Source organism: Hemitrygon akajei, unplaced genomic scaffold (genome assembly GCF_048418815.1).
Source record: "Hemitrygon akajei unplaced genomic scaffold, sHemAka1.3 Scf000043, whole genome shotgun sequence".
Classification (NCBI taxonomy): Eukaryota; Metazoa; Chordata; class Chondrichthyes; order Myliobatiformes; family Dasyatidae; genus Hemitrygon; species Hemitrygon akajei.
In genome coordinates, this window is record NW_027331929.1 from 8,809,479 (window position 1) to 8,881,567 (window position 72,089).

Genomic DNA, 72,089 nt, shown 5'->3' on the forward strand with positions numbered 1-72,089 from the left:
CTTAATGAACAGCTGGGAGTAGTTACATCCACCACAGTAAGTAAAGGAGTTGGGTGAAAGGGGGGCTTTTGAAATGGTTGGGCGATAGTGTGCTTCCCGGTGTCAGACATGTCCTGCTCAATCCACACCGTCCCTTCATACAGTCCCGGGGTCAGACACAGAATGAATCTCCCTCCAACACCCCCCCCCCCTTAACACGCTCCCGGGGACAGAAAGAGAGTGAACTTCCTTCCACACCGTCCCATCACACAAACCCGGCGTCAGACACAGAGTGAATCTCCCTCGACACCGTCCCATCACACACTCCCGGGGTGAAACACAGAGTGCAACTCCCTCCACCCTGTCCAAATAACACTCTCCACTGGGTCAAAAACAGAGTGAATCTCCCACCACACCGTCCCATCACAGGCTCCCGGGGTGAAACTCACTCACTCCACACTGTCCCATCACACACTCCCGGGGTGAGACACAGAGAGTGAGGCTCCCTGAAAGCCGTCCCATCACAGAATTCTGGGGTCAGACACAGAGTGGATCTCCCTCCAACCCCCCCCCCCCTTAACACGCTCCCGGGGACAGACAGAGAGTGAATTTCCTTCCACACCGTCCCATCACACACTCCCGGCGTCAGACACAGAGTGAATCTCCCTCCACACCGCCCCATCACACACTCCCGTTGTCAGACACAGAGTGAATCTCCCTCCACACCGTCCCATCACACACTCCCGTTGTCAGACACAGAGTGAATTTCCCTCCACACCGTCCCATCACACACTCCCGGCGTCAGACACAGAGTGAATCTCCCTCCACACCGCCCCATCACACACTCCCGTTGTCAGACACAGAGTGAATCTCCCTCCACACCGTCCCATCACACACTCCCGTTGTCAGACACAGAGTGAATCTCCCTCCACACCGTCCCATCACACACTCCCGGCGTCAGACACAGAGTGAATCTCCCTCCACACCGCCCCATCACACACTCCCGGTGTCAGACACAGAGAGAATCTCCCTCCACACCGCCCCATCACACCCTCCCGTTGTCAGACACAGAGTGAATCTCCCTCCACACCGACCCATCACACGCTCCCGGTGTCAGACACAGAGTGAATCTCCCTCCACACCGTCCCATCACACACTCCCGGGGTGAAACACAGAGTGAAACTCCCTCCACCCAGTCCAATCACACTCTCCACTGGGTCAGACACAGAGTGAATCTCCCTCCACACCGTCCCATCACACGCTCCCGGGGTGAAACACAGAGTGAATCTCACTCCACACCGTCCCATCACACACTACCGGGATCAGACACAGAGTGAATGTCCCTCCACACCGTCCCATCTCACACTACCGGGATCAGTCACAGAGTGAATCTCCCTCCACACCGTCTCATCACACACTACCGGGATCAGACACAGTGTGAATCTCCCTCCACACCGTCCCATCACACACTCCCGGGGTGAGACACAGAGAGTGAGGCTCCCTGAAAGCCGTCCCATCACACAATTCTGGGGTCAGACACAGAGTAGATCTCCCTCCAACCCCCCCCCCCCCCCTTAACACGCTCCCGGGGACAGACAGAGAGTGAATCTCCTTCCACACCGTCCCATCACACACTCCCGGTGTCAGACACAGAGTGAATCTCCCTCCACACCGTCCCATCACACACTCCCGGCGTCAGACACAGAGTGAATCTCCCTCCACACCGCCCCATCAGACACTCCCGGTGTCAGACACAGAGTGAATCTCCCTCCACACCGTCCCATCACACACTCCCGTTGTCAGACACAGAGTGAATCTCCCTCCACACCGACCCATCACACGCTCCCGGTGTCAGACACAGAGTGAATCTCCCTCCACACCGTCCCATCACACACTCCCGGGGTGAAACACAGTGAAACTCCCTCCACCCAGTCCAATCACACTCTCCACTGGGTCAGACACAGAGTGAATCTCCCTCCACACCGTCCCATCACACGCTCCCGGGGTGAAACACAGAGTGAATCTCACTCCACACCGTCCCATCACACGCTCCCGGGGTGAAACACAGAGTGAATCTCACTCCACACCGTCCCATCAGACACTACCGGGATCAGACACAGAGTGAATCTCCCTCCACACCGTCTCATCACACACTACCGGGATCACACACAGAGAGAATCTCCCTCCACACCGTCCCATCACACACTCCCGGGGAGAGACACAGAGAGTGAGGCTCCCTGAAAGTCGTTTCATCACACAATTCTGGCGTCAGACCCAGAGTTAAACTCCCTTCCTCTGTCTGTGCCCCACTCACATCTCGATGGAGACCGCGAGACCGGTTTTTCGATCTGCACATTTATGGAAGTCTCGCTGTCGTCCATCCTGTCAAGGATCCTGTGCATCTTTGAGCTCAGTGAGACAAACAAACCCCAGATAAGCAGCTGATAAAGAGAGGAGCCGAGAACAAGGGGAGGTATTTCCGGAGAGGAGCGAGTTGAGGGTCTGAGAGTGATTGTCTGTACAGATGAGAGTGGCGGGTGTAAGAGTAGTAAGAGGGGGGAGATACAGAGTTAGGGGAAGGTTGGGTCGGCGGAAAGGGTGACGTGGGATACTGGGGTCGAAAAGGGGGAGCGGAATGAAAGAAGGAGATGGCGAGAAGTGTGTATAGACCAGGGTCCAAATAGAGAGGGTGGATTCCTGCAGAGAAATCAGGGGAGAGTCTGACAAAATATAGGGCGAGCTGACTAGGGAAAGCAGAAGGGAAATAGAGAGAAAGACAGGGAAACGGACAGGGAGGGGTTGAAGGAACAGAGGGGGAGAGGAAGCGCTACAGAGAGGGAGGAAGCGTGCAGGGAAGGGAAGATTGAGCGAGATGGAAATGGCAGTTGGACGGATATAGAAAGAGAAGAAGGGAGAGAGAAAGGAATGGAAGGGGGGAAGAGTGAATGCTGATGAGTGAACATGGATGGAAAGATAAACTGATGTCTTGTCACTTATTCAGAGTCTTTATTGTTAGATAAATTTGCAATGATTTCCCCAGCCTCCAGTTGATTCCTGGTTTGAGCGACAGCGCTCCCGTTGCTCTGCTTATCGCCGGGGCTTCAGACCCTCTGTGCTCTGGTAACCACGGCCCCGAGACCACCAGCAACAGGTTCCGAAGTAAGCGAGCCCCCTCCCTCCGAGAAGACGTCAGAACAACAGATTGCCGTTTTTAGACTGTTTTGTACTTATCTAAGAAGGCACATATTTAGATACTGAAGTTCACAGGAAACTAACACTCGCTGCGCGGTATCTGAGCCTTGACTCTGTTCACCCATAGGAACTTAATCTGGGGGTTGTCAGTATTTCAGAGAAGTATTGAAAGCGTGCGGCTACACTGACTGGGACGGCATACAGAAAGCAAAAAATAAAAATAGCAGCGACGACAGCCCAGTACGTGCAATTCAGCAGCTCTCTCAAAAAACTCTCCATCACCATCTGTCTATCATTTTCTCTCTCTGCGTCCCTCACTCTCCCCTCACTATCTCCATATTTCTCACCCATGAATGCCTCTAACCGCTTCAATTTTGCTCCTCCCTCCAGCTCTCTCCATTTCCCCCCACTCCCTCTCGGTCCACTGCCTTTCTATCTCACTGTCCTCCTCACTAAACTTCTCTTTCGCGCTCCCCTCCCTCTCTACCCCACTTTCTCTCTTCCCACTCTCTCCCGCTCACAGTGAACGTTACCGGTTTGAAATGTGACCGGGCCGTCTGTCCCGCTCCCCTCCCTCTCTACCCCACTTTCCCACTTCCCACGCTCTCCCGCTCACACTGAACGTTACCGGTTTGAAATGTGACCGGGCCGTCTGTCCCACTCCCCTCCCTCTCTACCCCACTTTCTCTCTTCCCACTCTCTCCCGGTCACAGTGAACGGTACCGGTTTGAAATGTGACCGGGCCGTCTGTCCCGCTCCCCTCCCTCTTTACCCCACTTTCCCTCTTCCCACTCTCTCCCGCTCACAGTGAACGTTACCGGTTTGAAATGTGACCGGGCAGTCTGTCCCGCTCCCATCCCTCTCTACCCCACTTTCCCACTTCCCACTCTCTCCCGCTCACAGTGAACGTTACCGGTTTGAAATGCTCCAACGAAAGGCGCCGCTTAATGAACAGCTGGGAGTAGTTACATCCACCACAGTAAGTAAAGGAGTTGGGTGAAAGGGGGGCTTTTGAAATGGTTGGGCGATAGTGTGCTTCCCGGGGTCAGACATATCCTGCTCACTCCACACCGTCCCTTCATACAGTCCCGGGGTCAGACACAGAGTGAATCTCCCTCCACACCGTCCCATCACACACTCCCGGGGTCAGACACAGAGTGAATCTCCCTCCAAACCACCCACCCCCCCCCTTAACACGCTCCCGGGGACAGAAAGAGAGTGAACTTCCTTCCACACCGTCCCATCACACAAACCCGGCGTCAGACACAGAGTGAATCTCCCTCGACACCGTCCCATCACACACTCCCGGGGTGAAACACAGAGTGCAACTCCCTCCACCCTGTCCAAATAACACTCTCCACTGGGTCAAAAACAGAGTGAATCTCCCACCACACCGTCCCATCACAGGCTCCCGGGGTGAAACTCACTCACTCCACACTGTCCCATCACACACTCCCGGGGTGAGACACAGAGAGTGAGGCTCCCTGAAAGCCGTCCCATCACACAATTCTGGGGTCAGATACAGAGTGGATCTCCCTCCAACCCCCCCCCCCCCTTAACACGCTCCCGGGGACAGACAGAGAGTGAATTTCCTTCCACACCGTCCCATCACACACTCCCGGCGTCAGACACAGAGTGAATCTCCCTCCACACCGCCCCATCACACACTCCCGTTGTCAGACACAGAGTGAATCTCCCTCCACACCGTCCCATCACACACTCCCGTTGTCAGACACAGAGTGAATTTCCCTCCACACCGTCCCATCACACACTCCCGGCGTCAGACACAGAGTGAATCTCCCTCCACACCGCCCCATCACACACTCCCGTTGTCAGACACAGAGTGAATCTCCCTCCACACCGTCCCATCACACACTCCCGTTGTCAGACACAGAGTGAATCTCCCTCCACACCGTCCCATCACACACTCCCGGCGTCAGACACAGAGTGAATCTCCCTCCACACCGCCCCATCACACACTCCCGGTGTCAGACACAGAGAGAATTTTCCTCCACACCGCCCCATCACACCCTCCCGTTGTCAGACACAGAGTGAATCTCCCTCCACACCGACCCATCACACGCTCCCGGTGTCAGACACAGAGTGAATCTCCCTCCACACCGTCCCATCACACACTCCCGGGGTGAAACACAGAGTGAAACTCCCTCCACCCAGTCCAATCACACTCTCCACTGGGTCAGACACAGAGTGAATCTCCCTCCACACCGTCCCATCACACGCTCCCGGGGTGAAACACACAGTGAATCTCACTCCACACCGCCCCATCACACACTACCGGGATCAGACACAGAGTGAATGTCCCTCCACACCGTCCCATCTCACACTACCGGGATCAGTCACAGAGTGAATCTCCCTCCACACCGTCTCATCACACACTACCGGGATCAGACACAGTGTGAATCTCCCTCCACACCGTCCCATCACACACTCCCGGGGTCAGACACAGAGTGAACCTCCTTCCACACCGTCCCATCACACACTCCCGCGGTCAGACACAAAGTGAATCTCCATCGACACCGTCCCATCACACACTCCCGGGGTCAGTCACAGAGTGAATCTCCCTTCGCACCGCCCCAGCACACGCTCCCGGGGTCAGACACAGAGTGAATCTCCCTCCACACAGTCCCATCACACACTCCCGGGGTCAGACACAGAGTGAATCTCCCTCCGCACCGTCCCATCACACACTCCCGGGGTCAGACACAGAGGAAATCTCCCTCCACACCGTCCCAGCACACACTCCCGGTGTCAAATACACAGTGAATCTACCTCCACACCGTCCCATTACAAACACCCAGGGTCAGACACAGAGTGAATCTCCCTCCACACCGTCCTATAACAGACATCCGGGGTCAGACACAGAGTCAATCTCTCTCCACACCGTCCAAATACAGACACCCGTGGAGAGACACAGAGTGAATCTTCCTCCACAACGTCTCATCATACACTCCCGGGGTCGGACATAGAGTGAATCTCCCCCCACATTGTCCCATCACACACTCCCGGTGTCAGACACACAGTGAATCTACCTCCACACCGTCCCAGTACACACACGCTGGGTCAGACACAGAGTGAATCTCCCTTCACACCGTCACATCACAAACTCCCGGGGTCAGACACAGAGTGAATCTTCCTCAACAACGTCAGATCACACATTCCCGGGGTCAGACACAAAGTGAATCTCCCTCCACACTGTCCCATCACACATTCCCGGGGTCGGACCCAGAGTGAATCTCCCCCCACACTGTCCCATCACACACCCCCGGTGTCAGACAGACAGTGAATCTACATCCACACCGTCCCATCACACACTCCCGGGTCAGACACACAGTGGATGTACCTCCACACCGTCCCATTACAAGCTCCCTGGGTCAGACACAGAGTGAATCTCCCTCCACACCGTCCCATCACACACTCCCGGGGTCAGACACAGAGTGAGTCTCCCTCCACACCGTCCCGTCACACACTCCCGGGGTCGGACACAGAATGAATCTCCCCACACGCTGTCCCATCACACACTCCCGTTGTCAGACACAGAGTGAATCTCCCTCCACACCGACCCATTACACGCTCCCGGTGTCAGACACAGAGTGAATCTCCCTCCACACCGTCCCATCACACACTCCCGGGGTGAAACACAGTGAAACTCCCTCCACCCAGTCCAATCACACTCTCCACTGGGTCAGACACAGAGTGAATCTCCCTCCACACCGTCCCATCACACGCTCCCGGGGTGAAACACAGAGTGAATCTCACTCCACACCGTCCCATCACAGGCTCCCGGGGTGAAACACAGAGTGAATCTCACTCCACACCGTCCCATCACACACTACCGGGATCAGACACAGAGTGAATCTCCCTCCACACCGTCTCATCACACACTACCGGGATCAGACACAGAGTGAATCTCCCTCCACACCGTCCCATCACACACTCCCGGGGAGAGACACAGAGAGTGAGGCTCCCTGAAAGTCGTTTCATCACACAATTCTGGCGTCAGACCCAGAGTTAAACTCCCTTCCTCTGTCTGTGCCCCACTCACATCTCGATGGAGACCGCGAGACCGGTTTTTCGATCTGCACATTTATGGAAGTCTCGCTGTCGTCCATCCTGTCAAGGATCCTGTGCATCTTTGAGCTCAGTGAGACAAACAAACCCCAGATAAGCAGCTGATAAAGAGAGGAGCCGAGAACAAGGGGAGGTATTTCCGGAGAGGAGAGAGTTGAGTGTCTGAGAGTGATTGTCTGTACAGATGAGAGTGGCGGGTGTAAGAGTAGTAAGAGTGGGGAGATACAGAGTTAGGGGAAGGTTAGGTCGGCGGAAAGGGAGACGTGGGATACTGGGGTCGAAAAGGGGGAGCGGAATGAAAGAAGGAGATGGCGAGAAGTGTGGATAGACCAGGGTCCAAATAGAGAGGGTGGACTCCTGCAGAGAAATTAGGGGAGAGTGTGAGAAAATATAGGGCGAACTGACTAGTGATAGCAAAAGGAAAATAGAGAGAGACAGAAAAATGAACAGGGAGGGGTTGAAGGAACAGAGGGGGAGAGGAAGCGCTACAGAGAGGGAGGAAGCGTGCAGGGAAGGGAAGATTGAGCGAGATGGAAATGGCAGTTGGACGGATATAGAAAGAGAAGAAGGGAGAGATAAAGGAATGGAAGGGGGGAAGAGTGAATGCTGATGAGTGAACATGGATGGAAAGATGGACTGATGTCTTGTCACTTATTCAGAGACTTTATTGTTAGATAAACTTGCAATGAATACCCCAGCCTCCAGTTGATTCCTGGTTTGAGCGTCAGCACTCCCGTTGCTCTGCTTATCGCCGGGGCTTCAGACCCTGTGTGCTCTGGTAACCACGGCCCCGAGACCATCAGCAACACCCTCCGAAGTAAGCGAGCCCCCTCCCTCCGAGAAGACGTCAGAACAATAGATTGCCGTTATTAGACTGTTTAGTACTTATCTAAGAAGGCACATATTTAGATATTGAAGTTCACAGGAAACCAGCACACGCTGCGCGGTATCTGAGCTTTGACTCTCTTCACCCATTGGAACATAAGCTGGGGGTTGTCAGTATTTCAGAGAAGTATTGAAAGCGTGCGGCTACACTGACTGGGCCGGCATACAGAAAGCAAAAAATAAAAATAGCAGTGACGTCAGCCCAGTACGTGCAATTCAGCACCTCTCTCAAAAAACTCTCCATCACCTTCTGTCTATCATTTTTTTTTCTCTGCGTCCCTCACTCTCCCCTCACTATCCTCATATTTCTCTCCCATGAATGCCTCTAACCGGTTCAATTTTGCTCCTCCCTCCAGCTCTCTCCATTTCCCCCCACTCCCTCTCTGTCCACTGCCTTTCTATCTCACTGGCCTCCTCACTAACACTTCTCTTTCCCGCTCCCCTCCCTCTCTACCCCACTTTCCCTCTTCCCACTCTCTCCCGCTCACAGTGAACGTTACCGGTTTGAAATGTGACCGGGCCGTCTGTCCCGCTCCCCTCCCTCTCTAGCCACTTTCTCTATACCCACTCTCTCCCGCTCACAGTGAACGTTACCGGTTTGAAATGCTCCAAGGAAAGGCGCCGCCTAATGACCAGCTGGGAGTAGTTACATCCACCACAGTAAGTAAAGGAGGTGGGTGAAAGGGGGGCTTTGGAAATGGTTGTGGGATAGTGTGCTTTCCGGGGTCAGACAGGTCCTGCTCCCTCCACACCGTCCAATCACACACTTCCGGGGTCAGACAGGATCTGCTCCCTCCACACCGTCCCTTCACACACTCCCGGGGTCAGACACAAAGTGAATCTACATCGACACCGTCCCATCACACACTCCCGGGGTCAGACACAAAGTGAATCTCCATCGACACCGTCCCATCACACACTCCCGGGGTCAGTCACAGAGTGAATCTCCCTTCGCACCGCCCCAGCACACGCTCCCGGGGCCAGACACAGAGTGAATCTCCCTCCACACCGTCCCATCACACACTCCCGGGGTCAGACACAGAGTGAATCTCCCTCCGTACCGTCCCATCACACACTCCCGGGGTCAGACACAGAGGAAATCTCCCTCCACACCGTCCCATCACACACTCCCGGTGTCAGATACACAGTGAATCTACCTCCACACCGTCCCATTACAAACACCCAGGGTCAGACACAGAGTGAATCTCCCTCCACACCGTCCTATAACAGACATCCGGGGTCAGACACAGAGTCAATCTCTCTCCACACCGTCCAAATACAGACACCCGTGGAGAGACACAGAGTGAATCTTCCTCCACAACGTCTCATCATACACTCCCGGGGTCGGACATAGAGTGAATCTCCCCCCATTTTGTCCCATCACACACTCCCGGTGTCAGACACACAGTGAATCTACCTCCACACCGTCCCATTACACACACGCTGGGTCAGACACAGAGTGAATCTCCCTTCACACCGTCACATCACAAACTCCCGGGGTCAGACACAGAGTGAATCTTCATCCACAACGTCGCATCACACACTCCCGTGGTCAGACAAGGTGTGAATCTCCCTCCACACCGACCCATCACACACTCCCGGGTTCGGACACAGAGTGAATCTCCCTCCACACCGTCCCATAACAGACATCCGCGGTCAGACCCAGAGTCAATCTCTCTCCACACCGTCCAAATGCAGACACCCGTGGCGAGACACAGTGTGAATCTTCCTCCACAACGTCAAATCACACATTCCCGGGGTCGGACCCAGAGTGAATCTCCCCCCACACTGTCCCATCACACACCCCCGGTGTCAGACACAGAGTGAGTCTCCCTCCACACCGTCCCATCACACACTCCAGGGGTCGGACACAGAGTGAATCTCCCTCCACACTGTCCCATAACGGACATCCGCGGTCAGACACAGAGTCAATCTCTCTCCACACCGTCCAAATACAGACACCCGTGGTGAGACAGTGTGAATCTTCCTCCACAACGTCAGATCACACATTCCCGGGTTCGGACACAGAGGGAATCTCCCCCCACACTGTCCCATCACACACCCCCGGTGTCGGACAGACAGTGAATCTACCTCCACACCATCCCATCACACACTCCCGGGTCAGACACACAGTGAATCTACCTCCACACCGTCCCATTACAAGCACCCGGGGTCAGACACAGAGTGAATCTCCCTCCACACCGTCCCATAACAGACATCCGGGGTCAGACATAGTGTGAATATTCCTCCACAACGTCAAATCACACACTCCCGGGGTCTGACACAGAGTGAATATCCCCCCACACTGTCCCATCACACACTCCCTGTGTGAGACACACAGTGAATCTACCTCCACACCGTCCCATTACACACACCCGGTGTCAGACACAGAGTGAATCTCCCTCCACACCGTCCCATAACAGACATCCGGTGTCAGACACACTGTCAATCTCTCTCCACACCGTCCAAATACAGACACCCGGGGTCGGACACAGAGTGAATCTTCCTCAACAACGTCAGATCACACACTCCCGGGGTCGGACACAGAATGAATCTCCCTCCACTCCGTCCCATCACACACACCCGGGGTCAGACGCAGAGTGAATCTCCCTCCACAGCATCCCATCACACACTCCGTGGGTCAGACGCAGAGTGAAGCTCCCTCCACACTGTCACATCACACGCTCCCGGGGTCAGACAAAAGTGAATTTCCCTCCACACCGTCCCATCACACACTCCCTTGGTCAGATACAGAGTGAATCTCCCTCCGCACCGTCCCATCACACAATCCCGGGATCAGACCCAGAGGGATTCTCCCTCCGCCCCGTTCAGTCACACAGTACAGAGGTCAGACACATGGTGAAACCCCCTCTGCACCGTAAAATCATACACTCTCTGGGATAGACATAGAGTGAAGCTCCCTCCACAACTTCCAATCACACACTCCGGGGGTCTGTCACACTGAGAATCTCCCCACACACCGTCCCATCACACACTCCCAGGCTTAGACACTAAGGGAATCTCACTCCGCCTCGTCCCATCGTACACGCCGGGGTTCAGACACGGGGTGAAGCTCCCTCCACAACTTTCCATGAAACATTACCGGGATCAGACACAGAGGCAATCTACCTCCACACCGACCGATCACACACTCCGCTGCTCAGGCACTGCTGCCTCCATAGCGTCGCATCATACACTCCCGGGGTTAGACCGGGAGTGAAGCTCCCTCCACACCGTCCCATGACACAATCCCGTGGTCAGATAAGCTTTGAAACTCTCTCCTTACCGTCTGATAACGTGTTCCTGGGGTCAAACACATTTTGAATCTCCCTTCACGCCGTCCGTTACACACCACCGGTTTCAGACAGAGCGTTTAACTGTCTCCATTTGCCTCATGGAAAAGAGTAAAAACTGAGAGGACACAGAATTTTTTAAGAGGGGAACGACAGATTATGAGGCTATAAGGTTAGAACACGCGTGTGTGAAATGGGATGTTTCAGCAGGGGAATGTTCGATGGACATTTGTTCGAAATTTCGGCATCTGTTGCAGGATTTTAGGGTTAAATTTGTCCAGGTGAGGAAGATAAACAATGGTAGAGTGATGGAGCCATGGAGAAACTAGTCAGGTGGAAGTAGGCAGCATACATGAGGTTTAGGAAGCAGGGGTCAGATGGGTCTATTGGGGAATATTGGGTAGCAAGAATGGAGCTTAATAAGGGGCTGAGGAAAGCAAGAAGGGGTTATAAGAAAGCCTTGTCGAGTAGGGTAAAGGAGAACCCCAAGGCATTCTTCAATTATGTTTAAGAGTCGCGGGGTAATGATGCAGCTTTGTAAAACGCTGGTTTGGACACACTTGGATTACTGTGACCTGTTCTGCTCGCTTCCCTGTAGGGAGGATGTGGAAGCATTGGGAAGGGTACAGAGGAGATTGAGCAGTATGCTGCCTGGTTTAGAGAGTACGCATTATGATCAGAGATTAAGGGAGCTAGGTCTTTACTCTCTGGAGAGATGAAGGATGAGAGGAGACCTGGTAGAGGTATGCAAGATATTTAGAGAAATAGATAGAGTGGACAGGGCACCACAATTCAGTGCAAGAGGACATAGCTTTAAGGTAATGGGAGCAAAGTTCAAGGGGGTATTAGAGGAAGGTATTTTACTCAGAGATTGATTGGTGCGTGGACTGCACTGCCTGAGTCAGTGCTGGAGGCACATACACTAATGAAATTTAAGAGGCTAATAGACAGCTATATGGAGGAATTTACGTTGTTGGTAAATATGGGAGGCAGAGTATAAGTGTCGGCACAACATTGTGGGCCGAAGGGCCTGTATTGAGCGGTGTTTCTTTTCTGTTCTATGTTCTATATCGTCCAATCATACACTCCCGTGGTCAGACACATGGTCAGCTCCCTGCACACCGTTGGAGTTATTTCTGCTCCCTTCCACCGGATATCGATTTCTCGCTTCTCAGCTTCTCTGCGTCTCTGTGTGTACAGGTCGTTGGTGTGGTTTCACACCATTTCCTCCCAGTGACTGCAAACTCACCACCTGTCTGCAGCCCGCTCTCCCCTCCCCCTCCCTCCTCAGTTCTACCTCTGGTCTCACACACGCTTATTATCGCTGAGACAGACACAGTGTTGGAGTCTACAGGAACGGCGAAGTGCTAGTGATTGGTGAGAAGGAGTGAATGAGAAAACAGGGAGATACGCTCTGTTTCTGAATCCGTTACAGTATTATCGGACTGCGAGGCGGCAGATTCACTCTGTGTCAGGCCCCCGGAGGAGGTGATGGGACACTGTTGAGTGAGTTGCATTCTGTGTCTGACCCTGAGAATGAGTGATAGGACAGTGTGGAGGGAGCTTCTCTCTGTGTCTAACACCGGGAGTGTGTGACGGGACGGTGTGGAGGGAGATTCACTCTGTGTCTGACCCCGGGGAGTGTGTTATGGGACGGTGTGGAGGGAGCTTCACTCTGTGTCTGAACCCGCGAGTGAGTGATAGGTCGGGGTGTACAGACCCTCTCTGTGTGTCTAATCCCGGGAGTGTGCGATGTAACGGTGTGTTGGGAGCTTTTTTCTGTGTCTGACCCCGGGAGTGTGTGATGGGACGGTATTGAGGGAGATTCAGTTAGGGTCTGACTCCGGGAGTGGGTGACGGTTGGGTGTGGAGGAAGATTCACATTGTGTCTTACCCCAGGATTGTGTGATGGGACGGTGTGTAAGCAACTTTACTCAGTGTCTGGCATAGTTAGTATGCGCTGGAACTGTTTTTTGGGATCTTGACTCTATGTCTGATCCCGGGAATGTGCTTTGGGAGAATGTTTCAGGAACTTCTCTGTATGTCTACCAACAGCATTATTTAATGGGACAGTGCAGGGGGAGCTTAACTCTGTCTCTTACCCGGCGAGTCTGTGTGATTGGGCATATTAGAGAGATTTTCACTTTTGACCTGATGCCTGGAATGCGCGATGGGCATGTGTGAAAGGATTCCCATTCTCTGTCTGATTACCCGCGGATGTAATTGACGCTGTGAAGTCACACTCACGGTTTACTGGCACTATCCTTCAGAACAGACGATGGGGTGAAGCAACATTGTATTAAATCTGTTTAAAAGAGGAACAGAGATGTGTGATATATCCACACCAGAATGAATCTCCCACCAGTTCATCCCATTACATACCTCGGGGGTAAGAGACACAGAGAAGCATCCTCGTCACCATCGTAACACATTCTCTCGTGGTCAGTCACAGATTAACTCTTTCTCCACAGCGTCCTATCACACACTCCCGGGGTCAGGCACACGGTGTAACTCCCTCCACACCGTCCCATCACACACTCCCGGGATCAGACACAGAGTGAGTCTCCCTCCACACGGTCCCATCTCAGACACAGAGTGAATCTCCTTTCACACCATCCCATCACACACTCCCGGGATAAGGCACTGCGAGAAGCTCCCTCCTCACCGTCACATCTCACACACTCACGGGCTCAGTCACAGAGTTAATCTCCCTCCACACCGTCCCATCACACAGTCCCGGGGTCAGACACAGAGTAAAGCTCCATTCACTCCGTCGCATCGCACACTCCCGGGGTCAGACACAGAGTGAATCTCTCTCCACACCATCCGACGACATACACCAGGGGTCAGAATCATGGTCAAGTGTTAATTCTGCACTCTTAAACTAGTTATCGATATTTCTGTTCTCAGTTTCTCTCAGTCTTTTTATCTACCGGCCGGTCGTGTGGTTTCACAACCCTTTCTCCCAGTTTCTGCAAACTCAACACCCCGCACTCTATGTCTCTCATCAGGCGTGTGTGATGGGACGGTGTTGAGGGAGATTCACTCCGTGTCTGACCCCGGGAGTGTGTGATGGGACGGTGTGGAGGGAGATTCACTCTGTGTCTGACCCCGGGAGTGTGAGATGGAACTTTGTGTAGGGAGATTCACACTGTGTCTCTGCCCGGTAGTTTGTGCTGGGACGTGTGGAGTGATCTGCACTAATGTCTGATCGCTCGGTGCCGAAGTGCGCGTGCGCTCTCTCTCTCTCTCTCTCTCTCTCTCTCTCTCTCTCTCTCTCTCTCTCTCTCTCTCTCTCTCTCTCTCTCTCTCTCTCTCTCTCTCTCTCTCTCTCATCCAGACACACACACACACACACACACAGCCGCTACTGCACATCTCCTCCCGCACCACCACCCTTTTATCCACTACCCTCACCCCGATTTCCTTTCACCTCCCCTCTTACGTACAGTGGAGGATGTAACTAATCCCCACTGTCCAGTGATCGGCGCCTTTCATGGAAACGGTACTGATGGCCCGGTCAAATTTCAGTCCAGTGAACTTTCACTCTGAGCGGGAGAGAGTGGGAAGAGAGAAAGTGGGGTAGAGAGGTTGGGGAGACAAAAAGAGAAGGTTTAGTGTGGAGGCAGTGAGATAGAAAGGCAGAGGAGAGAGAGGGAGTAGAGGAAAATGGAGAGAGCCGGAGAGAGGAGAGAAATTGATGCGGGTTAGAGGCCTTCATGGGAGTGAAATAGGGGGATAGTGAGGGGAGATGAGGAACAGAGAGAGAAAGTGACAGACACAAGTTAATGGAGGGTTTTTGAGGGAGCTGCTGAACTCCGTCTGCTGGGCCGACGTCACTGCTATTTTTATTTTTATTTTTTCCTGTCTGTATGCCGGCCCAGTCAGTGTAGCCGCACGCTTTCAATAATTCTCTGAAATACTGACAACCCCCAGCTTATGTTCCAATGGGTGAAGAGAGTCAAATGTCAGACACCGCGCAGCGTCTGTTAGTTTCCTGTAAACTTCAATATCTAAATATATGCATTCTTTGATACGTTATACACGGTGTGAAAAGGGCAATCTTTTACTAGTGTCGGTGGCTCGGTTACTTCGGTGGGTGTTTCTGGTTTGTCCCGGAGCCGTGGTTTCTACAGCACAGAGGGCCTGAATAAACAGAATGTTGCAGTAGGCGATGGGGTGTTGGTTGTAAACCACTCGGACAGTAAATGCAACATTTCCGCCCGAGAGAGGGAATAGAAGAAAAAAAGAGAGAGCTCGAGAGAGAAGCCAAATTAATATCCTCCAGCAATCCACCATGTCCATTTCTACCCCTCTCTCTCCATTCTCTCCCACTCCTTGACCACCTCTTCTTTCAGTGATACCCCTTTCTGACCCCTGTCACTCACGATTCTCTATCCGCCAAAACTTAACCTTCCCCTTACTCACCTTACCTCTGTTTCTCCCCACTCTCACTACTCCCACCCAGCCACATTCATCTCTCCAGACCAACCCCTCTCACAACCACAATCTCCCTCAACCCCAGCACTTCCTGCCCCTGCTGTCGTCTCCTCTCATTATCAGCGGCTCATCTGGTGTTTGTTTGTCTCGCTGAGCTCAGAGACGCACAGGATCATCGACAGGATGGACGACAGCGAGACTTACATGAATGTGCAGATCGTAAAATCTGACTCAACGTCTCCATCGAGAGGTGAGTATGACAGACACGGAGGGAGGGAGTTACAATCTCTTTCCAACTCGGGGAGTGGGTAATGGGACGGTGTAGCCGGGGCTTCAGCCTGTGTCTGAGTTCGGGAGTGGGTAATGGGACGGTGTGGCTAGAGCTTCACTCTGTGTCTAACTCAGTTTGTATCTGCTGGGACTGTGTTTTGGGATCTCGACATTGTGTTTGATCCCGAGAATGTGTTTTGGGAAACTGTGTTGGGAACTTGTCTGTATGTCTGACAAAAGGATAATTTGATGGGACAGTGCAGATGGAGCTTCACTATCTCTAAACCGCCGTGTCTGTGTGACCGGACGTTTCGGAAGGATCGTCACCTTAAAACAGACGCCGGGAATTTGTGATGGTGTGTAAGGATTCCAATTCAGTGTCTGACGACTGGCGGATTTAATGGACGGTGTGGAGCGAGATTCTCTGTTCATTGGTCCTATTTTCCAGAACAGACGAAGGGACGAATCAACATTGTTCTAACTCTGTTTCAAAGCGCCTTGAAATAAATTCAAAAACGGAAGAGGTATGTGTGAGACACACAGAAGATGTATCCACACAAGAGTGAAGCTCCCTAAACTCTATCCCATCCCAGATTTTCGGGATCAGACACACAGATAAGAGCCCTCCACAGCGTCCCATCACACACTCACGGGGACAGACACAGAGTGAAGCTCCCTCCAAACCGCACCATCACACACTACGGGGGTCAGACACAGAATTAATCTCCCTTCACACCGTCCCATCACATAATCCCGGGCTCAGAAACAGGGTGACTCTTCCTTCACACCGAACTATCAGTCACTCCTGGGGACAGACACAGAGTAAATCTCCCTCCACACCGTCCCATCACATGCTTCCGGGGCCAGATATAGGGTTAGTAGCCGCCTCAGAGACCGATAACACAGTAACGGATTGAGAAACAGAGCGAAACTCCCTCTTCACTCCATCTCTCGCCTCTCACCAATCACCAGTTTTTCAGGGTTCCTGTAGCCTCCAACAGTGTGTCTGTCTCAGAGATAATAAATTTGTTTGAGACCAGAGATAGAGCAGATGAGGGAGGGTGAGGGGAGAGCGGGCTGTGAACAGTTGGTGAGTTTCCAGTCACGGAAAGGAAATGGTGTGAAACCACACGACCGGCCTGTACACACAGAGACGTAGAGAAGCTGAGAAACGTGTAATCGTTTTCCGGTGTAAGTGAGCAGAAATAACTCCAACGTTGTGCAAGGAGCTTGACCAGGTGTCTGACCCCGAGAGTGTGTGATGGGACGGTGCGGAGGGAGATTCACTCTGTATCTGACCCCGAGAGTGTGTGATGGGTCGGTGTGGAGGGAGATTCACTCTGTGTCTGACCCCGAGAGTGTGTGATGGGACGGTGTGGAGGGAGATTCACTCTGTGTCTGACCCCGGGAGTGTGTGATGGGTCGGTGTGGAGGGAGATTCACTCTGTGCCTGGCCCCGGGAGTGTGTGATGGGACGGTGTGGAGGGAGATTCACTCTGTATCTGACCCCGGGAGTGCGTGATGGGACGGTGTGGAGGGAGATTCACTCTGTGTCTGACCCCGAGAGTGTGTGATGGGTCGGTGTGGAGGGAGATTCACTCTGTATCTGACCCCGGGAGTGCGTGATGGGACGGTGTGGAGGGAGATTCACTCTGTGTCTGACCCCGAGAGTGTGTGATGGGTCGGTGTGGAGGGAGATTCACTCTGTATCTGACCCCGGGAGTGCGTGATGGGACGGTGTGAAGGGAGATTATTTCTGTGTCTGACCCCGGGAGTGTGTGAAGGGACGGTGTGAAGTAAGATTCATTCCGTGTCTGACCCCGAGAGTGTGTGATGGGTCGGTGTGGAGGGAGATTCCCTGTCTGTCTGATCCCGGTGCTGTTTCATGGGAAGTTGTGGAGGGAGCTTTACCCCGTGTCTGAACCTTGGCATGTATGATGGGACGGTGCGGAGTGAGATTCTCTTAGTGTCTGAGCCCGGGAATGTGTGATGGGACGGTGTGTGGGGAGGTTCTCAGTGTGACAGACCCCCGGAGTGTGTGATGGGAAATTGTGGAGGGAGCTCCACTCTATGTCTAACCCTGGGAGTGTGTGATGGGACGCTGAGTAGGGAGTTTTTCTCAGCGTCTGACCCCCGATTTGTGAAACGGGATCGTGTGGAGGGAGCTTCAGTCTGGCGTGTACGTATCACATTCCCGGCGTCAGTAAAGTTTTTTGATGTTTGTACGACGGCCCAGTCAGTGTAGCCGCACGCTTTCAATATTTCTCTGAAATACTGACAACCCGCAGTTATGTTCCAATGGGTGAAGAGAGTAAGACACAGAGTGTAGCTACCTCCACATCATCCAATCATAGAACCCCAGGGTCCCCTCACACACTCCCGGGATCAGACACAGTGTGAAACTCTCGCCATACAACCCCATCACACAATCCCGGTATCAGACACAGAGTGAAACTCTCTCCACACTGTCCCATCACCCACTACCAGGGTCAGAGACAGAGTGAACCTCCCTACACACCGCCCCATCACACACTCCCGGGATCAGACACAGTGTGAAACTCTCGCCACACAAACCCATCACACAATCCCGGTATCAGACACAGACTGAAACTCTCTCCACACTGTCCCATCACGCACTACCAGGGTCAGAGACAGAGTGAACCTCCCTTCACACCGTCCCATCACACACTCCCGGAGTTAGACACAGAGTGAATCTCCCTCCACGCCGTCCCACCACACACTCCCAGGGTCAGTCACAGAGTGAATCTCCCTCCACACCGTCCCCTTACACAGTCCAAGGGTCAGAAAAATGGTGACGCGTCCTCCGTACCGTTGGTGCTATTTCTACTCTCTTCTCTCCGTTCTGTGTTTCTGCGTGTACAGGCCGGTCGTGTAGTTTCGCAACAATTCCTCTCAGACACTGCAAACTCACCACCTCTGCACAGTCCTTCCTCCCCTCACCCTCCCTCCTCAGTTCTACATGTGGCCTCAAGAGTTCTTATTATTTCTGAGACAGACACTCTGTTGGAGGCTGAAGTGCTGTTTATTGGTGAGATGGGAGAGAGGGAGTGAAGAGTGAGAGTTGCTTTTTTTCTGAATCCGTTTTGTGTTATCGGACTGTGAGGCGGCAGGTTCACTCTGTGTCTGACCCCTGGAGCATGTGAAGGGACGGTGTGGAGGGAGATTCACTCATGTCTGATCCCTGGAGCGTGTGATGGGCTGTGTTTTTGGATCTTGACTCTGTGTCTGATCCCGGGCATGTGTTTCGGGAATTGTGCTTGGAACTTCTCTATATGTCTGATAACTGTATCTTTAGATGGGACAGTGCAGGGGGAGCTTAACTCTGTCTCTTACCCGGCGAGTCAGTGTGATCGGTCTGTTTGTTGGCATCTCCACTTTACACCTGACACCGGCAATGTATGATGGGCCGCTTTAAAGGATTCCCATTCTGTTTCTTTGACGGATATAATGATAGATAGATACAGTGAATGTCCCATACACTTATTGTAGCAAAACTAATTAGATACAATACATAACTCAGTAAAAATATGATATGCATCAGATATCACCCTCTCAAAAAGCATTAATAAATAGCTTTTAAAAAGTTCTTAAGTAGTTTCCTTAAATACATTGAGTCCTAACCCCGGCACTTTAACATATCTTACTCCTGGCGGTTGAATTGTAAAGCCGAATGGCATTGGAGAGTATTGATCTCTTCATCCTGTCTGAGGAGCATTGCATCGATAGTAACCTGTCGCTGAAACTGCTTCTCTGTCTCTGGATGGGGCTATGTAGAGGATGTTCAGGGTTTTCCATGATTGACCGTAGCCTACTCAGCGCCCTTCGCTCTGCTACCGATGTTATACTCTCCAGTACTTTGCCCACGACAGAGCCCGCCTTCCTTACCAGCTTATTTAGACGTGAGGCGTCCCTCTTCTTAATGCTGCCTCGCCAACACGCCACCACAAAGAAGAGGGCGCTCTCCACAACTGAAAAAAGAGATTCACTGTTCATTGGTCCGATTTTCCGGAGCAGTCGTTGGTCGGTGTTTTAACATTGTTTCTGAGCGTCTTTTAATAAATTCAAAAGTGGAAGAGGTATGTGTGATATATCCACTCCAACCCATCACATATATCGGGGGTCAGACACACAGAAAAGCTCCCTCCGCACCGTCCCATCACACACTCCCGGGGTCAGACACAGAGTGAATCTCCCACCACACCGTCCCATCACACACTCCCGGGGTCAGAAACAGAGTGAATCTCCCTCCACACCGTCCCATCACACACTCCCGGGGTCAGAAACATAGTGAATCTCCCACCACACCGTCCCGTCACACACTCCCGGGGTCAGATACAGAGTGAAACTCTCTCCACACCGTCCCATCACGCACTTCCGGCATCAGGCACATCGTTGCATACTCCCAGGATCCGACTAGGGGTTTATCTCCCTCCACTTCCCTCATGGAAATGCATAGAATCAGAGAGGACAGGAAAAAAGAATAATTTGGCAATGGGGAATTATGAGGCTATGAGGCTAGAACTTGCGGGTGGTAATTGGGATGATGTTTTTGCAGGGAAAAGTACTATGGACATGTGGTCGGTGTTTAGGGATCTCTTGCAGGATGTTAGGGATAAGTTTGTGAGGAAGATTAAGAATGGAAGGGTGAAGGAACAATGGTTGACAAATGAAGTGGAAAATCTAGTCACGTGGAAGAAGGCAGTATACATGCCGTTTAGGAAGCAAGGATCAGATGGGTCTATTGAGGAATAGTTCAGAATAGGCTGAGGAGAGCAAGAAGGGGACATGAGAAGGCTTTGGAGTGTAGGGTGAAGGAAAACTCTAAGTCATTCTTCAATTATGTGAAGAACAAAAGGATGACAGGTGTGAAAAATAGTCCGAATTGAGATGAAGTTGGGAAGATGTGCCTGGAGGCTTTGGAAGTGAGCGAGGTCCCCAATGAATACCCCTCTTCTGTATTCACCAATGATATAGAATTTGATGACGGTGAGGACAATATGAATGCGGTTGATGTTCTGGAACATGCTGAAATTAAGGGAGAGGAGGTGTTGGAGTTGTTAAAATACGTTAGGACAGATCAGTCCTCGGGGCATGACGGAATATTCCCCAGGCAGCTCCAGCAGGCGAAGGAAGAGATTGCTGAGCCTCAGGAGAGGATCTTTATGTCCTCGGTGTCCACGGGAATGATACCGGAGGATTGGAGGGAGGCGAATGTTGTCCCTTGTCCAAAGGCGCTCGTAGGGATAGTCCGGCTAAGTATTGACCAGTGAACCTTCCGTCTGTGGTGGGAAAGCTGTTGGAAAACTTTGTTAGCGACAGGACTTATGGGCATTTAGAGAATCATGGTCTGACCAGGGACAGTCATCATGGCTTTGTAAAGGGCACATCGTATCTTGCAATCCCGATAGCGTTCTTTGAGGAGGTGTCCAGGCATATAGATGAGGGTAGTGCAGCGGATATCATCTACATGGATTTTAGTAAGGCATTTGACAAGGTTCCACACGGTCGACTTATTCAGAAAGTCAGAAGGCATGGGATCCAGGGATGTTTCGCCAGTTGGATACAGAATTAGCTAGCCTGCAGAAAGCATTGGGTCGTGGTGGAGGGAATACATTCCGGATTGGAGGGTTTCGGCTACTGGTGCCCAAAAGGATTGATTCTCGTACCTCTGCTTTTCGTGATTTTATTAATGACATTGATGTAGGGGTAGAAGGGTAGGTTGGCAAGTTTGCAGACGACACAAAGATTGGTGATGTTGTAGATAGTGTAGAAGATTGTCGAGGATTGCAGAGAGACATTAATAAGATGTAAGAGTGGCCTGAGAAGTGGCAGATGGAGTTCAGCCCAGAGAAGAGTGAGGTGATACACTTTGGAAGGACAATTTCCAAGGTAAAGTACAAAGTGAATAACAGGATACTTGGAAGGGTGGATAAGGCAGAGGGAACTGGGGGTATATGTCCACAGATCTCTGAAAGTTGCCTCACTGGAAGATAGGGTAGTTAAGAAAGCTTATGAAGTTCTAGCTTTCATAATTCAAGGGATAGAGTTTAAGAGTCGCGGAGTAATGATGTAGCTCTGTAAAACTTTGGTTAGGCCACACGTAGAGTACTGTGTCCATTTCCGGTCGACTCACTGTAGAAAGTATGTGGAAGCATTGGAAAGGGTGGGAAGGAGATTTACCAGGATGCTGTCTGGTTTAGAGAGAATGCATTGTCATCAGAGATTAAGGGAGCTAGGGATTTACTCTCTGGAGAGAACCAGTATGAGGGGAGACATGGTTGAGTTAATACAAGATATTAAGAGTAAGAGGTAGAGTAACAGCCAGCACCACTTCTTCTGGGCACAACTTCTGGGCTTTACGTTAAGGGGTGGGAAGTCCAAGGGGGATATAAGCGGATTATTTTTTTAATCAGAGTGTGGTTGGTGCAAGGAATTACTCTGCCTGAGTCAGTGGTGGAATTTATAGGATTCAAGATTTATTACAGCCATTGTACACCACAGTTCCCGTACCTTACCCTACACTACAGGAGCAGCAGCTTGACGCACGTGGCGCGGATGTGGCCGTCCAGGAGTCTGGGAACCTTCCGAAAGACGAGCATCCCATTGCCTCGGGAGCCGCCGAAATGTCAGTGACTGCACAGGCAGGTCAGAGTTCACAATAATGACATCACTCTGAAGGGGTCACGTGCTTTACGCACAAGTGTTCAATTTCTAATGCATCTGCGTCGGCCACTTCCTCCGGCAGCTCGTCCCACAGACGGACCACTGTCTGGGTTAAAACAAGATTGCCACTCTTGTCCCCACTTACTGCTGTCACCGTACCCCTGAGCGCTTTGATCCACGATTGTCCACTTTGCGAGTGCAGAGTGTGTATGTTCCTGTCAGGATTAATAGCAAAGTGAATAAGAATAAGGAACCTTGCTTATCATGGGATACTGGGACACTGAAGAGAGATGTATGATATGTATAGGAAACAAAAAGCAAAAGTAAGGTGTGTGAGGAGTATAAAAAGTGCAAAAAATACTTAAGAAATAAATCAGAAGGGCTAAAAGAAGACTTGGATTAGCTTTGGCAGTCAAGACGAAAGATCATCCAAAGAGCTTCTATAACCATATAACCATATAACAATCACAGCACGGAAACAGGCCATTCCGGCCCTCCTAGTCCGTGCCGAACTCTTAATCTCACCTAGTCCCACCTACCCGCACTCAGCCCATAACCCTCCACTCCTTTCCTATCCATATACCTATCCAATTTTACCTTAAATGACACAACTGATCTGGCCTCTACTACTTCTACAGGAAGCTCATTCCACACAGCTATCACTCTCTGAGTAAAGAAATACCCCCTCGTGTTTCCCTTAAACTTTTGCCCTCTAACTCTCAAATCATGTCCTCTCGTTTGAATCTCCCCTACTCTCAATGGAAACAGCCTATTCACGTCAACTCTATCTATCCCTCTCAACATTTTAAATACCTCGATCAAATCCCCCCTCAACCTTCTACGCTCCAATGAATAGAGACCTAACTTGTTCAACCTTTCTCTGTAACTTAAGTGCTGAAACCCTGGTAACATCCTAGTAAATCGTACAGGTATATTAAAAGCAAAAGGATAGTAAGGGATAAAATTGGTCCTCTTATCTAGGCCTCATATGGAGCCAGTGATCATTAATGGAGAATGTGTGGAGCAGGTTAAGACCTACAAGTATCTGGGAGTAGTTAGACGAGAAGCTAGACTGGACTGCCAACACAGGTGCCTTGTGCAGGAAGGCACAGAGTCGACTGTACTTCCTTAGAAGGTTGGCGTCATTCAATGTTTGTAGTGAGATGCTGAAGATGTTCTATAGGTCAGTTGTGGAGAGCGCCCTCTTCTTTGTGGTGGCGTGTTGGGGAGGCAGCATTAAGAAGAGGGACGCCTCACGTCTTAATAAGCTGGTAAGGAAGGCGGGCTCTGTCGTGGGCAAAGTACTGGAGAGTTTAACATCGGTAGCAGAGCGAAGGGCGCTGTGTAGGCTACGGTCAATTATGGAAAACCCTGAACATCCTCTACATAGCAACATCAAGAGACAGAGAAGCAGTTTCAGCGACAGGTTGCTATCGATGCAATGCTCCTCAGACAGGATGAAGAGATCAATACTCCCCAATGCCATTCGGCTTTACAATTCAACCGCCAGGAGTAAGATATGTTAAAGTGCCAGGGTTAGGAATCAATGTATTTAAGTAAACTACTTAAGAACTTTTTAAAAGCTATTATTAATGCTTTTTGAGAGGGTGTTTTTAGATGCATATCATATTTTTACTGAGTTAAGTATTATATGTAATTAGGTTTGATACAATAAGTGTATGGGACATTGGAAAAAATGTTGAATTTCCCCATGGGGATGAATAAAGTATCTATCTATCTATCTATCTATCTATCTATCTTGAAGATCAGAGTGGTCGGCTATGTATGGAACCAATAGCAATGGGAGATATCTCAAACGGCTATTTTGCGCCTGTATTTACTAAGGGAACCTGCATAGCGTCAATGGAAATAAGGCAAACAAGTTGTGAAGTTATGGAGCCTACACAGATTGAAGAGGAGGAGGTGCTTGCTATCTTGAGGCCAATCAGAGTAGATAAATCCCCGGGACCTGACAGGGTATTCCCTCGGACCTTGATGGAGTCTAGTGTTGAATTTGCAGGAGCCCTTGCAGATAGATTTAAAATGTCGGTTTTTACGGGTGAGGTGCCGGAGGATTGGAGGATAGCCAATCAAATAGACGTTTAAAAAAGTCTTGAAAATTAATCCGGGAAATTAATAGCCGGCAGATTAGACGTCGGTACTAGGGAAATTATTTGAAGGCGTACTAAGTGTTCGGATCTACAAGTATTTCGATAGACAGTGAATTATGAGGGAGAAACAACGCGGCTTTGTGCGTGGTAGCTCATGTTTAACAAATCTATTGGAGTTTTCCGAGGAGGCTACAGGGAAAGTGGATGAAGGGAAGGCAGTGGACGTTGTCTACATGGAATTCAGTGAGACCTTTGGCAAGGTTCCGTATGCGAGGGTAGTTCGGAAGATTCAGTCGCTGGGTATACATGGTGAGGCAGTAAATTGGATTAAACATTGGCTCAATGGGAGAAGTCAGATAGTGGCAGTGGAGGATTGCTTATCTGAGTGGAGGCCCGTGACTGGTGGTGTGCAACAGGGGTCAGCCCTGGGTCCATTGATATTTTTCATCTATATCAATGATCTGGATGATAAAGTCGTAAATTGGATCAGCAAATCTGCTGATGATACACAGCTTGGAGGTGCAGTGGACAGTGAGGAAAGTTTTCAAAGCTTGCAGAGGGATCGGGACCAGCTGGAAAAATGGGCTGGAAAATGGTAGATGGAGTTTAATACAGACACGTGTGAGATATTTATTTGGATGGTAATTACAACGTAAATGGTGGGGCACTGAGGAGTGCAGTACAACAGAGGGAGCTAGGAATGCAGATACAAAATTCTATAAAAGTGGCGTCACAGGTAGATAAGGTAGTAAGGAGAGGTTTTGGTTCATTGGCTTTTCTAAATCAAAGTATTGATTACTAGTGTTGTAATGTTATGGTGAGGTTGTATACAACATTTGTGAGGCCGAATTTGGAGTATCGTGTGCAGTTTTGGTCACCGAATTACAGGACGGATATTAATAATGTTGAACAAGTGCAGAGAAGGTTTACAAGGATGTTTCCGGGGCTTGAGAAACTGAGTTACAGAGAAAGTTTGAATAGGTTAGGACTTTATTCCCTGGAGCGTAGAAGAATGAGGGGAGACATGATAGAGGTATATAAAATTATGATGGGTATAGATAGAGAGAATGTAAGCAGGCTTTTTCCACTGAGGCAAGAGGAGAAAAAAAAACAGAGGGCATGGTTTCAGGGTGAAAGGGGAAATTTTAAAGGGAACATTAGCGGGGGCTTCTTCAATAGACAATCGGTGCAGAAGTAGTCCATTCGGCCCTTCAAGCCTGCACCGCTATCTCACTGTGAGAGATAAATGTCTTCACTGGTTAAAGTGCCATCTACGTTAATGTCGTCTGCAGGCTCACCCACCGTGTATTGTATAAACTGTTAAAAATGGTCGATATAGTTGAGAAAGATCATTGGAGCCACCACCGATCCCCCGGTGAACAACGCTGGTGACGGGCCTTCAGTCTGAGAAACGAGCTTCAACCTTAAACTTTGTCTCCTATCGCCTAACAAATTGTATACCTAATCAGCCAACCCTCACTGCACCTCCCACAACGGTATACCATCCGATGCATTGTTAAAATCGATGTAAATTACATCCAGCACCACGACCTCTGTCCGCCGCCATCAAATTAGTCAGACAGATCTCCATGGGTTCCACACCATCTCCAGACCAGTCTACCATCTGAGACCTTGTGAATAGCCTTGTTCAAGCCTCTGTATAGTACATCTACTACCAATTACTGTTCTGTCCTCCCCAGTCAAATCAGCCGGACAAATCTCCCTGGGTCTCACGCCAACTGTTATTTCCTTCCCCCTTCTCTCTTCTATCTGTCCCTCTCCCGGCCACTCTCACCCTTCTGTTCCTTCTCCGTCTCTCCCTACATTCCTCTCTCCCATCTTCCAGAGTGATCTCCCATCTGGGATCTTGATACGGGACATGTCAAGCGTCCATTATGTCTATCAATCCGGACATATCAGTCAGTCAACTTCCCCTGGTTGCCACACCATCACACAGTAGTCTACCAAGCGGGAAAAAAAACAAATGTTTTATTTTCTTTCCTGTTCACAATGTCTACAACCCTATTCTCAAGAAACGCCCTGTTCCTCTCTAAAAATATAAACACTGCTCCGCCCATGACCGCAAGAAACTGCAGAGCGTTGTGGAAAGAGCTGAGCCCAGCTCCGAAACCAGCCTCTCCTCCATGAACTCTTTCAACACATACTGCTGCTCCGATAAAGCACCCAGCATCATTAAGGGTACCCGGAAATTCTGTCTTCTGCACCCTCCCATCGGAGGGAAAATGCGAAAGCATGTATCAGGAGGCTCAAGGACAGCTTCTACACTACAGTAATCAGACTATTGAACGGACCCCTAATACGATAAGATGTGCTCTTGACATCAAATCTTCTTCTTCGTGGTTCTTGAAACTTATAGTCCGCCTGCACTGCAATTTCTCTATAATTTTGATACTTTATTCTACATTCTGTGATTAAGTAACCTGGTTCTACTCCAATGAAGTGACCTGTATCTATGGATGTGGGTGGGATCTCTCCTACCTGTGATGTATATAAGCGATCTGGATGAAAATATAGATGGGTGGTTTAGATTGACTTTATCATTCCAAATTGTCAGATGCATCAGACGGCATGCGTCCTGGACAAAATTGTCGGCCGACAGCTAAGAAAAATAATAAACCCGTGACAGTCTATCTTTCTACTCTTTCTCAACCACTCTCTATCCCTCCCTTTGTCTCTTCCCCGTCGCTCTCCCACTTTTTCACCCCTCACTCCCCCTCGCTCTCCCACTCTTTCGCTGTCTCTCTCACACATCCGACTCCAGAGTCACTCATAATATCACTTCCTCTTCTCACGTGGCCTTTCCCTCTCTCACCTCTCTTCCCGTTTCCTCTTACCCATTCTCTCACATTTTCCCCCATCGCTCCCCTCTCACTCTCACCATCTTCTCCTTCTGCTTATCTTAATGGTCTCTCCACAGGTCTGCATAAACAGGAGCCGAACGAGAACATCGGAAATAGACCGGACGGTAAGATCTGCCTACTCTGCCTAGTTACGTTCTTCCTCATCGCGACAGTGGTCGGGCTCTCGATCCATGGTGAGTCGAACGGACTCCGGATGGAGTCAGACCGTAACCTAACAGTGTGGAATGAAACGTGAGTGTAAAACCTCACAATGACACGGACACGCCGCTAAACGTGTCACAAACGTACCTCACCTTGATACCGACACCTTCCACGCCGTGGCACCGACTCGCACCTCATCGTGACATTGTCACGCTCCTCACAGTGAAACTGAAACTACCCTCACCTGGACAGTGACACAGCTCCCACTGTGACATCGTCATGACCACAACGTGACACTGACTCCCACCTCACCGTAACGCTGAAAAATAATAAACTCTGAATCCAGACGGCCAATTCCCCGTGAATCCCCTGTATCATAATCTTCTGGATAAGCCTCCCCTCAGGGACCCAGTCAAACACCCACGGCTCCAACTTAATCGATCACATTCGGGAGAGGTGACAAAATCTCTGGAATCAGAGAGACGCTTGTCAGCCCTGGGAAGTCAAGGGATTTGGACTCTAAGCGATGAGGCTCAATGTAACTGAGATTGAGAGAGGGAGGGGTGATCGTGGTGGAAGGAGAGACCGCGGCTGGTGGGTGGAAGGGAGTCCCAGTGGGTGACGCGGCTGAATTCACCCACACACTGAAAGAGAACATGGGAAATAGATCGAACCGTAGGATCTGCCTACCCCGCCTCGTTACGTCCGCCATTATCGTGATTGTTGCCGGGCTCTCGACCCACGGTGAGCCGAACGGGATCCAAGTAGAGGCAGGATGTAAACAAATTGTTTTTGTAAAACACCACAGGGACACCAACACCCCGTTACTGTGACACTGAGACACCACTCACTGTGACATCCATAAGCTCCTCAACCTGACCCGTCCAGCTCCGCACCGTGACAAGGACTCACGCTTCACTGTAACACCCCTTACCGAGACGGTATCGCCCCTCAAAATAACACCGATGCACCGCTCACTGAGACAATAATCCACACTTCACACCGACAGAGGTAAACCACACACCGCGATAGTGACTTCCAAATTCACAGCAAAACCTACGTATTACAACCCGTGAAGTCGATGCATACCTCAGCGTGACACTGTCACACCCACCGTCGCCATGATATGCCTCTCACCGTGACAGAGACACACCCCTCTCTTTGAGACCATCACACCCCACACCATGACACAGATACTCCACCCACCGTGACATCTCCACGCTCCTCACTCTGAGATTTCTCACGCCGCGACATCGAGAAACACTTCATTGTGACCCGGCACAACTCGGGCCAGGGCACCTAAACACCTGTCACAGTGACACCGACACGTTCCTCACCGCAACTCGGATTGACCGACAGGATACTTATGTTGACCCCCATTGTAACATGAACTAAATCTTCACAGGGACATTGATATACCCCTCAGCTTGACACAGACACGCCTCTCATTTCCCTCGGGATTATCCAATTTCCCTCGGGATCAATATGTCTGCTTTTCTGTCTCAACATGGCGCCGACGCCTCTCACTGTGCCACAAGTACATCCTTCACTGTGACACCCTTCACCGTGACACTGACACAACACTCTCTGTGAACCGTTCGGTAGCGTGACGCTGACTCACGTGTCACTGTAAACGCTAAACATCCTTCACCATCTCTCTCAGTGTCACTGATTCGTCAGTCTGAGGAAACCTGCCACCGAAATAACCAAGCTGAACTTCGTCACCAGTTCACTGAGATGGAAACGAAGTACAGATCCGTCAACGAAACCAAGGCTCAAATCTGTGAATTCTTGACCAGCAGAAGAGGTGAGGCATCATCCCCCTCTTTCACCCGCTCCTCATCACAGGGCAGGCATGGAGAGAGGAAGCGTCACTCTGTACTTGATATTGGGAGTTTGGGAAGAGATGGTATGGAGGATGATTCACTCTGTGTTTGATACGGTGAGTGTGTGACAGGGTTGCTTGGAGGAAGTTTCAATTTATCACAGAATGCAGGAGACTGTGATGGGACGTTGTGTAGGTGGATTCACTCTGTCTAACCACGGGATTGTGAGACGTAACATTAGAGCTTCACTCGATGTCTCACTCAGGGAATGTCTGATGAGACAGTATGGATCCAGCATCAGTCTGTGTTTGACAACTAATTGTGTGATGGGACAGTGCCCAGAGAGATTCAGCCCATGTCTGAAACCTGAAGTGTGTTATGGCACCGTGGAGAGAGAGCTTCACTCTGAATCCGGGAGCTGGTGACGGGACGGTGCAGCGGATGCTTCACTCTGTGTCGGAATCCGGGAGTGTGAGATGGGATCGTGGAGAGACAGCTTCAGTCTGTGTCTGATTCCTGATGTGACTGATGGGACGGAACAGAGAGAGCTCCGTGACTTGCCAGGGTGCGTGTGATGGGACGTACATAAGGATATTCACATTGTGTTAGACTCGGGTGTGTGTGATGGGACCGTGTGTAGGCAGCTTCCCTCTGTGTCTGACACTTTGCTGTGAGGTGTGTTGAGAAACTGTAGAGGGAGAATCACTCTTCCTCTGAGAGAACGGGTGAGTTTATAAAGCGAGCAGATAGAGAGGGGGAATGTCATTTCTTCGGCAGTTTCGACGGGGCACGACTACGCAAGCGCGTGAAAGTCGGCCTCTGAAGCAGCGAGAGGGTTTAAAAAACGAACAGATTAACGGAGCGGCCAATTGAGTAGTGGGAGACAGACTAGTAAAGATGGATAGATAGATAGATAGATAGATAGATAGATAGATAGATAGATAGATAGATAGATAGATAGATAGATAGATAGATAGATAGATACTTTATTCATCCCCATGGGGAAATTCAACATTTTTTCCAATGTCCCATACACTTGTTTTAGCAAAACTAATTACATACAATATTTAAATCAGTAAAAATATGATATGCATCTAAATCACTCTCTCAAAAAGCATTAATAATAGCTTTTAAAAAGTTCTTAAGTAGTTTACTTAGATACATTAAATACAATCAACCCCGGCATTTTAACATATCTTACTCCTGGCGGTTGAATTGTAAAGCCTAATGGCATTGGGGAGTATTGACCTCTTCATCCTGTCTGAGGAGCATTGCATCGATAGCAACCTGTCGCTGAAACTTCTTCTCTGTCTCTGGATGGTGCTATGTAGAGGATGTTCAGGGTTTTCCATAATTGACCGTAGCCTACTCAGCGCCCTTCGCTCAGCTACCGATTTTATACTCTCCAGTACTTTGCCCACGACAGAGTCCGCCTTCCTTACCAGCTTATTAAGACGTGAGGCGTCCCTCTTCTTAAAGCTGCCTCCCCAACACGCCACCACAAAGAAGAGGGCGCTCTCCACAACTGACCGATAGAACATCTTCAGCATCTTACTACAGACATTGAATGACGCCAACCTTCTAAGAAAGTACAGTCGACTCTGTGCCTTCCTGCACAAGGCATCTGTGTTAGCAGTCCAGTCTAGCTTTTCGTCTAACTGTACTCCCAGATACTTGTAGGTCTTAACCTGCTCCACACATTCTCCATTAATGATCACTGGCTCCACATGAGGCCTAGGTCTCCTAAAGTCCGCCACCATCTCCTTGGTCTTGGTGATATTGAGACGCAGGTAGTTTGAGTTGCACCATATCACAAAGTCCTGTATCAGTTTCCTATACTCCTCCTCCTGTCCATTCCTGACACACCCCACTATGGCCGTGTCGTCAGCGAACTTCTGCACATGGCAGGACTCCGAGTTATATTGGAAGTTTGATGTGTACAGGGTGAACAGGAACGGAGAAAGCACGGTCCCCTGCGGCGCTCCTGTGCTGCTGACCACCGTGTCAGACCTACAGTCTCCCAACCGCACATACTGAGGTCTCTCTGTCAAGTAGTTTGGCTCGAGAGGCTTCGACGAGCAGAGAATGAGGACGAGCTTGCTCCCAGTGAGATAAAGCCAGGTAAGCTACTTTAATTAATCTAATTCGCTTAGTAATAGGTAATGGAGGCAGCAGTTAGGGCAGTCGAGCGCTCCGTCTGAAGGATGTGGGAAGTCAGGGCGGGCCAAATTGTCCCTGATGACTACACCTGTAAAAGGTGCATCCGGCTGCAGCTCTTGACAAACCGAGTTAGGGAACTGGAGCTGGAGCTGGATCAACTTCGGATCATTCGTGAAGCAGGGGCAGAAATAGACAGGAGTTTCTGGTAGATAGACACCCCTAAGAGTCAGGGGACAGGTTGCTGTGCGACCGCAGAACATCCCTGTGGCTGTTCCCATCAACAATAAGTACACCGTTTCGGATACTGTTGGTGGAGGCAACCTACCAGGGCAAGTTGCATTGGTCACGTCTCTGGCACGAGGCGAGGCCCTGAGCTCAGAAAGGAGGGAGCGTAAAGAGGAGAGCAGTAGTGATAGGGGATTCAATAGCTAGGGGTGTAGATAAGAGGTTCTGTGTGAGAGATTGAGAATATCGGGTGGACTGTTGTCTCTCTGGTGCAAGGAACCGTGATGTCTCGGAACGAGTTCTCAGCATTTTCCAGAGGGAGGGTGAACACTCAGATGCCGTGGACCATGTAGGGATCAATGAAGTGAATAGGATAAAGGAGGAGGTTCTGCACAGAGAGTTTAGGGAGTTTGGGGCAAAATTCAATGACGGAACTCCAGGGTTGAAATTTCAGGATTGCTAACAGTGCCACGTGCCAGTGAGGCTGGAAATAGGTTAAAATACAGCTAAATACGTGGCTAAGGAGTTGGTGCAGGAGGGAGGGCTTCAAGTTTCTGGACAATTGGGTCTTGTTCCAGGGAAGGTGGGGCCTGTTACTATGGGACGGGTTGCACCTGAACTATAGGGGGACTAAAATCCTTGCGGGAGGGTTTGCTAGTGCTGCTGCGGTGGATTTAAACTAGATTTGCAGGTGGAGCGGAACCAGAGTGATAGAGGAAATAGTGAGGTGGATGAGGATAAAGGTAATGAGAGAACTGCAAGGTTAGTGGATGGAGCAAAGCCAGATCTAACATATAAAGAGGCTTTGAGGAATGTGAAGCAGAATAAAGGGTGTAATGGTAGTAAGGTAGAAGGACTAAAGTGCGTCTCTTCAATGCAAGAAGCGACAGGAACAAAAGAGATGAACTGAGTGCTTGGATACGTACATGGAATTACGATGTAGTGGCAATTACAGAGATGGCTAGCACCAGGGCAGGAATGGATTCTCATTATTCCTGGATTTCAGTGGTTTAAAAGGGATAGAAAGGGGGAAACGGGGAGAATGGGTGGCGTTACTGGTCTGGAATAACACTACGGCTACAGAAAGTTTGGTTAATGCAGCAGGATCCTCCTTTGAGTCAGTATGGGTGGATGTCAGGAGCAGGAAGGGAGCAGTTACTCTACTGGGGGTATTCTATCGACCTCGTAGCAGCAGGGACATCGATGAACAGACTGGGTGGCATATTTTGGAAAGGTGGGAAAATAGCAGGGTTGATATCGTGGATAACTTTAACTTCCCTAATATTGATTGGCACCTGATTAGTTCCAATGGTTTAGATGAGGCAGAGTTTGTTAAATGTGTCCAGGACGGATTCCTGTCACAGTATGTTGATAGCCCGACGAGGGTGAATGCCATGTTGCATCTAGTATTAGGTAACAAACCGGTTCAGGCCACAGATCTCATAGTGGGTGAGCATCCGGGGGACAGTGACCAACACTCCCCGGCCTTTAGCAGTATCATGGGGAATGATAGAATCGGAGAGGACGGGAAATTTTTAATTGGGGAAGGTCAGAAACATAAGGATTTAAAGCTTGAACTTGCGGGTGGGGATTGGGACGACGTATTTGCAGGGAAATGTACTATGGATGTGTGTTTGATGTTTAGGGATCTCTTGCAGAATTTTAGGGATAAATTCCTCCCGGTGAAGAAGATAAAGAATGGTAGTGTGAAGGAATCATGGCTGACAAGTGAGATGGAAAATCTAGTCAGGTGGAAGAGGGCAGCATACATGGGGTTTAGGATGCAAGGATCAGATGGGGCTATTGAGGAATATAGGGTAGCAAGAAATGAGCTTAAGAAGGGGCTGAGGAGAGCAAGAAGGGGGCATGAGAAGGCCTTGGCGAGTACGGTAAGGGAAAACCCCAAGGCATTCTTCAATTATGTGAAGAACAAAAGGGTGTCAGGTGTGAAGGTAGGACCGAATAGAGATACAGGTGGGAAGTTGTGCCTGGTAGTTGTGGAAATGAACAAGCTCCTCACTGAATACTTCTCTTCGGTATTCACCAATGAGAGGGAACCTGATGACAGTGAGGACAATATGAGCGAGGTTGAAGCTCAGGAGCATTGCTGATATTAAGGGAGAGGAGGTGCTGGAGTTGCTGAAGTACAATAGGACGGATAAATCCCCGGGGACTGACAGAATAGTCCCCAGGCTGCTCCACGAGGCAAAGGAAGAGATTGCTGAGACTGGCTTTGATCGTTCTGTACTCGTTGTCCACTGGAATGGCACCGGTGGATTGAAGGGAGGCGAATGCTGTCCCCTTGTTCAAAAAAGGTAGTGGGTATAGTCCAGGTAATTATAGGCCTTACGTCTGCGGTGGGAAAGATGTTGGAAAAGATTCTTAGAGATAGGATCTACAGGCATTTGGAGAATCATAGTCTGATCAGGGACAGTCAGCATGGCTTTGTGAAGGGCAGATCGTGTCTAGGAAACCTGTAGAGTTACTTGAGGAGGTGACCAGGCATATAGATGAGGATAGTGCAGTGGATGTGATCTATATGGATTTCAGTAAGGCATTTGATAAGTTTCCACACGATAGACTTATTCAGGAATTAAGAAGGCATGTGATCCCAGGAGGTTTGGCTTGCCTGCAGAAAGCTGTGTGCCGTGACGGACGGAGTATTTTCAGATTGGAAGTTGTGACTAGTGGTGTTCCAAGAGGATCGATTCTCGGACCACTACTGTTCGTGATTTTTATTAACGACCTGGATGTGGGGATAGAAGGGTGGGTTAACAAGCTTGTAGACGACGCAATGGTTGGTGGGGTTGTAAATAGTGTAGAGGATTGTTGAAGATTGCAGAGAGACATTGATAGAATACAGGAATGGGCTGAGAAGTGGCAGATGGAGTTCAACCCGTAGAAGTGTGAGGTGGTACACTTTGGAAGGACAAACACCATGGCAGAGTACAAAGTAAATGGCAGGATACTTGGTAGTGTGGAGGAGCAGAGAGGTATGGGTTTACATGTCCAGAGATCCCTGAAAGCTGCCTCACAGGTACATATAGTATTTAAGAAAGCTTATGGGGTGTTGGTTTTCGTAATTCAAGGGATAGTGTTTTTAGAGTCGCGAGTAAATGATGCAACTCTATAAAACCCTGGAATACTGTGTCCAGTCTAGTCGCCTCACTATAGGAAGGATGTGGAAGCATTGGAAAGGCCACAGAGTAGATTTACTAGGATGCTGCCTGGTTTAGAGAGTATGCATTATGAGCAGAGATTACGATAGAGGCTAGGGCTTTAATATTTGCAGCAAGAAGGAGGATGAGAGGAGACATGATGACGTAAACAAGATATTAAGGAATAGATAAAATGGGCAGCCAGCGCCTCCTCCCCAGGGCACCACTGCTCAAGACAAAAGGCAAGGGATGGGAAGTTCAAGGGGGTTGGGATATTATAGGAAGGTTTTTTACTCAGAGAGTGGTTGGTGAGTGGAATGCACTGCCTGAGTCAGTGGTGGAGGCAGAAACACTAGTGAAATTTAAGACACTACCAGATATGTATACGGAGAAATTTAAGTTGGGGGTTATAGGGGAGGCAGGGTTTAAGAGTCGGTACAGCATGGTGGGCCGAAAGGCCTGTTCTGTGCTATCCTAATCTATGTTCTATATCTGTGTCTATTTGACGTGTGTGCTGAGGTATTTTCCTCCGGGAGTGTGTGATGGATGCTGTGGAGGGATATTCATTGTGCCTGATCCTGTTAATGTGCGATGGGACGATGTTGGGGGCGGGGAAGTTCTATTTGTGCCTGAACTCAGCTGAACGTGATGGGACCGCATGGCGTGAAATTCACTCTCTGCGTCCCCCGGGTGTGTGTGATGGAAAAGTGTGCAGGGAGATTCACTCTGTGTCTCACTGTTCCTTGTTCCTGATTTCCAGAGCAAACCTGTTCCGAGAATTGGGTCACAAATAAAGACCGGTGTTATTACGTTTCCAAGTCTGTAACATCTTTCTACAAAGCGAATCAAGAATGCTCAAACGGTGATTCAAGACTGCTGGAAATCAATTCAAGGGATGAAGCGGTATGTGTCACAGCACGAGAAGATCCCACAGAAACACAGGAACAATCACACATCCCCGGGGTCAGTCACAGAGTGAATCTCCCTCCATAGCATCCCATCGCACACTCCCGGGATCAGACATAGAGTGAAACCGCACAATACACCGTCCCATCACACACTCAAAGGGTCAGACACAGAGTTAATGTCCCTCCACACCGTCCCATCACACTATCCAGGGGGTCAAATACAAAGTGAATGTCCCTCCACACCGTCCCATCACACACTCTCGGGGTTAAACACAGAGTGAAACTCCCTCCACACCGTCCCGTCACAGACTCACGGGTTCAGACACAAAATGCATCTCCCTCCACACTGCCCCTTAACACACACTCCCTGGGTCAGACACAGAGTAAATCCCCCGCAACACCGTCTCATCCGGGTTTTGACACAAAATATTCACACAAAGTGAATCTCCCTCCACATTGTCCCATCACACTCTTCCGGTTGAGACACAGAGTGAAGCTCCCTTCACACCGTCCCATCACACAACCCGGGGGGTCTGGCACAGAGTGAAGCTCCCTCCACACCGCCCCTTAAGACACACTCCCGGGGTCAGGGACAGAGTGAAGCTCCCGCCACAACGTCCGGTCACACTCTCCCGGGTCAAACACAGAGTGAATCTCCCTCCACACCGCCGCATCACATACTCCCGGGGTCAGACACAGAGTGAATCTCCCCCTATCTGTCCCATCACATACTCCCGGGTTACGACAAAGAGTGAATCTCCCTCCACACCGTCCCATCACATTCTCCCGCAGTCAGAGACTAAGTGCATCTCCCTCCACACTGTCACAACACACACTCCCAGGGTCAGACTCAAAGTGAAGCTGCTACCCCACAGTCCGATCACAATTCCCGGGATAAGACACAGACTAAATCTAACCTCCACACCATCCCATCGCACACTCCCGAGTTCAGACACAGAATGAATCTCCCTCCACACCGTCTCATCACACACTCCCGCGTTGAGACACAGCGTGAAACTCCCACTATCCCATCCCATCACACACTCCCCTGGTCAGACACACGATGAAGCACCCTCCACACCGTCCGATCGCAGATTCCTGGTGTAATCAGCTGAGAGAAGCTCCGTACATTATTTTCGATTCTTGGCATTAACCAAATAAGTTTAATTTCCCAGACCTTTGTATCAGACAAACTTGTGAACAGAAGCCGTGCATACTGGATTGGAAAATGCGAAGACAGGTAAGATTTAGACTGAATTGTGGGGTGAGAGTTGGCATTGACATAGTCGTCGGAGGAAAATGGGTTTAGTTTACGATTCGGCTGTACGAGGTTGTCGGGTACATGTGGTACAATGGGAGCATTTTGGGCCGCCACGTGTCTGCCGGGGAAGGACAGGGCAGTAGGAATATTTCGGAAACTGGCAGGGGGCAGTGGGGAGAGATCAGACAACAGGAATTATTTTGGTACTGACGCAGGTCGGTCAGGACAGCGTGGTGCAGTGGGATCATTTCGGAGATAGTCGCCGGTCTGTGAGGAGAGTGAGCAACAGCGGGAATAGTTTGGAGAATGACATGGATCTGAGGGGCGACAGTAGGATAACTGGATTCGTTTGGAAACCGATGCAGCGCGCTGTGCAAATAGTGGGTTAATGTGATTTGTTTGGAGGTAGTCGCCGGGTATGAGGCGAGTGAGGAACAGTATGATTCGTTTGCTAAATGACATAGATCTGAGAGAACAGAGCTGGGCTGCGGGATTAGGCAGTGGGATAGTGGGGTTTATTCGGGGATAGAAACAGAACTGAAGGGAGAGGGTCTGCCTGTTTAATTCGTATGGGGACTGACAGGATTGTGGTGAGGAAGCGGTTCGTTGGAATTAGTTTGTGGGACACAGGGCTGTGGGGAAACATTGGGTCAGTACGATTATTTAGGGAACTGACACTGGATTGTGGGGAGACATTGGGTCCGTCGTGTCTGCTTGGCAACTGGCTCTGCCCTGGGGGGAGAGTGTTTGAATTTCGATCCGTTTGGTGACTGACATAGGCTGTTAGGAGAGTGCGAATTCATGGGATTAGCTTGGGGACGGTCTGGGTAGAGGAAGGGGCAACGAGATGAACCTGAAACCACACAGGGCTGAGGGAAGAGTGTGGAACAGTGGGATTCATTTCGGGACAGACATAGTTCTGTGGGGAAACGGTGGGACCGTGGGGTTTGTTCGGGGACTGAAACAGATCAGAGGGGGAAGGGTGGGCCTGTTCGATTCGTATACGGACTGAAAGGGAACTGTGGTGAGAAAGCGGTTCGGTGGGATTAGTTTGGGGGATACGGGGCTCTGGGGAGACATTGGGTCAGTACGATTAGTTTGGGAACTGACACAGGATTATGGGGAGACATTGGGACCGTGATATTTTTCTGGGTACTGGCACTGCCGTGGGGAGAGAGTGGTCGAATGTGATGAGTTTGGGGACTAACACAGGCAATTAAGAGAGATCGAATTCATGGGATTAGCTTGGGGACGGACACCGCTCGGGTCCTCTACTGAAGCTGTTTTGTCTTTGTTGAAATTGTTTAACCCTCCTGGATAGGAATGTGGGCTGGAGTCTCCTGTACAAGCCGTCCTCTGGAACGCCCGTCTGCAGTCAGTGCGTAAGGAGTAACCCTTGTGATGGTGATCGGCATTTCATCTGCGAGAAGTCGGCACCTTTGTTCCCGGATATTCCTGAAACGATCCAGGGTCTCTGCCAACAGGCAGTGCAGGAGACATGAATCAAGTTACTAGCCCCATTTTCTTGTCCTTCTCTCCCCTTCACTCTCATCCTAAATCCTTTCAAATTCGCTCCGCACCCTCTCTGCCATATTCTCCCCACCAGACACCGACAAACCCCTCTCGCCGTCTATCCCCTTCGTTCTCGCCACACCCTCTCCCGTACCGCTCTTCCTAGTTCCCTCTACTTCCTCTCTACCCCTCAGCTCCCCATAATCCCTCGAACTTTCTCCGCCCGCACTTTCTCTGCTTCCTCTGCACTCCTCTTTCACCTCTCTCCCATTCTCTCCTCAGGAACTCTATACCTCCCCTCCCCGTTCACTCTAAACTCTCCGGCTCCCTGATCTCTCTCTCTATTTCTGTTTTCCACTCACTCCCACCTCAATCCTGTGCCGTCTGGTTCTCGGCAACCCAATCCTGGGTGAAAGTCTGTCCGCATCCCCTCTGTCTGTGCCCCTCTCGGGTTTATGGAACTCTGTAAGGTTATAACTACGCTCCAGGGAATAAAATCCCAACCTTCCCTCCCTCCCACCATAACCCAGTCCTCCGAGTTTCGGCAATATCCCCGTAGGACTCCCTGTACAATATATCCAGTTCAGTGGCATTTTTCCTAAAGCAGGGCGGCGTCAACGACGTCTTGTACCACGGCAGCGTCACCTACCGACTCCTGTACTCAGTGTGACTGGTGAAGACCAGCGGGCCAAGTGTCCTGTCCACCCCATCGGATGTTTTCCACAGGATTCGCTATTTCAATTATTATCTGAAGCTTATAACCACGAGAATTTGTTCTTTTGAAGTATCAGTAAGGCGCAAAGATGTACAATTAATGTAAATTGCAATTATTAATAAACACCGCAGAAATGTCGAGTTCTTGCTGATTCGTTGAAAGATGTGATGGCGCAGGGGAAGAAACTGTTCGTGAATCTGTTCTGTCTCCTGGAGCTGTCAAATAAGAGGATCACAGTCAGTAGAGGGAAGAGGAAAAGTCAGGTACTAGAGAGTATCCCTTTGGCTGTGCCACTTGATAATAACCATATAACCATATAACAATTACCACACGGAAACTGAACATCTCGGCCCTTCCATTCCCTGCCGAAAACTTACTCTCACCTATTCCCACTGACCCGCACTTACCCCTTAACCCTCCATTCGTTTCCTGTGCATATACCTATCCAATTGTGCTTTAACTAACAATTCCGAACCTGCCTCTACCACTTTCACTGGAAGCTCATTCCACACAGTTACCACTCTCTGAGTAAAGAAACATCCCCTCATGTTTTCATTAAACTTTTGCCTCCTAAGTCTCAACTCATGTTCTCTTGTTTGAATCTCCCCTAATCTCAATGGGAATAATAAACCTATCCACGTCAACTCTATCTATCCAAAAAATGAAGACCGAACTTGTTCAATATTTCCCTGTAACGTAGGTGCTGAAACCAAGGTAACATGATAGTAAATCTTCTCTGTACTCTCACTACTTTGTTTACATCTTTCCTATAATTCGGTGACCAGAACTATACAAAATACTCCAAATTCGGCTTTACCAGTACCTTGTACAATTTTAACATTACAGCCCAAACCCTATACTCAATGCTCTGATTTATAAAGGCCAACGTGCGAAAAGCTTTCTTCACCACCCTATCCACATGAGATTCCACCTTCAGGGAAATATGCACCATTATACCTAGATCACTCTGTTCTACTGCATTCTTCAATGCCCTACCATTTACCATGAATGTCCTATTTGGATTATTTCTACCAAAATGTAACACCTCACACTTATCAGCACTAAACTCCATCTGCCATCGCTCAGCCCACTCTTCTAACTGGCCTAAATCTCTCTGAAAGTTTGAAAACCTTCTTCATTATCCACAACGCCACCTAACTTAGCATCATCTGTATACTTACTAATTCAACTTACTACCCGATTATCCAGATCATATGACAAACAACATTGGACCCAGTACAGATCCCTGAGGCACACCACTAGTCACCGGACTCCAACCTGACAAACAGTTATCCACCACTATTGTCCGGAATCTCCCATCCAGCCACAGTTGAAACCATTTTACTAGTTCAATATTAATACCTAACAATTGAACCTTCCTAACTAACATTCCGTTCGGAACCTTGTCAAAGGCCTTACTGAAGTCCATATAGACAACATCCACTGCTTTACCCTCGTCAACTTTCCTCGTAACCTCTTCAAAAAATTCAATAAGATTTGTCAAACATGACCTTCCACGCACAAATCCATGTTGACTGTTCCTAATCAGAACTTGCCTCTTCTGATATTTATATATACCATCTCTAACTATACTTCCCATTAATTAACGCACCACTGACGTCAAACTGACAGATTTTAATTGCTAGGTTCACTCTTAGAAGTACTCCTGTTTGAGTACTGTTGGGGGGTGGAGACAGCCAATCTGGGTGAAGAGGCAGTGACACAGAGTCTGGCCCTGTGGCTCAGACCTGGTGGGAAGGGAAGAGGAAGGAAGTAGTAATGGGGTCTCTATATGTTAAGGGTTAAGAAAGGCGATTCTGTGGACGCAGGAAAGAAACCCGGATGGTAGTTTGCCTCCCGGTTGCCAGAGTCCGGGATGTTTCTGATCGCGACCACGATCTCTTGCGGTGGGAGGGAAAACAGCCAGAGGTCGGGGTAGACATTAGTACCAATGACATAGGGAAGAAACAGGAAGCGGTACTGAAGAAAAGACTGCAGGAATTTAGAAAAGAAGTTGAGGAATAGGACCGTAAAGGTAGATATCTCGGGATTACTGCCTGTGCTACGCGACAGTAGGTATAAGAAGTGGTTGACGTGTAGAAAATGCTTGGCTCAGGGATTGGAGGAAGGGACAGGGAATCAGATTTCTCTATCATTGGGACCTCTTTTGTGGCAGGTGTGACCTGTTCAAAAGAAACGGGTTACACGTGAATTCCAGAGGGACCATAATCCTAGCGAGGAGGTTTGCTATGGCTACTGGGGAGAGTTTAAACTAGAATTGTTGGGAGGTGGGAAACGAACTGAAGAGATTGGGAAAGAGGAGGCTGGCTCACGAATAGAGAAAGCTGGTAGACTGTGCGAAAGGGAGGAGCGGCAAGTGGTAGAGAAGCAACGTGCTCCGACCGAAAGTTTGAGATGTATCTATTTTAATTCAAAGAGTCTTGTGAACAAGGCGGATGAGCTTAGAGCGTGGATCAGTACTTGGAGATATGACGTGGTGCCCATTACAGAGACTTGGAGGCCTCAGGGACAGGAAAGGTTACTTCAAGTGCGGGGCATTAGATGTTTCAGAAAGCACAGGGAGGGAGGCAAACGAGGTGGGGGCGTGGTACCGCTGATCAGAAATAGTGTCCTGGCTGCAGAAAAGGTGGACACCATGGAGGGGTTGTCTACGGAGTCTCTGTGGGTGGAGATTCGGAAAACGAATGGGTCAATAAGTTTACTGAGTTGTTTTTCTTTCCATAGTTTGCTTAAAAGTAATAGGGATATCAAGGAGCGTAGTGGGAAACAGATCCTGGAAAGGTGTAATAATAACAGAGATGTCGTGAGGGTTATTCTAATTTCCAAAATATCGATTGGCACCTCCATAGAGGTTTAGATGGGGTTTAGTTGTGTTCATGAAGGTTTCTTGATACAGTATGTACAGAAGCCTACAAGAAGAGAGGCTCTACTTGATTTGGTAATGGGAAATTAATCTACTCAGGTGACAGATCTCTCAGTGGGAGAACATTTTGGAAATAGTGATCATAATTCTATCTCCTTTACAATAGGATTGGAGTGAGCTAAGAACAGACAAGTTAGGAACGCGTGTAATTGGAGTGAGGGGAATTATGAGGCAATCAGGCAGGAAATTGAGAACAAATGTTCCCAGGGTGGCACAGAAGAAATATGACAAATATACCGGGGATATTTGCGTAGAGTTCTGCATAGGTACGTTTCAATGAGACAGTAAAGTTGTGGTAGGGTACAGGAACCGTACTGGACAAAAGCTGTAATAAATCTAGTCAAATGGAAAGAAAAGCTTACAAAGGTTTCAGCGAGCTAGGTACTGTTGGAGATCTAGAAGATTATAAGGCCACGAGTAAGGAGCTTAAGAAGGAAATTAAGAGGGCCAGAAGTGGCAATGAAGACCTCGGCTCGCAGGATTAAGGAAAACACTAAGGCATCCTACAAGTTTATGAAGAGCAAGTGGGTAAGACGTGAAAGAATAGGACCTCATCAAGTGTGACAGTGGGAAAGTGTGTATGGAGATGGAGGGGATAGCAGAGACACTCAAGTAGGGTAAGTTGCCGGTACCGCATGTCATGTATACCACGATATTATGGGAGGCGAGCGAGGAGATTGCTGAGCCACTGGTGATGATTTTTGCATCATCAATGGGGAAGGGAGAGGTTCCGGAGGATTGGAGGTTGCGGATATTGTTCCCTCATTCAAGACAGGTAAGACTTACTTATTGATAAAGTAAGGAGGCATGGATCTAAGGGGAGTTGAGATCGCCTATGAAATTGTAGATCATGGAGTCTTACTTCAGTAGTTGAGTAGTTGATGGAGAAGATCCTGACAGGCTGGATTTATGAACATTTGGAGAAGTATAATAAGATTAGGTATAGTCCACATGGCTTTGTCAAGGGCAGGTCTTGCCTTGCGAGCCTGATTGAATTTTTTGACGATGTGACTAAACACATTGATAAAGGAAGAGCAGTAGATGTAGAGCATATGGATTTCAGCAAGGCATTTGACAAGGTACTGCTTTGAGCTCGGACCCCAAGATCCTTCTGATCCTCTACACTGCCAAGCGACTTAACATTAATACTATATTCTGCCATCATATTTGAAACAAAATCAACCACTTCACGCTTATCTGAGTTCAACTCCATCTACAATTTCTCAGCTCCATTTTGCATCCTATCAATGCCCCGCTGTAAACTCTGACAGCCCTCCGCACTATCCACAACATCTCCAACCTCTGAGTCATCAGCAAACGTACTAACCAATTCCCCCATTTCCTCATCCGGGACATTTATAAAAAATCACGAAGAGTCAGGGTCCCAGAACAGACCCCTGAGGCACACCACAGGTCACCGACCTCCATGCGGAATATGACTCGGTTAGAAAAATTATTTGCCTTCTGTGGGAAAGTCAGTTCTGGATCCACAAAACAATGTCCCCTTGGATCCATACCTCCTTACTTTACCAATAAGCCTTGCATGTGGTACCTTGTCAAATGCCTTGCTGAAATCCATATGCTCTACATCTACTGCTCTTCCTTTATCAATGTGTTTAGTCACATCCTCAAAAAAATCAATCAGGTTCGCAAGGCAAGACCTGCCCTTGACAAAGCCATGTGGACTATACCTAATCTTATTATACGTCTCCAAATGTTCATAAATCCTGCCATTGAGGATCTTCTCCATCAACTAACCAACCACAGAGGTAAGACTCACTGATCTACAATTTCATAGGCTATTTCAACTCCCCTTAGATCATTGCCTCCTTACTTTATGAATAAGTAAGTCTTCCCTGTCTTGAATAAGGGAACAATATCCGCGACGTCCAATCCTCCGGAACCTCTCCCGTCCCCATTGATGATGCATCAATCATCACCAGAGGTTCAGAAATCTCCTCTCTCGACTCCCACAATATCGTGGTATACATGCCATGCAGTCCCGGCAAACTATCCTACTTGAGTGCCTCTGCTATCCCCTCCATCTCCATACACACATTCCCACTGTCACACTTGATGAGGTCCTATTTTTTCACGTCCTATCCACTTGCTCTTCATAAACCTGTAGGATGCCTTAGTGTTTTCCTTAATCCTGCTAGCCGCGGTCTTCATGAGCACTGCTGGCCCTCTTAATTTCCTTCTTAAGCTCCTTCCTCGTGACCTTCTAATCTTCTAGATCTCCAACATTACCTAGCTCTCTGAAACGTTTGTAAGTTTTTTTTTCATTTGACTAGATTTATTACAGCTTTTGTCCAGTACGGTTCCTGTACCCTACCACAACGTTACGGTCTCATTGGAACGTACCTATGCAGAACTCTACGCAAATATCCCCGATATATTTGTCATATTTCTTCTGTACCACCCTCGGAACGTTTATTCCCAATTTCCTGCCTGATTGCCTCAAAATTCCCCTCACTCCAATTACACGTGTTTCTATCTTGTCTGTTCCTATCTCACTCCAGTCCTATTGTAAAGGTTATAGAATTATGATCACTATCTCCAAAATGTTCTACCACTGAGAGATCTGTAACCTGATCTTGATCCCAATACCAAGAGAAATAGAGCCACTCCTCTTGTAGGCTTCTGTACATACTGTATCAAGAAACCTTCATGAACACAACTAAACCCTATCTAAAAATCTCGTTCTATGGAGGTGCCAATCGATATTTTGGAAATTAAAATCTCCCTCAAGACATCTCTGTTATTATTACAACTGCCCAGGATCTGTTTCCCACTACGTTCCTTGATATCCCTATTACTATTAAGCGAACTATGGAAAAGAAAAACTCAGTAAAGTTATTGACCCATTCCTTTTCCAAACCTCCACCCACAGAGACTCCGTAGACAACCCCTCCATAGCGTCCACCTTTTCTGCAGCCATGACACTATTTCTGATCAGCGGTACCACGACCCCAACTCGTTTGCCTCCCTTCCTGTGCTTTCTGAAACATCTAAAGCCCCGCACATGAAGTAACCATTCCTGTTCCTGAGGCATCCAAGTCTCTGTAATGGGCACCACGTCATATCTCCAAGTACTGATCCACGCTCTAAACTCATCCGCCTTGTTCACAACACTCTTTGCATTAAAATAGATACTTCTCAATCTTTCGGTCAGAGCACGTTGCTTCTCTACCACTTGCCGCTCCTCCCTTTCGCACAGTCTACCAGCTTTCTCTATTCGTGAGGCAGCCTCCTCTTTCCCAATCCCTTCAGTTCGTTTCCACTTACAAACAATTCTAGTTTAAACTCTCCCCAGTAGCCTTAGCAAACCTCCTCGCCAGGATTATGGTCCCTCTGGAATTCACGTGGAACGCGTTTCTTTTGAATAGGTCACACCTGCCCCAAAAGAGGTCCCAATGATCCAGAAATCTGATTCCCTGTCCCTTGCTGCAATCCCTCAGCCAAGCATTTTCTACACCTCATCCAATTCCTATACTCACTGTCGGGTAGCACAGGCAGTAATCCCCAGATTACTACCTTTACTGTCCTGTTCCTCAACTTCCTTTCTAAATTCCTGCAGTCTTTTTTCAGGACCGCTTCCTTTTCCCTACCTATGTCATTGTTCTAATGTGTACCACGACCTCTGGCTGTTTTCTCTCCCACCGCAAGATATCTTGGTCGCGATCAGAAACATCCCGGACCCTGGCTCCTGGGAGGCAAACTACCATCCGTGTATCTTTCCTGCGTCCACATAATCGCCTTTCTTAACCCTTAACATATAGAGACCCCATTACTACTTCCTTCCTCTTCCCTTCCCATCTCGTCTGCGTCACAGGGCCAGACGTTGTGCCACTGCCTCTACACCCAGATTGGCTGTCTCCACCCGCAACACTACTCAAACAGGAGTACCTCTATGAGTGAATTTAACAATTATAGGCCTGTCAGTTTGACGTCAGTGGTGCGTAAATAAATGCGAAATATTCTTAGAGATGGTATATATAATTAACTGAAGAGACAGGGTCTGATTAGGAACAGTCAACATGGATTTGTGCGTGGAAGGTCATGTTTGACAAATCTTATTGAATTTTTTGAAGAGGTTGTGAGGTAAGTTGACAAGGGTAAAGCAGTGGATGTTTTCTATATGGACTTCAGTAAGGCCTTTGACAAGGTTCCGCTTGGAAGGTTAGTTAGGAAGGTTCTGTCGTTAGGTATTAATATTGAAGTAGTAAAATTGATTCAAGAGTCGATGGAAGGGAGATTCCAGAGAGTAGTGGTGGATAACTGTTTGTCATGTTGGAGGCCTGTGACTAGAGTTGTGCTCAGGGATCTGTACTGGATCAAATGTTGTTTGTCATATACATTAATGATCTGGATGATCGAGTAGTAAGTTGAATTAGTAAGTATACAGATGATGCTAACGTAGGTGGCGTTGTGGATAATGAAGTAGGATTTCAAAGCTTGCAAAGAGATTTAGGCCAGTTAGAAGAGTGGGCTGAGAGATGGCAGATAGAGTTTAATGCTGATAAGTGTGAGGTACCACATTCTGGTAGGAATAATCCAAATAGGACATACATGGTAAATGATAGGGCATTGAAGGAAGCTGTAGAACAGAGGGAACTAGGAATAATGGTGCATATTTCCTTGAAGGTGGAATCTCATGTGGATCCAGAGGTGAAGAAAGCTTTTGGTATGTTGGCCTTTATAAATCAGAGCATTGAGTATAGGCTTTGGGATGTAATGTTAAAATTGTAAAAGGCATTGGTAAAGCCGAATTTGGAGAATTGTGTACAGTTCTGGTCACCGAATTATAGGGAAGATGTCGACAAAGTAGATACAGTACAGAGAAGATTTACTAAAATGTTACCTGCGTTTCAGCACCTAAGTTACAGGGAAACATTGAACAAGTTGGGTCTTTATTTTTTGAAGCGTAGAATGTTGAAGTGGGACTTGATTAAGGTATTAAAATTATGAGGAGGATAGATAGAGTTGACGTGGATAGGCTTTTTTTTCCCATTGAGATTAGTGGAGATTCAAACAAGAGGACATGGGTTGAGACTTAGGAGGCAAAGGTTTAAGGGAAACGAGGGGGAGTTTCTTTACTCAGAGTGGTAACTGTGTGTAATGACCTTCCAGTGAAAGTAGTAGAGACAGGTTCGGTATTGTTAGTTATAGCAAAATTGGATAGATATATGGACAGGAAACGAATGGAGGGTTAAGGGGTGACTGCGGGTCAGTGGGATTTGGTGAGAGTAAGCGTTCGGCACGGAACGGAAGGGCCGAGATGTCCTGTTTCCGTGCGGTAATTGTTATATGGTTATAAGGTTATTATCAAGTGGCAAAGCCAACGGGATACTCTCTAGTACCTGACTTTTCCCCTTCCCTCTACTGACTGTGACCCTCTTATTTGCCTCCCGTACAACCGTTGTGACCACCTGCATGTAATTCCTGTCTGTCACCTCCTCGCTCTCCGTGACCAGGCGAAGGTCATCGAGCCGCATCTCCAGTTCTGCAACTCGGTGCCTAAGGAGCTGCAGCTGTGTAGGTATGCACGACCGGGAGTCTGGTGTCTCCTGGGTCCCCCACATCTGACACTGAGGACGGAGAACGCCTCACAATGTTGCTACCAACCTCGCTTCGCAGCGCTAGCGGCTAAGCCCGTTGAGCCAAAGCCCTACCACTCAGGTGCCCACTCCGACTCTGCCTGCTGGCCATGGTGGCCTTCTTTTTAAACCTTTCGCGCGGTACCGGCTGACGTCACGCGGCTGCACAGTCTCGCCTCTCTTTAAAACTAGTAGTAAAACACTCCCTTCGCTCCAAAAAAAAAACAGTCACTCGCAGACTTCTTGATCCAAATCATCTACTTTAAAGTCCCTGTCTCCTTCAGCTCCTCCCATTATTGAACTATGGGTTCTTCCCTTCTACACTGAGGTTAGACAGAGCTTGGGCTCCACCTTAGCAGGCACATCTTAGCCATAAAATAACCTGGCGACATCCACACTTGCCAGGTCATTCCTGACTCCAATAGAGTTGGCCATATTCCAATTTAGAAACTAATCCCGAGGTCAGACCTATACTTTTGCATTTTTTCCCTTGTATCTAATGTCACTATCATGACGAGATGTAAATTGTTTGCCGACACAAACTTCTGTCCCCTGCATTGTCCCACACCGTAGTATGAGATCAAGCGTTCCACACTCTCGTTGGGACTTTCTACCTACTGATTAAGGAAACCAACTTGAACACATTTCACAAACGATCCCACTGGTCCTTTTACTGTATGGGACTCACAGCCGATACCTAGAAAGTTGTAAACAACCAACATCACAACCTGATGTTTCTTGAAACAGTCTGCGATCTCTCCACAGATTTGTTTCTCTAGGTCCCCACGACTACTAGGTGGTCGATAGGGTAGCCCCGTGAGCGAGTTCAAACCTTCCTTATGCCTCAGTTCCTATGAAAAATCCTCACCGAAGAGAGTTCCCGAGTCTGCCCTGACCGAGCACCAACGTGATATTTTCCCTGACTCTAAAGTTCCTCCTCACGTTTGAATCATTTGCACGTTAGCAAGACTAAATCAATCGAAACCCGGAATATTATGCTAACGATCCTGCCTCTCCTGTGACCAGGTTTCACTATTGGCCACAATGTCATTCGTCCAGACTTTGGCCCCGACCCTGAGCTCATCTGCCTTTCGTTCAATACTTCCTGCATTGAAACGTACGCAGCTCAGAACATGAGTCCCAGCGGGCTCAATATTTTGCTTCCTCACTTTGTCTGAAGTCGTACTATCATCTGTCCCAGCAACCTTTCTGTGATAGTATTACGGTTTTCATCCCCCTGTAACTCTAGGTTGATGTCCACTTCACCATTTTTTAATGGCGAAGCTTACCGCTGAGATATTAATTCAAACCAATTTGAAGTGTAAGCTAAAAAAAAAAAACTGCTCACTGGCAGAGAAATAAAAGGAGCAGTGCACCGTGGGGCGGAGTGACGCGGCCTCCAGGGAGGAGTCTGTGCTGCTCCCCAGTGTTCGCTCAGCAGAAGACAAGCTCTTTTGAGGTCGACTGCAGATATTAGTGACAATCAATGGACCCAGGACCTCGAGCTCAGTTGTTATCTTTCTATTTCATACAGATTACTTGTGCGTTGTGCTGCGTATGTCTGTTGGTATTGTGTTTCGCTACTTTGTTTCTGGAGTAACGCTGTCTCGTTTGGCTGCATTCATGGATGTTCATGTTTAGTCCTGACTTCTGAGACATATATCGACTTGAGCATTTTCACCCGTCTTCCACGTCTATAAATATACAATGTAGTATACATGTTATTGCGCCGTTTGGACACAGGGGGCACTCCGTACTGGGACTGGCTGTTTCATTCTCCTGACTGCCAATTGGTTTACTGTGAACTGCACAGTCGATCTACCTTCCTCCCAAAAGGTCTTACACTCCCAATATCTCCTCCCTATCACACCCTCGGTTTACTTAAAGATTCTGAGTTCATCCAGTTCCAGTTCCAAACGCTTAACCCCGAGTGTTAGAAGCTGCATCCGGATGCACTTTCACAGGTGAAGTTGTCAGAGACACTGGAGTCTCCCTGCCGCCACACCTCCTGCAAGAGGAGCGCTCAGCTCTCCTTCCAGCTATGTTTACTGTTATAACGGTGCAATTGAACAGAAGGAAACAATATATAAATGAAAACAATCCCATCAACAATAACCCCTGTCTTATCTTTATTTTCACTTGCAAATGAACCCGCCAACCCACACATCACCCGCTCCCGAACTTTGATTGGAGGCTGTCACAACGGCAAAAACATCTGAGTCTCTGACTCCATCAGTCAAACACAGAGTGAGACACCCTCCATACCGTCCATTCACACGCAACCGGAGTTAGACACTGAGTGACGCTACCTCAGCAACATTACCTCACACAACCTCGGGGTCAGACAAGGATTGAAGCTCCCTCACTAGTGTCCTAACGATTCCAAAAAGGAGTGAAACTCCCATCACGGTCGTATAACGCATTTCTGGAGTCAGACAATGATTGAGGCTCCATTCACAGTGTCGCATCACGTGATATCAGGGTCACGTAAGGACTGAAACACCCATCAGTCCGTCCCATCACACTCTCCCGGGATCAGACAAAGAGGGAAGCTCCCTCCACACCGTCCCATCACACACTCCCGGGGTCAGACACAGAGTGAATCTTCCTCCACACCGTCCCATCACACACTCCCGGGGTCAGACACAGAGTGAATCTTCCTCCACACCGTCCCATCACACACTCCCGGGGTCAGACACAGAGTGAATCTCCCTCCACACCGTTCCATCACACACTGCGGTGCAGAGGGATTTGGGAGACTTCGTGCAGCTTTCCCAGAAGTTTAACCTGCAGCTTGAGCCGGTGGTGAGGAAGACAAATGCGGTGACAGCATTCATTTCGGGAGGACTCGGACGTAAAAGCAAGGACGTCATTCTCAGGCTTAATACGTCACTGTTGAGGTCACATTTGGAGTTTGTGAGCAGGTTTCGATCGCTTATCTCACAGGGGATGTGAGACATTGGAGAGGGTTCACGGGAATGATAACGGGACAGGGCGTGGTATCACAGGAGGAGTATTTGACAGCTCCGCGAGACAGAGCACCCACACACAGCGATTCAGGAACAGCTTCTTCCCCGGTGCCATCACATCTTTCAACGCAACAACACTAACTCAACATTTTTGCCGGATTTATTAATATTTCTAATTTACATTAATTGTACATCTTTGTTTCGTACTGATGCTTCAAAAGAACAAATTCCAGGCCTTATAAGTTTCAGATAATAATTGAAATAGCGATTTCGGTGGAAAACATCCGATAGGGTGGACAGGACACTTGGCCCGCTGGTCTTCACCAGTCACACTGAGTACAGGAGTCGGGAGGTCACGCTGCCGTGGTACAAGACGTCGGTGAGGCCGCCCTGCTTTAGGAAAAATATCAGTGAAATGGATATATTGTACAAGGAGTTCTACGGGGATATTGCCGAAACTCGGAGGACTGAGTTATGGTGGGAGGGTGGGAAGGTTGGGACTTTATTCCCTGGATGTAGTTATAACCTTACACAGTTCCATAAACACGAGAGGGGCACAGACAGATTGGATGTGCACAGACTTTCACCCAGGGTTGGGTTGTCGAGAACCAGACGGCACAGGATTGAGGTTAGAGTGAGTGCAAAACAGAAATAGAGAGAGAGAGATCAGTGAGACGGGGGGTTTAGAGAGATCGGGGAGGGGATGTACAGAGTGCCTGAGAGAGGGAAGAGGTGAGAGGTGGGCAGTGGGAGCAGAGAAATTTCGGGCGGAGAAATTTCGAGAAATTAAGGTGAGGTGAGGGGTAGAGAGAAAGGTAGAGGGAGCGGGGAAGAGCTGGACGGGTGGGATCGCGAGAAAGAAGGGAAGAGACAGCGAGGGTGGTTTGTCGGTGTCTGGTGGGGAGTATATGATGGCGACATTAGAAGGAGATGGAGTAGAAGGGAGAGGCAGAGGGTGGGGAGCGAATTTGAATGGATTTACGAGTGAGAGTGAAGGAGATAGAAGGAGAAATTGGGGGTAGTCACTTGATTCATGTCGACACCACTGGCTGTTGGCAGAGACCCTGGATCTTTTCAGGAACATCCGGGAACAAAGGTGCCGACTTCTCGCAGATGAAGTTCCGAAAACTACGACAAACGTTACTCGTTTCGCAATGTCTGCATTCGAGCGTTCCAGAGGACGCTTTGAACAGGAGACTCTGGTCCGCAGTCCTATCCAGGAGGGTAAAACAATTTCAACGGAGACAATACTGCTTCAGTAGAGGACCCGAGCCGAGACCGTCCCCAAGCTAATCCCATGAATTCGCTCTCTCCTAATTGCCTGTGTGAGTCCACAAACTCATCCCATTCAACCACTGTCTTCCCCCACGGCAGTGCCAGTACCCAGACAGACACCACGGTCTCAATGTCTTTCCACAATCCTGTGTCAGTCCCCAAACTAATCGTACTGACCCAATGTCTCCCGACAGCCCCGAATTTCCCAAACTAATCCCACCGAACCGCTTTCTCACCGCAGTCCCCTTTCAGACCCTAAACTCATTCCACTCAACCATACTCTCCCCACAGTCCCGGGCCGGTACCCAGAAAAATACCACTGTCCCAATGTCTCCCCACAATCCTGTGTCAGTTCCCAAACTTATCGTACTGACCCAATGACTCCCCACAGCCCCGTATTCACCAAACTAATCCCACCGAACCGCTTTCTCACCACAGTCCCCTTTCAGTCCCCCTACGAATCGAACGGGCCCACCCTCCCCCCTCTGATCGGTTTCAGTCCCCGAGAAAACCCCACTGTCCCACCGTCTCACCACAGTAATGTCTGTCCCGAAATGAATCCCACTGCTCCACACTCTTCCCTCAGCCCTGTGTGGTTCCAGGTTCATCTCGTTGCCCCTTCCTCTACCCAGAGCTTCGTGTCTTTCTCCTGACATATCCCACTACACCGCGCTCTCCCCATCGCCTCTGGTCCGCCTCCAGACTTATACCACCGGCACCCTCTCCCCCACATCCTTGCCTCAATTCGCAAACTAATTCCGTTAACCCACTGAGTGCCACCGCCTTGTACCGGTCTCCAAACTAATCCAGTTGTCCGACTCTCGCCCCTCAGATCAATGTCATTCACCAAACTATTCCCACTGTTGCTCCCTCTCCTCACAGCCCTGCGACTATCTCCAAAATAACCACACTGCACCGCGCTGTCCTCACCCACATGCATCATTACCAAAATAATCTCTGTCACTGATCTATCCCCACGGCCCCCTGGCAGTTTCCGAAATATTCCCACTGCAGTGTCCTTCCCCGACAGACACCCAAAATGTTCCCATTGTACCACGCTCCCCCCTGCCCACGTACAGTCTACAAACAAATCACAATGCCTCTCCCTTTTCCCAAGAAACTACTTCAGTCCGTAAACTAATCCCATTTTCTCCCGTCAGGACTATTTTAATAACCAATATTCACCCCACAGGTTAGTGATAATCTCACCCGTTTTCGCATTTTTCAATCCAGTAAGCAAGTTTGTTGTCCGGAAGATTGTGGGTTACAAAGCGCTGGGAAGTTAAATGTATTTGATTAATGCCTAGAATCGAAAAATATGTACTGAGCTTCTCTCAGCTGATTACAACAGAATTCTGGGATGGGTCTGTCTGGAAGGAGATTCACTCTGAGTCTGACCTCGGGAGTGTGTGATGGGACGGTGCGAAGGGAGATTTACTCTGCGTCTGACCCCGTGTGTGTGTGATGGGACGGTGTGGAGGGAGATTCACTCTGTGTCTGACCCCGGGAGTGTGTGATGGGACGGTGTGAAGGGAGATTCACTCTGTGTCTGAACCCGGGAGTGTGCGATGGGACTGTGTGGAGCGAGAATGACTCTGTGTCTGACCCCGGGAGTGTGTGATGGGACGGTGAGGAGGGAGATTAACTCAGTGTTTAACCCCGTGAGTTTGTGATGGGACGGTGTGGACTGAGTTTCACTCTGTGTCTGACCCCGGGAGTGTGCGATGATTCCCGTGTTACTGTGGGATCTTCTCGTGCTGTGACACATACCGCTTCATCCCTTGAATTTATTTCCAGCAGCCTTGAATGAAGGTTTGAACATTCTTGCTTCGCTTTTTGGAAAGATGTATGAAACGTGGATACGTAATAACACCGGCCTTTACTTCTGACCCACTCCTCGGAACACTTTTGCTCTGGAAATCAGGAACAAGAAACAGTGATACACAGAGTGAATCTCCCTTCACACTTTCCTGTCACACACAACCGGGGTGACACACAGAGTGAAATTCCCTCCACGGGGTACGGGGTACGGGGAGCGCCCTCCTCTTTGTGGTGGCGTGTTGGGGAGGCAGCATTAGGAAGACGGACGCCTCACGTCTTAATAAGCTGGTAAGGAAGGCGGGCTTTGTCGTGGGCAAAGAACTGGAGAGTATAACATCGGTAGCAGAGCGAAGGGCGATGAGTAGGCTACGGTCAATCATGGAAAACCCTGAACATCCTCTACATAGCACCATCCAGAGACAGAGAAGCAGTTTCAGCGACAGGTTGCTATCGATGCAATGCTCCTCAGACAGGATGAAGAGATCAATACTCCCCAATGCCATTCGGCTTTGCAATTCAACCGCCAGGAGTAAGATATGTTAAAGTGCCGGGGTTATGACTCAATGTATTTAAGTAAACTACTTAAGAACTTTTTTTAAAAGCTATTTATTAATGCTTTTTGAGAGGGTGATTTTAGGTGCATATCATATTTTTACTGAGTTAAGTATTGTATGTAATTAGTATGGGACATTGGAAAAAAGTTGAATTTCCCCATGGGGATGAATAAAGTATCTATCTATCTATCTATCTATCTATCTATCTATCTATCTATCTATCTATCTATCTATCTATCTATCTATCTATCTATCTATCAATCTATCTATCTATCTATCTATCTATCTATCGATCTGTCTCGCACACCTGAGGTCAGGCACAGAGTGAATATCCCTCCACAACGTCTCATCGTAAATTAACAAGGATCAGACACAGTGAATTTCTCTACACACCATCCATCACACTCTCCCGGGATCAAGACACAGGGTGAATAGAACATGGGACATAGAATATTACAGCACAGTACAGGCCGTATGGCCCACAATGTTGTGCCTACACTTTAACCCTTCCTCCCATATATCCCCCTACCTTAATTTCCTCCATATACCTGTCTAGTAGTCTCTTAAATTTCACTAGTATATCTGTCTCCACAACTGACTCAGGCAGTGCATTCCACACACCAACGACTCTCTAAGTAAAAAAATCTTCCTCTAATATCCCCCTTGAACTTCCCACACCTTACCTTAAAGCCATGTCCTCTTGTACTGATCAGTGGTGCCCTGCAGAAGAGGCGCTAGCTATCCACTCTATACATTCCTCTTAATATCTTATACACCTCCGACATGTCTCCTCTCATCCTCCTTCTCTCTTTGTAAAGCCCTAGCTTCCTTAATCTCTGATCATAATCCATACTCTCTAAACCAGGCAGCATCCTGGTAAATCTCCTCTGTACCCTTTCCAATGCTTCCGCATCCTTCCTATAGTGAGGCGACCAGAACTGGACACAGTACTCCAAGTGTTTCCTAAACAGACTTTTCCAGAGCAGCATCATTGCCTCGCAACTCTAAAACATAGAACATAGAATAGTACAGAACATTACAGGACCTTCGGCCCACAATGTTATGCCGACCATCAACATTTACATCCCATATTACCCCCTACCTTAAATTCCTCCATATACTTGTCTAGTAGTTTATTAAACTTCACTGGTGTATCTGCCTCCACCACTGAATCAGGCGGTGCATTTCACGCACCAACTACTCTGTGAGTGAAATACCTTCCTCTAATACCCCCGGTAAACTTTTATCCCCTTACCTTAAAGCCATGTCATCTTGTGTTGAACAGTGGTGCCCTGGGAAAGAGGCGCTGGCTGTCGACTATCTATTCCACTTAATATCTTGTATACCTCTATCATGTCTCCTCTCCAGGCATGCGTCAACGTTCCCTGTGTCAGACACACGCATGACCACAAACCCAAAACCTCTCACCCACCCCCATTCCCGCCATAGCTTCTCATCACAAGCGCACTGTGTCAAACACAGAGTCCCATCGTACATACACGGGGTGAGATACAGTTTTAAGATTCCTGCACCGTCCGATCACACATTAACATGTTCAGACGCAGATTGAATCTCCCTCTCCACGGACCCATCACACACTCCAGGCATCAGACGTGGAGTGAAGCTCCGTGCACACTGCCTTTTATAAACGCCCGTGTTCAGACGTGGAGTGAAGCTTCCGTCTACATTGTCCCATCAAACACTCTCGGAGACAGACACAGACACTCATTCCAGCGGACAGACGTGATGTGTAGTTTCTTGCACACCATCCTGTCACACTCTTCCCAGGTTAGATTCTGAGTGTTCCTCCTTGTACACCACCCCTCACACACTCCCGGAGTCAGACACAGAGTAAGGCTCCCTCAACACCGCCCCTCACACACTGCCTGGATCAGAGAGCATAATTTATATCCCCCACAAAGTCAAATCACACATAGCTTGATCAGACACAGTGTGAATATCTCTCTCCACGGCCCCATCACACTCTTCAGCGGTATGACACAGAAAGAAACTCCGTCAGCGCACACGACGAATATCGGAGTGAGAGTGATTCTCCATCGTCTGCTTCTCAACGCACCACATAGCAAATTTCAGACACAGAGTGTCATCTCACACCCCCGAGTCTAACACAGTGTGAATCTCTACCCTAACGTCCCATCGCACATTTCCTGGCGGGTCACAGAGTGAGGCTCTCTCTGAAACGTTCCCTCACACCCACCTGTGTTCTCACACAAAACGAAGCTCCGCCCACACCCTCCCATGGCAAACTCACAGGGTCAGACTCCCTCCACAATATCCAATCACAGAATCCGGTGTCACATAGAATAAACGTCCCTCTGCGCAATCCCATCACACAGTCCTGAAATCAAACACAAACGCTCTCTCACTCTACGATCCCATTACACACTCCGGGAGTCAGACACAGAGTGAATCCCCTTCTGCGCAGTCCCATCACACAGTCCTGGAATCAAACACAAACGCTCTCTCTCTACGATCCCATTACACACTCCGGGAGTCAGACACAGAGTGAATCCCCCTCTGCAACGTCCCATCACACACTCCCGTATTGAGACACAGACTTAAGCTCTCTCCGCTATCCCACCACACACTCCCGGATTCAGAGTGAAACGCTCTCTCCACGGTGCAATAACGAACTTCAGGGGTCAGACATGGGGTGAATCTCTCTGGGCACTGTCCCATCACACAATCCCGCCTTTAGTCACAGACTGAAATTGGATCCATACTGTCCCATCGGACATTCCAGGAGTGGGACATACAGTGAACCTGTAATGTTACGTCTCACAGTCCAGAGGTCAGACACAGAGTGAATCCACCTTCACAACGTCCCATCACACTCTCCTGGATTTCAGTGACAGAGTGAAATTTCAACTACGTAGCTCCATCACACACTCACCGGGTCAAACACAGAGTGAATCACGCTCCACGCCTTCTCTTCACACACTCCCGATATTAAGCACAGAGAGACGCTTCCTCTCTCCATGACTGCCCTGTGATGAGGAGCGGGTGAAAGAGCGGGATGATGACTCACCTCTGTTTCTGGTCAACAATTCAGAGATCTGGTAACGGAGATCGGACAGATTAGAGTTGAGCGCAGAAAGCTTGGATTGAAGGGTTGAGTTTAACTCATTGTAGTTTCGGTGGCAGGTTTCCTTAGACTGACGAATCTGTGATACTGAGAGAGATGATGAAGGATGTTTAGCGTTTACAGTGACACGTGAGTCAGCGTCACGCGACCGAACGGGTCACGGAGATCATAACCATGTGACAATTTAACAATTACAGCATGGAAATAGGCTATCTCGAACCTTCTGGTCTGTGCCGAACGCTTACTCTCACCTAGTCCCACTGACCCACACTCAGCCCATAACCCTCCACTCCTTTCCTGTCCATATACTTATCCAATTTTACTTAAAATGACAATACCGAACCTGCCTCTACCACTTCTACTGGAAGCTCGTTACACACAGCTACCACTCTCTGAGTAAAGAAGTTCCCCCTCGTGTTACCCTTACACATTTGCCCCTGAACTCTCAACTCATGTCCTCTTGTTTGAATATATCCTACTCTCAATGGAAAAAGGCTATTCACGTCAACTCTATCTATCCCCCTCATAAATTTAAATACCTCTATCAAGTCTCCCCTCAACCTTCTACGCTCCAAAGGATATAGACCTAACTTGTTTAGCCTTTCCCTGTAACTTAGGTGCTGAAACCCAGGAAACATTCTAGTAAATCTCCTCTGCAGTCTTTCTATTTTGTTGTTATCTTTCCTATAATTCGGTGACCAGACATGTACACAATACTCCAAATTTGGCCTCACCAATGCCTTGTACAATTTTAACATCACATCCCAACTGCTATATTCAATGCTCTGATTTATAAAGGCCAGTATACCAACAGCTTTCTTTACCACCCTATCCACGTGAGATTCCACCTTCAGGGAACTATGCACCATTATTATTTTGTTGTGTCAGTGTCACGGTGAAGGGTGTCACAGCGCAGGAGGTGCTGGTGGCACAGTGAGAGTCGTCGGCGCCACCGGGCGTGTCTGTGTCACACTATGGTGTATAGCAATGTCCCGATGAATATGTTGTTGATGTTACAATGCGGGTCTGCGTCAGTATCATGCTGGACATGTCCGATTTGCTGTGAGGGGAGTGTCTGTGTCACAGTATGGTGTATATCAATGTCCCGATGAAGATTTTGTTGATGTTACAATGGGGGTCTGCGTCAGTATCATGCTGGACATGTCCGATTTGCTGTGAGGGACGTGTCTGTGTCACACTATGGTGTATATCAATGTTCCGATGAAGATGTTGATGTTACAATGGGGGTCTGCGTCAGTATCATGCTGGACATGTCCGATTTGCTGTGAGGGACGTGTCTGTGTCACACTATGGTGTATATCAATGTCCCGATGAAGATGTTGATGTTACAATAGGGGTCTGCGTCAGTATCATGCTGGACATGACCGATTTGCTGTTAGGGACGTGTCTGTGTCACACTATGGTGTATATCAATGTCCCGATGAAGATGTTGATGTTACAATGGGGGTCTGCGTCAGTATCATGCTGGACATGTCCGATTTGCTGTGAGGGACGTGTCTGTGTCACACTATGGTGTATATCAATGTCCCGATGAAGATGTTGATGTTACAATGGGGGTCTGCGTCAGTATCATGCTGGACATGTCCGATTTGCTGTGAGTGACGTGTGAGGAAACTGTGAGGAGATTCTGTGCCCCCGCGAGAGGTGTGCCGGATCACAATGAAGTGCATCTCCATGTCAAGACGAGGAAAATGTCAGTGTGAGGGGCCTTGTGGTGTCACCGTCGGTAGAGTATCTGTGTCATGGTGTGGGGTGTGCTGGTCTCACAGAGCGGGGTATGTCAGTGTCACGGTGATAGACGTGTCATGGCCACGATGGGTCTGAGACGGTCAAGCTGAGGTGTGTGTCGGTGTCACAGAGAGTAGAATGGCGGTGTCATTGTGAATTTAGGTGTCGGTATCACGTTAAGGGGTTTGCCTGTGTCAGGGTGAGGTGAGGGTAATTGCCTCAGTGAGCGGTGCATCGGTTTTTATGTTGAGGAGCGATACTGTCTCGCTAAGGCGTGTTAAAGTGACTTCTGAGTCTTTCTCACGATGCGGTGCGGAGCGGATCACGCTGACGAGCGTGAAGGTGTCACGGTGTACGGTACCTCGGTGTCACGGTGATGAGCGTGTCGGTGTTATTGTGAATTTAGCTGTCGGTATCACGTTAAGTAGTATTTGCCTCCACTACTGACTGAGGCAGTGCATTCCACGCACGAACCACTCTCTGAATAAATATTTTTTTTAAAAAAAATCTTCCTCTAATATCTCCCTTCAACTTCCTACCTCTTACGTTAAAGCCAGGTCCTGTTATATTGAGCAGTGCGGCCTTGGCAAAGAGGCGCTAGCCGTCCACCCTGTCTATTTCTCTTAATATCTTGTAAACCCCTACATATCTCTTTTCATTCTGCTTCTCTCCAAAGAGTAAAGCCCTAGCTCCCTTAATCTCTGATCATAATTCAGACTCTCTAAACCAGGCAGCATCCTGGTAAATCTCCTCTGTACACTTTCCAATGCTTCCACATACTTCCTATAGTGAGGCGACCAGAACTGGGCACAGTACTCCAAGTGTGGCCTAACTTGAGTTTCATAGAGCTGCACCATTACCTCACTTTCTTGTGGAAAGTGGCCAGTGAGTGTGTGGGCCAGTGAAGGAGTCAAGATTTGAGGCTTGACCTGAGAGACTTCGGCGAGAAGAGGCGGTGGACGAGCTTGTTCCCAGTTAGTCTTAGCAATGCCTCCTGAGACAGTGATGTACCTCTCCTATGAGATGTGGCAGTCTTGGGGGATCTCCCCTCTCCTGCAGAGTCACATCTACCAGAAGTGCTTGCTGCTGGCCGATCTGGAAGACCGTGTGAGGAATCTGGAGCAGCAGCTGGATGACGTTCGACTCATAAGAGAAAATTAGGCAGTCATAGATGAGAGCTACAGGGAGGTACTCACACCTAGGCTGCAGGAAGCAGGTCGGTGGGTGACAGTCTGAGGGGGGAAAGTGAAGGAGAGTAGACAGGTAGTGCAGAGCACCCCTGTAGCCATTCCCCTGAATAATAAGTTTACCGTCCTGGATGCTGTTGGTGAGGACGACCCACCAGGTGTGAGCCACGGTGGCGGGGCCTCTGCCACTGAGTCTGACCCTGTGGTGCAGAAGGATGGGACGGAGAAGAGGAGAGCTGTCGTCATTGGAGACTCTATAGTCAAGGGAGCAGACAGGAGATTTTGTGGACGTGAGAAGGACATCCGCATGTTTGGTTGCCTCCCGGGTGCCATGGCCTGGGATGTCTCTAACCGGGTGCATGACATCCTGGTACGAGAGGGAAAGCAACCAGAAGTCGTGATACCTGTTGGTAACAACGACATTGGCAGGAAGAAGGATGAGGTCCTGAAGTGTGTGTTTCGGAAACTAGGCAGAAGGCTGAAGAACAGGACCTCAAGGGTGGCATTCTCAGGATTGCTGCCAGTGCTACGTGATAGTGATGGTAAGAATTGGAGGAGATGGCAGTTGAATGCGTCGATGAGGGGTTGGTGCAGGGAGTAGGATTTTAGATTTTTGAATCATTGGGATCTATTCTGGGGAAGGTAGAACGTTTACAGATTGTATGGGTTGAACCTGAACTCGGCGGGGAACAATATCCTTGCAGGTAGGTTTGCTACCATGGTTCGGGAGGGTTTCAAACAATTTGCAAGGAGGATGGGACCCGGAGCAACAGAGCAGCGAAAGAAGTGTATGGAGTAAAGCCAGATCTAACATATAGAGAGGCATTGAGGAAAGAGAAGCAGATTAAAGGGTCTAAAGATTGTAAGGTAGAAGGGCAAAAGTGCGTGTACTTCAATGCAGGAATCATCAGGAAGAAAGGAGATGAACTGAGAGCTTGGATACATACATGGAATTATGATGTAGTGACCATGACAGAGACTTGGCTGGCACCAGGGCAGAAATGGATTCTCAATATTCCTGTAACTTAGTACTTTAAAAGGGATAGAGGGGGATCAAAGGGGAGGAGGGGTGGCATTAGTGGTCAGGGATGCTATTAGAGCTGCAGAAAGGGTGGGTAACGTAGCAGGATTCTCTTTTGAGTCAGTCTGGGTAAAAGTCAGGAACAGGAAGGGAGCAGTTACTCTACTGGAGGTATTTTATAGGCCCCTGGTAGCAGCAGAAATACCGAGGAGCAGATTGGGAGGAAGATTTTGGAAAGGTGCAAACATAACAATGTTGTTATCATGGGTGACTTTAACTTCCCTAATATTGATTGGCACCTGATTGGTTCCAAGGGCTTGGATGGGACAGAGTTTGTTAAGTGTGTCCAGGACGGATTCCTGTCACAGTGTGTTGATAGCCCGACTAGGGGGAATGCCATACTAGATCTAGTGTTAGGTAACGAACCGGGTCAGGTCACAGATCTGTCAGTGGGTGAGCATCTGGGGGACACTGATCACCGCTCACTGGCCTTTAGCATTATCATGGAAAAGGATAGAATCAGAGAGGACAGAAACATCTTTAATTAGTGAAGAGCAAATTATGAGGCTTTAAGGCTAGAGCTTTCCAGTGTGAACTGTGATGATGTTTTTGCAGGGAAATGTACTATGGACATGTGGTCGATGTTTAAGGATCTCTTGCAGCATGTTAGGGATAAATTACTCCCGGTGAGGAAGATAAAGAATGGTAGGGTGAAGGAACCATAGGTGACAAGTGGAGTGGAAAATCTAGACAGGTGGAAGAATGCAGCATACATGAGGTTTAAGAAGCAAGGATCAGATGTGTCTATTGAGGAATATAGGGTAGCAAGAAAGGAGCTTAAGAAGGGCTGAGAAGAGCAAGAAGGGGGCATGAGAAGGCCTTGGCGAGTAGGGTAAAGGAAAACACCAAGGCATTTTTCAATTATGTGAACAAAAAAAGAGTGATAGAGTGAAGACCGATGATGGATAGGACAATATGAGTGAGGTTGATGTTCTAGAGCATGTTTTTATTAAGGGAGAAGAGGTGTTGGAGTTGTTAAAATGTATTAGGACGGAGAAGTCCCCGGGGACTGACGGAATATTCCTCAGGCTGCTCCACGAGGCGAGGGAAGAGATTGCCGAGCCTGTGGCTAGGATCTTTATGTCCTCGTTGTCCATGGGAATGGTACCAGAGGATTGGAGGGAGGCTAATGTTGTTCCCTTGTTTAAAAAAAGTAGTAGGGATAGGGATAGGGTAGTAGGGATATAAAACACTGCTTAGGCCACACTTGGAGTACTGTGTCCATTTCCGGTCACCTCACTCTAGGAAGGATGTGGAAACATTGGAGAGGGTACAGAGGAGATTTACCAGTATTCTGCCTGGTTTAGAGAGTATGGATATGATCAGAGATTAAGGGAGCTAGGGCATTACTCTTTGAAGAGAAGGAGAATGAGAGGAGACATGATAGAGGTGTACAAATATTAAGAGGAATAGACAGAGTGGACTGTCAGCACCTCTTCCCCAGGGCACCACTGCTCAGTTCAAGAGGACATGACTTTAAGGTAAGGGGAGGGAATTTCAGGAGGGTTAGAGGAAGGTTTTTCACTCACTGAGTGGAATGCACTGCCTGAGTCAGTGGTTGAGGCAGATACACGAGAGAAGTTCAAAAGACTACCAGGCAGTAATATGGAGGAATTTAAGGTGAGGGGTTATATGGGAGGCAGGGTTTGAGGGTCGGCACAACATTGTGGGCCCAAGGGCCTGTAATGTCCTATACTATTCTATGTTCTATGTTCTAAGAACTTTTAAACTCTATCCCTCGACTTTTGAAAGCTAACACCCCATAAGCTTTCTAAGTCCCCTATCTACCTTTGAGGCAACTTTTTGGGATCTGTGTATGTGTGCACCCAGATCCCTCTGCTCCTCCACACTACCATGTGTCCTGCCATTTACTTTTTACATTGCCTTGGAGATTGTCCTTACAACGTGCATCATCTCACACTTCCCCGGTTTGAACACCAACTGCTACTTCTCAGCCAACTTCTGCATCCAATCAATGTCTCTCTGCAATTTTCCACAATCCTCTACACTATCTACAACACCAACAACCTTTGTGTCGTCTGCAAACTTGCCAACCCACAGTTCTACTCACACTTCCAGGTCGATAATAAAATTCACGAGAAGTAGAGGTCCCAGAACAGATCCTTGTGGGACACCGCTGGTCACAACCCTCCAATCTGCATGTACTCCCTCCGCCACAACCCTCTGCCTTCAGCAGGCAAGCCAATTCGGAATCCACCTGGCCAAACCTCCCTGGATCCCATGCCTTCTGACTTTCTGAATAAGCCTACCGTGTGGTAACTTGTCAAATGCCTTACTAAAATCCATGTATATCATATCCACTTCACTACCCTCATCTATAAGCCCGGTCAACTCCTCAAATAAATCTATCAGACTTGTTAGACACGATCTGTCTTTCATAAAGCCATGCTGACGGTCCCTGATCAGACCATTATTCTCTAAATGTCCATCGATCATATGTCTAAGAATATTTTCCAACATCTCTCCCGCCACCGACGTAATGCTCACTGATTTATAATTACCCGAACTATCCCTACTACCTTTTTCGAGCAAGAAGATAACTTTCGCCTCCCCCCAATTCTGCGGTACCATTCCGGTGGAGAACGAGGACATAACGATCCTAACCAGAGGCTCAGCAATCATTATCCTCACCTTTTGGAGCAGCCTGGGGAACATTCCGTCAGGCCCCTTTACTTACCCGTTCTCATGAATTTTAACAACTCCATTACGTCATCTCCACTACAATCAACATGCTCCAGAACATCAACGTCCATCATATTGTCCTCACCGTCATCAAGTTCTCTCTCATTGGTGAATACCGAAGGTAAGTATTCATTGAAGACCTCGCTCTCTTCCGCATTCTCCAGGCACAACTTTATCCCACCTTAATCGCTAATTGGTCCTTCCTTCACTCCTGTCTTCCTTTTTTTCTTCACATAACGGAGGAATGCCTTACCCTGCTCGCCAAGGCCTTCTCATGTCCGCATCTGGCTCTCCTGAGACCCTCTTAAGCTCCTTTCTTGCTATGTTATATTCTTCAAGTAGACCCATCTGTCCTTTGCTTCCTAAACAGCATGTATGTTGCCTTCTTCCACCTGACTAGATTTTCCACCTCACTTGTTACCCATGGTTGCTTCACCCTACCATTCTTTATCTTCGTCTCCAAGACAATTTTATCCCTAACATCATGCATGAGATCCCTAAACATCGACCATATGTCCTGTGACTAGTTGTGTGCCTGTGACTAGTGGTGTGCCACAGGGATCAGTGCTGGGTCCATTTTTATTTGTCATCTATATCAATGATCTGGAATTTGAAGTAGTAAATTGGATCAGCAAATGTGCTGATGATACAAAGATTGGAGGTGTAGTGGACAGTGAGGAAGATTTTGAAAGCTTGCAGAGGGATTTGTTCCAGCTGGTAAAATAGGCTGAAGAATGGCAGATGGAGTTTAATACAGCCAAGAGTGAAGTATTGCACTTTGGAAGGACAGACCAAGGTAGAACATGCAAGGTAAATAGTAGGGCACTGAAGAATGCAGTAGATCAGAACGATCTGGGAATACAGATACAAAATTCCCTAAAAGTGCCGTCACAGGTAGATAGGGTAGTAACGAGAGCTTTTGGTACATTGGCCTTTATATATCAAAGTATTGAGTATAAGAATTGGAACGTTATGATGAGGTTGTGTAAGGCATTGCTGAGGAAGAATTTCGAGAATTGCGTGACGTTCTGGTCACCGAATTACAGGAAAGATATTAATAAGGTAAGAATGCTGAGAAGATTTACATGGATGGTGCCGGGACTTGAGAAACTGAGTTACAAAGAAAGTTTGAATAGATTTGACAAGATTCCACATGGAAGGTTAGTTAGGAAGTTTGAATCGTTAGGTATTAATATTGAAGTAGTAAATGTATTCAACAGTGGCTGGATGGGCGATGCCAGAGAGTAGTAATGGATAAATCTTTGTCAGGTTGGAGGCCGGTGACCAGTGGTGTGCCTCAGGGATCTGTACTGGGTACCATTTTATTTGTCATATACATAAATAATCTGGATGATGGAGTAGTAAATTGGATTAGTATGTATGCAGATGATACTAAGATTGGTGGCGTTGTGGACAATGAAGTAGGTTTTCAAAGCTTGCAGAGTGATTTCAGAGAGGTTTAGTCTAGTTAGAAGAGTGGGCTGAGCGATGGCAGATGAAGTTTAATGCTGATGTGTGAGGTGCTACATTTTGGTAGGACTAATCAAAATAGGACATACATGGTAAATGGTAGGCCATTGAAGAATGAAGTAGAACAGAGTGATCTAAGAATAATGGTGCATAGTTCCTTGAAGATGGAATCTCAAGTGGATAGGATGGTAAAGAAAACTGTTGGTATGCTGTCCTTTATAAATCAGAGCATTGAGTATCGGAGTTGGGATGTATGGTTAAAAATGTACGGCATTGTAAGGCCATATTTGGAGTATTGTGTACAGTTCTGGTCACCGAATTATAGGAAAGATGTCAACAAAATAGAGAGAGTACAGAGAAAATTTACTAGAGTGTTACCTGGGTTTCAGCACCTAACTTACAGAGATTGGTTGACCAAGTCAGGCCTTTATTCGTTGGAGCGTAGAAGGTTGAGGGGGCCTTGATAGAGGTATTTAAAATTAAGAGGGGTATAGATAGAGTTGACGTGGATAGGCTTTTTCCATTGAGAGTAAGGGAGATTGCAGCAAGAGGACATCAGTTGAGATTTAAGTGGTAAAAGTTTAGGGGAAACACCAGGGGGAACTTCTTTACTCAGAGAGTCGTAGCTGTGTGTAACGAGCTTCCAGTAGAAGTGGTAGAGGCAGGTTCGATATTGTCATTTGAAGTAAAGTTACAGAGGTATATGGACAGGAAAGAAATGGAGGGTTATGGGCTGAGTGCAGGTCGGTGTGTCTAAGTGAGAGTAAGCGTTCGGCACGGACTAGACCGAGCTGGCCTGTTTCCTTGCTGTAATTGCTTAATGGTTATATAGTTTAGATTCGGAGTTTATTCCCTGGTGCGTAGAAGAATGAGGGGAGATTTGATAGAGGTATATTCAATTAGAATGGGTATAGATAGAGTGAATGCAAGTGGGCTTTTTCCTCTGAGGCCAGGGAAGGAAAAAAAACAGAGGACATGGGTTAAGGGTGAAGGGGGAAAAGTTCACTTTTAACATTTAAGAAAATCCTGGACAGGTACATGGATGAGAGGTGTATGGCGGTATATGGTCCAAGTGCAGGTCAGTGTGACTGGATGGTGTGGAGGGAGATTCACTCTGTGTCTGACCCCGGGAGTGTGTGACGGGACGGTGTGGAGGGAGATTCACTCTGTGTCTGACCCCGGGAGTGTGTGATGGGACGGTGTGGAAGGAGATTCCCTCTGTGTCTGACCCCGGGAGTGTGTGACGGGACGGTGTGGAGGGAGATTCACTCTGTATCTGAATCCGGGAGTGTGTGATGGGATCACAGAGAGAGAGCGTTTGTGTTTGATTCCAGGAGTGGTGATGGGACAGTGCAGATGGATTTTTACTCTATGTGACACCGGATTGTGTCATTGGATATTGTGGAGGGAGTCTGACCCCGTGAGTGTGCCATCGGAGGGTGTGGGCGGAGCTTCGCTTTGTGTGAAAGCACAGGTGGGTGTGATGGAACAGTTTAGAGAGAGACCCTCACACTGTGACCCGCCAGGAGATGCGTGATGGGACGTAAGGATGGAGATTCACACTGTGCTATACTCGGGAGTGTGAGATGGGGTAGTGTGGAGGCAGCTTCCCTCTGTGTCTGGAATTTGCTATGTGGTGAGTTGAGAAGCTGAAGATGGAGAATCGCTCTCACGCTGATATTCGTCCTGTGTTCTGAGGGAGTTTCTTTCTGTGTCTGACCGCTGAAGAGTGTGATGGGGCCGTGGAGAGAGAGATTCACACTGTGTCTGATCAAGCTGTGTGTGACTAGACTTTGCAGAGGATCTAAATTCTGTTCTCTGATCCAGGGAGTGTGTGAGGGGCGGTGCTGAGGGAGCCTTACTCTGTTTCTGACCCCGGGAGTGTGTGAGGGGCGGTGTTGAGGGAGCTTTACTCTGTGTCTGACCCCGGGAGAGTGTGAGGGGCGGTGTACAAGGAGTAACACACAGAATCTGACCCGGGAAGAGTGTGACCGGACGGTGTGCAAGAAACTTCACATCACGTCTGACCGCTGGAATGAGTGCCTGTGTCTGACTCCGAGAGTGTTTAATGGGACAATGTAGACGGAAGCTTCACTCCACGTCTGACCCCGGGCGTTTATAAAAGGCAGTGTGCACGGAGCTTCACTCCACGTCTGACACCGGGCGTTTATAAAAGTCAGTGTGCAGGGAGCTTCACTCCACGTCTGACTCCGGGCGTTTATAAAAGGCAGTGTGCACGGAGCTTCACTCCACGTCTGACCCCGGGCGTTTATAAAAGGCAGTGTGCACGGAGCTTCACTCCACGTCTGACACCGGGCGTTTATAAAAGACAGTGAGCACGGAGCTTCACTCAACGTCTGACACCTGGAGTGTGTGATGGGTCCGTGGAGAGAGAGATTCAAACTGCGTCTGACCGTGTTAGTGTGTGATCGGACGGTGCAGGGATCTTAAAACTGTGTCTCACCCCGTGTATGTACGATGGGAATCTGTGTTTGACACAGTGCGCGTGTGATGAGTAGCTATGGCGGGAATGGGGGGTGGGTGAGAGGTTTTGGGTTTTTGGTCATGCGTGTGTCTGACACAGGGAACGTTGACGCATGCCTGGAGAGGAGACATGATAGAGGTATACAAGATATTAAGTGGAATAGATAGAGTGGACAGTCAGCGCCTCTTTCCCAGTGCACCACTGTTCAACACATGATGACATGGATTTAAGGTAAGGGGAAGAATGTTCACCGGGGATATTAGAGGAAGGTATTTCACTCAGAGAGTGGATGGTGCGTGGAATGCACTGCCTGAGTCAGTGGTGGAGGCAGATACACCAGTGAAGTTTAATAAACTACGAGACAAGTATATGGAGGAATTTAAGGTAGGGGGTTATATGGAATGTAAGGTTTGAGGGTCGGCATAACATTGTGGGCCGAAGGACCTGTAATGTTCTGTACTATTCTATGTTCTATGTTTAAGAGTCGCCAGGTAATGATGCTGCTCTGGAAAAGTCTGTTTAGGCCATACTTGGAGTACTGTGTCCAGTTCCGGTCACCTCACTTTAGGAAGCATGTGGAAGCACTGGAAAGGGTACAGAGGAGATTTACCAGGATGCTGCCTGGTTTGGAGAAGTATGGATTATGATCAGAGATTAAGGGATGTGTGGTGGGGGGAGTACATTCAGATTGGAGGATTGTGACTAGTGGTGTCCCACAAGGATCTCTTCTGGGACCTCTACTTTTGGTGATTTTTATTAACGACCTGGATGTGGGGGTGGAAGGGTGGGTTAGCAAGTTTGCAGACGACACAAAGGTTGGTGGTGTTGTAGATAGTGTAGAGGATTGTCAAAGATTGTAGAGAAACATTGATAGGATGCAGGAGTAGGCTGAGAAGTGGCAGATGGATTTCAACCCGGAGAAGTGTGAGGTGGTACACTTTGGAAGGACAAACTCCAAGACAGAGTACAAAGTGAATGGCAGGATATATTGTAGTGTGGAGGAACAGTGGGTTCTGGGGGTACATGTCCACAGATCCTTGAAAGGTGCTTCACATGTATATAGGGTGGCAAAGAGAGCTTATGGGGTGTTAGCTTTCATAAGTCGAGGGATAGTGTTTAGGAGACGCGATGTAATGATGCAGCTCTATAACACACTGCTTAGGCGACACTTGAAGTACCGTGTCCAGTTCTGGTCGCCTCACTATAGGGAGGATGTGGAAGCATTGGAAAGGGTACAGAGGAGATTTTCCAGGATGCTGCCTGGTTCAGAGATTAACGGAGAAAGGGTTTTACTCTTTTGAGAGAAGGAGGATGAGAGGAGACATGATAGAGGTGTAGAAGATATTAAGAGGAATAGACAGAGTGGAATGTTAGCGCCTCTTGCCCAGGGCACCACTGCTCTGTACAAGAGGACATGGTTTTAAGGTAAGGGGAGGGAAGCTCAAGAGGGATATTAGAGGAGGGTCTTTCACTCAGAGAGTGGAATGCACTTCCTATGTCAGTGATAGAGTCAGATACACGAGAGAAGTTCAAGAGACTACCAGACAGGTATATGGAAGAATTTAAGGTGAGGGGTTATATGGGAGGCAGGGTTTGGAGTTCGGCACAACATTCTGTGCTGAAAGACCTGTAATGTGCTGTTCTATTCTATGTTCTATGTTCTCAGAACTCTTAAACTCTATCCTTCGACCATTGAAAGCTAACTCCTCATAAGCTTTCTTAAGTACCCTATCTACCTTTGAGGCAACTTTTGGGGATCTGTGGATACGTACACCCAGATCCATCTGCTCCTCCACACTATCATTTGTCTTGTCATTTACTTTTTGCACTGCCTTGGAGATTGTCCTTACAAAGTGTATCACCTCACACTTCTCCGTGTTGAACATCAACTGCTATTCTCAGCCAACTTCTGCATCCAATCATTGTCTGTCTGCAATTTTTCACAATCATCCACGCTTTCTACAACAGCAACAACCTCTGTGTCGTCTGCAAACTTGCCAACCAACCGTTCTACCCCCACATCCAGGTCGATAATAAAAATCACGAAAAGTAGAGGTCCCAGAACAGATCCTTGTGGGACACCGCTGGTCACAACCCTCCAATCTGAATGTATTCCCTCCACCACGACCCTCCGCCTTCTGCAGGCAAGCCAATTCTGAATCCACCCAGCCAAACTTCACTGGATCCCATGCCATCTGACTTTCTGAATAAGACTAGCGTGTGGTACCTGGTCAAATGCCTTACTAAAATCCATGTATATCATATCCACTGCACTACCCTCATCTATATGCCTGGTCAACTCCTCAAATAAATCTATCAGGCTTATTAGACACGATCTGTCTTTCATAAAGCCATGCTGACGGTCCCTGATCAGACCATTATTCTCTAACTGCCCATCGATCATATGTCTAAGAATCTTTTCCAACAGCTCTCCCGCCACCGACGTAAGGCTCACTGGTCTATATTTACCCGGACTATCCCTACTACCTTTTTCGAACAAGAGCACAACTTTCGCCTCCCCGCAATTCTGCAGTACCCTTCCGGTGGAGAACGAGGGCATAACGATCCTAACCAGAGGCTCAGCAATCATGACCCTCACCTCATGGAGCAGCCTGGGGAAAATTCCGTCAGGCCCCTTTACTTACCCGTTCTAATGAATTTTAACAACTCCAACACGTCATCTCCACTACAGTCAACATGCTCCAGAACATCAACGTCCATCATATTGTCCTCACCGTCATCAAGTTCCGCATTCTCCAGGCACAACTTTATCCCATCTTTATCTCTAGTCGGTCCTTCTTTCACTCCTGTCTTCCTTTTATACTTCACAGAACGGAGAAATGCCTTACCCTACTCGCCAAGGCCTTCTCATGGCCGCTTCTGGCTCTCCTGAGCCCCCTCTTAAGCTCCTTTCTTGCTGTCTTATATCCCTCAATAGACCCATCTGTTCCTTGCTTCCTAAACAACATGTATTCTGCCTTCTTCCACCTGCTAGATATTCCACCTCACTTGTTACCCATGGTTGCTTCACCCTACCATTCTTTATCTTCCTCACCGAGACAAATTTATCCCTAACATCCGGCAAGAGATCCCTAAACATCGACCATATGTCCTGTGACTAGTTGTGTGCCTGTGACTAGTGGTGTGCCACAGGGATCAGTGCTGGGTCCATTCTTATTTGTCATCTATATCAATTATCTGGAATATAAGTAAGTGAATTGGATCAGCAAATGTGCTGATGATACAAAGATTGGAGGTGTAGTGGACAGTGAGGAAGATTTTCAAAGCTTGCAGAGGTATTTGTACCAGCTGGTAAAATAGGCTGAGGAATGGCAGATGGAGTTTAATACAGACAAGAGTGAGGTATTGCACTTTGGAAGGGCAAACCAAGGTAGAACATGCAAGGTAAATCGT

General features: G+C 48.6%; 1 protein-coding gene across 1 annotated transcript; it reads left to right on the top strand.

Moving 5' to 3' along the window:
• Positions 1-8,748: 8,748 nt before the first annotated feature.
• On the top strand, positions 8,749-39,483 carry LOC140720488 (oxidized low-density lipoprotein receptor 1-like). Its single transcript, XM_073035338.1, has 8 exons — positions 8,749-8,805; positions 16,002-16,128; positions 22,671-22,814; positions 27,882-27,929; positions 29,630-29,773; positions 36,096-36,238; positions 37,419-37,483; positions 38,826-39,483. Exons 1-8 carry the CDS (start codon positions 8,749-8,751, stop codon positions 39,004-39,006), a joined length of 909 nt encoding a protein of 302 aa, XP_072891439.1. The 3' UTR covers positions 39,007-39,483.
• Positions 39,484-72,089: the final 32,606 nt, after the last annotated feature.

What these genes read in the sequence shown, in the direction of transcription:
- LOC140720488 (XM_073035338.1), top strand. Translation starts at nt 8,749, where the DNA reads ATGCTCCAAGGAAAGGCGCCGCCTAATGACCAGCTGGGAGTAGTTACA. An exon ending in CTCAACGTCTCCATCGAGAG is followed by an intron (nt 16,129 to 22,670) that starts GTGAGTATGACA and finishes TGTACACCACAG; the next exon opens with TTCCCGTACCTTACCCTACA. An exon ending in GTCAGTGACTGCACAGGCAG is followed by an intron (nt 22,815 to 27,881) that starts GTCAGAGTTCAC and finishes GTCTCTCCACAG; the next exon opens with GTCTGCATAAACAGGAGCCG.